The sequence below is a fragment of the Gobius niger genome (assembly GCF_951799975.1).
Source record: "Gobius niger genome assembly, chromosome: 15".
NCBI lineage: Eukaryota > Metazoa > Chordata > Actinopteri > Gobiiformes > Gobiidae > Gobius > Gobius niger.
Window position 1 is genome coordinate 30,673,303 of NC_136866.1, and position 70,766 is coordinate 30,744,068.

Below are 70,766 nucleotides of genomic sequence, written 5' to 3' on the forward strand. Positions count from 1 at the left end.
TCCAGAAGCTCTTCGAGGCTGCGTGTTTCAATGTGTGGGAGGTAAGTACTACGCCAGCTTTCATTTAGGATGGTTACCTGCGAACCCGTGTCCCATAATGCTTTTGTTGGTACTCCCTCAAAACAACAGTCCACTAGACACTTCTTTCCGATGAGAGCATTCAGCTTTGCTCGGCGACGTGATGCCACTGGATTGGTGTAGGTGGCACTTACACCCTGATGTGCACTGTTACTGTTTTGTAACTGAGCTTCAAGCATCCTTATTCTCTCCAACAGCAGCTCTTGCACCTTACTGTCTGACTCAGAGGATTTTCCAGATGTTGGCGCCACCTTGTGGGGTTTGACATGTACTGTCTCTGGCTGGTTACCTGCCCCTCGAGATCCTCTGCACCCCCTTGAAAAGTGTCCTGATGATCCACACTTGAAGCAGTGTTCACATTGATCCCTCTGTCCACTCTTTTCACATGTTGTGCATGCTCTGCGTTGGGTGCGTTTCGGGCCAGGAGTAGTGCGTTGCTGGTGGTCCTGCAGACTTTTCTTGATGTCCGCCATTTCCTCTCGGAGTAGAGTAACTGTCTCATACAACTCAGTGTCTCTTGAGCTGGGAGGTGCTGAGTGTTTACGCGTCTTTGGTCTAACAGTGTCGGTTTGGTCCTGCACCCCTACTCTCGTTTCAGAAGTTGAGTTATCCTGAGTCAAACCTGCTGTCTGTAGCTCGTTAATTTTTGGAGCTTTACTTGCAGCATTTTTGCGCTGTTTCGACTGGCGTTCTGACTCTACACTCGCAGCTTCATTCAGCTTATCAATGAGAGTCTCATCTTTTACTGTAGTATCATCCAAATAAGGTTTGAGCTGGAACTTGATGTGATCACTCAGAAGTCCTGTGCTGACAGACCTCAAAAACTTCTTTTGTATCATATCTGGACTGTACTGATCATCTGAGCCTGTTTCTTTAGCAGCGAGGAGAAGTCTCTCTTTTAGCTCTATGGCTCTGAATAGGAAGTTTTGTGGAGATTCATGGCTGTCTTGAGTGACATTCACTAACTTGTGATATAAGTCCATAGAACTGTCTTCTTTAAAGTGCCCCTTTAACATAGTCTTTAACTGGGATAAAGTGATGTCACTTTTGACTTCAAGCATGTCACGTAGACTTAAGCCTGGGCTGATGGCTTTTACTACAGCTTCTACCACCTCATCTTCACTATGGCCTTTCATCAATCCTCTCTCTACTTGGTGCATTAAATTTGTGAATGAGAGCTTATCTTTTTGTCCTCTTTCCCCAATCTGTCCACTTATCTTAAATTCTCTTCTTATTGTTACTTCTTGTAACCTGTTTGTGGGCAGACTGGTGCTTGTGTGAACTGAAGGCACATTTTGTTGTGAAGCTATATTTACTCTGTCGCTCCGCCTTGGTGTTTCATTTACAGGTGCTTTCTCATGCTCTGTTTCTGCAGTCTTTGTGTCCTCTGGATTTATAGTGAGAACTAGCAAAGAGATCAAATATTGTTTTGCCACGTCTTCTTCTTCATTTTCAATTGCGTTATCTGATGACTCCATAATCTTTTGAATAACTGCCCGCCTGGTCGCTGCCTTTCCATACTCAACTTTGGCCTGCACGCACACCTCCTTGAGCTCATCCAGCTTCAGAGCCCAAAGCTGCTCCGCTAGCTGCTCTGCGTACTCTTCGAGGCTCATTTTGCTCGTACTGTGTGCAGCGGTGCCGCGCCTCCGTCGTGAATGCGCGTGACCGTCAGCGGTGGAGTTTTTCGTTGACTTCCCCGCGATCGCCGGAGAAAAACACTCTCAGAGGGCTAAATCCATCCCGGACGAGCCCCCAAATGTAGCGTTAGTGGTCGGATAAAGACACTGAGAGGGATTTTTCTCGCCGTTCATTTATTTATCGCCGTCTGAAATCACAGAAGAGATGCTATGACCACGCCATTCTTCGTGAGGCAAAAACTAATAAGGACCCGCAAGGCCCCCCCGAGCTGCCCTCCCCCCGTGCGTGTGCGTTCCCAAAGTATCTCCTGATCAAAATTACATTCCACTTCTTGTAAATAAAATATGAATTTAGTGTTAATAATAAAAATAAATAAATGGGTGGTGTTATATAATCATGGGCATCTATTACCAATCTATTACCAATTGTCCCACACAAATCTAAAAGCTTCATTTAAAAATAGAAACAAAAACACAATCATTTAAGCCACGACACTGGTAAAAGTCCAATATAATACGGCCCTAACTTTAAACCTGAAACCTGAACAGTGTGGTTATATTTACAATCTCATAAATAATGTTACAAATCCACACGAGAGTGCATTAGCCGTGAGGGACGTTAGCAACATTAGCAACATTAGCAACATTAGCCACATTAGCAACATTAGCAACATTAGCCAGTAGCTACAGCAGTTTGATTCTTTTCTCTGCAGCTACATTTCGCTCCGTGTGGACCTGCTGTGTGTCCTTATTTTTAGACGCTGGGTTAGTTTTACACATTAATTAAGCTTTTGGGCATAAAACCGCGTCAGAATCGCCAGAGCCGTTAGCCGCTAGCTAGCCGCTCGTTAGCCGCTCGTTAGCAACATTAGCCTATGGCTTGTAAACACTGCAGACCCAGTGCTGAGGAAAGCTTCAGTTCAGCTTCAGCATCAGTCTGCAAAGTTACGCCAACACTGTGTGAATGTGCTCGAGTCTGAGTTTGACATGACTATAAAGCTAACGTATAGCTAGCCTATAAGGCTAACGTATAGCTAGCCTATAAAGCTAACGTATAGCTAGCCTATAAGGCTAACATATAGCTAGCCTATAAAGCTAACGTATAGCTAGCCTATAAAGCTAAAGTATAGCTTGCCTGTAAAGCTAACGTATAGCTACCCTATGAAGATAACGTATAGCTAGCCTATAAAGCTAACATATAGCTTGCCTGTAAAGCTAATGTATAGCTTGCCTGTAAAGCGAACGTATAGCTAGCGTGTAAAGCTAACGTATAGCTAGCCTATAAAGCTAACTATAGCTAGCCTATAAAGCTAACATATAGCTTGCCTATAAAGCTAACGTATAGCTTGCCTGTAAAGCTAACATATAGCTAGCCTATAAAGCTAACGTATAGCTAGCCTATAAAGCTAACGTATAGCTAACCTATAAAGCTAACGTATAGCTAGCCTGTAAAGCGAACGTATAGCTAGCCTATAAAGCTAACGTATAGCTTGCCTGTAAAGCTAACGTATAGCTAGCCTATAAAGCTAACGTATAGCTTGCCTGTAAAGCTAACGTATAGCTAGCCTGTAAAGCTAACGTATAGCTAGCCTATAAAGCTAACGTATAGCTAGCCTGTAAAGCTAACGTATAGCTAGCCTATAAAGCTAACGTATAGCTAGCCTATAAAGCTAACGTATAGCTAGCCTGTAAAGCTAACGTATAGCTAGCCTGTAAAGCTAACGTATAGCTAGCCTATAAAGCTAACGTATAGCTAGCCTGTAAAGCTAACGTATAGCTAGCCTATAAAGCTAACGTATAGCTAGCCTATAAAGCTAACGTATAGCTAGCCTATAAAGCTAATGTATAGCTAGCCTATAAAGCTAACGTATAGCTAGAATGTGCTGTGTGTCGGAGGCTAAACTGAGCGGCTCTGCTCCCGTTTGATGCTCGATGGCGGTCAGTGAGGAGAGGGCTGACCTCTCAGGTGGACCGTGTGGTCAGTGAGGAGAGGGCTGACCTCTCAGGTGGACCGTGTGGTCAGTGAGGAGAGGGCTGACCTCTCAGGTGGACCGTGTGGTCAGTGAGGAGAGGGCTGACCTCTCAGGTGGACCGTGTGGTCAGTGAGGAGAGGGCTGACCTCTCAGGTGGACCGTGTGGTCAGTGAGGAGAGGGCTGACCTCTCAGGTGGACCGTGTGGTCAGTGAGGAGAGGTTTACACTTGTTTAGACGCAGCTTTTCAAAATGTTGAACCATGTGGAGGTTTTTAGAGGCGACTGTAGCCAGAATGAACCTGATACGATATTTGGTTGATCTGCTATAAGGTGCTATATATGCAAATTATAGCTGTATATTGACTCTTCTTTAAACATGTATAACTGTACTCTGGAAATAACTTAGTTTCTTGTCTGTTTTAATGTTTTTGTTCTTTAGGGCTATCCAAAAAGATTCCGTGAAAAATAAAACTCAAGCAGGCACTTGGAAGAGGTTCTGGTGTTGGGAGACAACAACCCAACATTTTCACTTATCGTCTCGTACCTTCGGCGTCCTTCAGCTTGGACTACAAAATCGAAGCGAGGAGAAAAAAATGGCGGATTGCTCGAAGTGTTGGGCCGGGAGTCGATGTCCTAATTTGGCAGTTCCGCTGCAAATACTGTGACGTAATTGTTCAAAAAAAAAAAGGCCCTTTAAAGCCTTTGTCCGAGTCTCGTTCATATCACTCCTCCTGTAAGTAGCCCAACCTTCTGCTCCAGTTTCCCAGTTCTCTTTAACATTTCTTCTTAAGTAACGTGAGTGTTACACTTTAGTCGTGTTTTCCCTCCAGAGGCTGCAGTTGTGCAAAAACCTTCTGTCCGGCCCCCCCTAAACGGCTGCAGTGGCTCAGAAATACAGCATGAGGCGGGGCCGAGCCTCATCTACAAGACCTATGTCATTAGTCTGTATTATGTCTTTTACATTAAACAGCAAAAGGACTAAATGATATGGAAAGGTTTCCCAAAACAAATCAAACACACTCCAAGCCTGTCCCAGCTCTGGAAAGTCTTTATTTTATTTCTTTATTTCAGCCGTTTCCAAGCACTGGGTTACAAAGGATTGAGGAAAAAAAGGAAAAGAAAAAACACAATAATGTCCAAAAGGAGAAGGTTTATTATGTAAGACATTTAAGCTGTGAGTGAAGACAACTGTATACAGCGGGTCGTCTGCAGCGGGTCAGTCGTCAGTGGGTCAGTTGTCAGCGGGTCAGTTGTCTGCGGGTCAGTTGTCAGAGGGTCAGTTGTCAGAGGGTCAGTTGTCAGCGGGTCAGTTGTCAGCGGGTCAGTTGTCAGCGGGTCAGTTGTCAGCGGGTCGTCTGCAGCGGGTCAGTCGTCAGTGGGTCAGTTGTCAGCGGGTCAGTTGTCAGCGGGTCAGTTGTCAGCGGGTCAGTTGTCAGTGGGTCAGTTGTCAGAGGGTCAGTCGTCAGCGGGTCAGTTGTCAGCGGGTCAGTTGTCAGCGGGTCAGTCGTCAGTGGGTCAGTTGTCAGTGGGTCAGTTGTCAGCGGGTCAGTTGTCAGCGGGTCAGTTGTCAGTGGGCAGTGGGTCAGTTGTCAGTGGGTCAGTTGTCAGAGGGTCAGTTGTCAGAGGGTCAGTTGTCAGTGGGTCAGTTGTCAGTGGGTCAGTTGTCAGCGGGTCAGTTGTCAGCGGGTCAGTTGTCAGTGGGCAGTGGGTCAGTTGTCAGTGGGTCAGTTGTCAGTGGGTCAGTTGTCAGTGGGTCAGTTGTCAGAGGGTCAGTGGGTCAGTTGTCAGAGGGTCAGTTGTCAGTGGGCAGTGGGTCAGTTGTCAGCGGGTCAGTTGTCAGAGGGTCAGTTGTCAGTGGGCAGTGGGTCAGTTGTCAGTGGGTCAGTTGTCAGCGGGTCAGTTGTCAGAGGGTCAGTTGTCAGTGGGCAGTGGGTCAGTTGTCAGTGGGTCAGTTGTCAGTGGGTCAGTTGTCAGCGGGTCAGTTGTCAGTGGGTCAGTTGTCAGAGGGTCAGTTGTCAGTGGGCAGTGGGTCAGTTGTCAGCGGGTCAGTTGTCAGCGGGTCAGTTGTCAGTGGGTCAGTTGTCAGCGGGTCAGTTGTCAGAGGGTCAGTGGGTCAGTTGTCAGAGGGTCAGTTGTCAGTGGGCAGTGGGTCAGTTGTCAGTGGGTCAGTTGTCAGAGGGTCAGTTGTCAGTTGTCAGTGGGTCAGTTGTCAGCGGGTCAGTTGTCAGAGGGTCAGTTGTCAGCGGGTCAGTTGTCAGTGGGTCAGTTGTCAGCGGGTCAGTTGTCAGAGGGTCAGTTGTCAGCGGGTCAGTTGTCAGTGGGTCAGTTGTCAGCGGGTCAGTTGTCAGTGGGTCAGTTGTCAGCGGGTCAGTTGTCAGAGGGTCAGTTGTCAGCGGGTCAGTTGTCAGCGGGTCAGTTGTCAGTGGGTCAGTTGTCAGCGGGTCAGTTGTCAGTGGGCAGTGGGTCAGTTGTCAGTGGGCAGTGGGTCAGTTGTCAGCGGGTCAGTTGTCAGAGGGTCAGTTGTCAGTGGGCAGTGGGTCAGTTGTCAGCGGGTCAGTTGTCAGAGGGTCAGTTGTCAGTTGTCAGTGGGTCAGTTGTCAGAGGGTCAGTTGTCAGCGGGTCAGTTGTCAGAGGGTCAGTTGTCAGAGGGTCAGTTGTCAGCGGGTCAGTTGTCAGTGGGTCAGTTGTCAGTGGGTCAGTTGTCAGAGGGTCAGTTGTCAGAGGGTCAGTTGTCAGCGGGTCAGTTGTCAGTGGGTCAGTTGTCAGAGGGTCAGTTGTCAGAGGGTCAGTTGTCAGTTGTCAGTGGGTCAGTTGTCAGAGGGTCAGTTGTCAGCGGGTCAGTTGTCAGAGGGTCAGTTGTCAGAGGGTCAGTTGTCAGCGGGTCAGTTGTCAGTGGGTCAGTTGTCAGCGGGTCAGTTGTCAGAGGGTCAGTTGTCAGCGGGTCAGTTGTCAGAGGGTCAGTTGTCAGAGGGTCAGTTGTCAGCGGGTCAGTTGTCAGTGGGTCAGTTGTCAGTGGGTCAGTTGTCAGAGGGTCAGTTGTCAGCGGGTCAGTTGTCAGAGGGTCAGTTGTCAGCGGGTCAGTTGTCAGTGGGTCAGTTGTCAGCGGGTCAGTTGTCAGCGGGTCAGTTGTCAGAGGGTCAGTTGTCAGCGGGTCAGTTGTCAGCGGGTCAGTTGTCAGTGGGTCAGTTGTCAGAGGGTCAGTTGTCAGCGGGTCAGTTGTCAGAGGGTCAGTTGTCAGTGGGTCAGTTGTCAGTGGGTCAGTTGTCAGCGGGTCAGTTGTCAGCGGGTCAGTTGTCAGTGGGTCAGTTGTCAGTGGGTCAGTTGTCAGTGGGTCAGTTGTCAGTGGGCAGTGGGTCAGTTGTCAGCGGGTCAGTTGTCAGTGGGTCAGTTGTCAGCGGGTCAGTTGTCAGTGGGTCAGTTGTCAGAGGGTCAGTTGTCAGCGGGTCAGTTGTCAGAGGGTCAGTTGTCAGTGGGTCAGTTGTCAGTGGGTCAGTTGTCAGCGGGTCAGTTGTCAGAGGGTCAGTTGTCAGCGGGTCAGTTGTCAGTGGGTCAGTTGTCAGAGGGTCAGTTGTCAGCGGGTCAGTTGTCAGAGGGTCAGTTGTCAGTGGGTCAGTTGTCAGTGGGTCAGTTGTCAGCGGGTCAGTTGTCAGAGGGTCAGTTGTCAGCGGGTCAGTTGTCAGTGGGTCAGTTGTCAGCGGGTCAGTTGTCAGCGGGTCAGTTGTCAGTGGGTCAGTTGTCAGTGGGTCAGTTGTCAGCGGGTCAGTTGTCAGTGGGCAGTGGGTCAGTTGTCAGCGGGTCAGTTGTCAGCGGGTCAGTTGTCAGTGGGTCAGTTGTCAGCGGGTCAGTTGTCAGTGGGTCAGTTGTCAGCGGGTCAGTTGTCAGCGGGTCAGTTGTCAGTGGGTCAGTTGTCAGTGGGCAGTGGGTCAGTTGTCAGTGGGTCAGTTGTCAGTGGGCAGTGGGTCAGTTGTCAGTGGGTCAGTTGTCAGCGGGTCAGTTGTCAGCGGGTCAGTTGTCAGTGGGCAGTGGGTCAGTTGTCAGCGGGTCAGTTGTCAGTGGGTCAGTTGTCAGTGGGTCAGTTGTCAGCGGGTCAGTTGTCAGTGGGCAGCGGGTCAGTTGTCAGTGGGTCAGTTGTCAGCGGGTCAGTTGTCAGTGGGCAGTGGGTCAGTTGTCAGTGGGTCAGTTGTCAGCGGGTCAGTTGTCAGTGGGTCAGTTGTCAGCGGGTCAGTTGTCAGTGGGCAGCGGGTCAGTTGTCAGTGGGTCAGTTGTCAGCGGGTCAGTTGTCAGTGGGCAGTGGGTCAGTTGTCAGAGGGTCAGTTGTCAGAGGGTCAGTCGTCAGCGGGTCAGTTGTCAGTGGGTCAGTTGTCAGTGGGTCAGTTGTCAGTGGGTCAGTTGTCAGCGGGTCAGTTGTCAGCGGGTCAGTTGTCAGCGGGTCAGTTGTCGGTGGGTCAGTTGTCAGTGGGTCAGTTGTCAGTGGGTCAGTTGTCAGCGGGTCAGTTGTCAGTGGGTCAGTTGTCAGCGGGTCAGTTGTCAGCGGGTCAGTTGTCGGTGGGTCAGTTGTCAGTTGTCAGTGGGTCAGTTGTCAGTGGGTCAGTTGTCAGCGGGTCAGTTGTCAGCGGGTCAGTTGTCAGTGGGTCAGTTGTCAGTGGGTCAGTTGTCAGCGGGTCAGTTGTCAGCGGGTCAGTTGTCAGCGGGTCAGTTGTCAGCGGGTCAGTTGTCAGTGGGTCAGTTGTCAGTGGGTCAGTTGTCAGTGGGTCAGTTGTCAGCGGGTCAGTTGTCAGCGGGTCAGTTGTCAGCGGGTCAGTCGTCAGTGGGTCAGTTGTCAGTTGTCAGAGGGTCAGTTGTCAGCGGGTCAGTTGTCAGCGGGTCAGTTGTCAGCGGGTCAGTTGTCAGCGGGTCAGTTGTCAGCGGGTCAGTTGTCAGCGGGTCAGTTGTCAGTGGGTCAGTTGTCAGTGGGTCAGCGGGTCAGTTGTCAGTGGGTCAGTCGTCAGTGGGCAGTGGGTCGTCGGCGGGCAGCTGGGCCCCAGACTGCAGTGCGTGGCGGACCCTCTCCCAGAACAGCCCCCTGTGGCCCCGGGCCCCGCTCCAGCTCAGGTACGTGCGGCTCCTCATCAGCTTCCTCATCCTGAAGAACGGGCTCAGCTGATTGGACGAGAGCTCCTCCAGGAACACCAAGATCAACACGTCCTTCTGCTCGTCCAACAGACGGAAACTGCACCAGAGACGAGGACCAGGTCAGAGAAACCACATCTTCATCCTTTTATGTGACATGAACTTCACCCATAACCAGAGGAACCGTGTGTGAAGAGGAGCAGCACCTGGCCATCTGGATCTCACGGGAGCACCACTCACTGAGCAGGTACTGGTGGCTGATCACACACAGAGTCTTCCTGCTGCTGTAGATGGCCTCCACTATGTTCTCCATGATGGCTTTCCCTGAAGAACATCACACATGCAGACACAGGGGTTAGACACACAGCACACATGCAGACACAGGGGTTAGACACACAGCACACATGCAGACACAGGGGTTAGACACACAGCACACATGCAGACACAGGGGTTAGACACACAGCACACATGCAGACACAGGGGTTAGACACACAGCACACATGCAGACACAGGGGTTAGACACACAGCACACATGCAGACACAGGGGTTAGACACACAGCACACATGCAGACACAGGGGTTAGACACACAGCACACATGCAGACACAGGGGTTAGACACACAGCACACATGCAGACACAGGGGTTAGACACACAGCACACATGCAGACACAGGGGTTAGACACACAGCACACATGCAGACACAGGGGTTAGACACACAGCACACATGCAGACACAGGGGTTAGACCCAGACCAAGTCCAGACCAGGTTTCCATAGTTACCGGAACCAAATCGTTTCAGCGGTGAGGGGGATTTCAAGAGTTTCAAGGACACTTTTAATTAATTCAGTAGATTCAGGGTGTAACAGCAGTTGAAGTTACCTGTAGTTCATACATCGACCACTAGGCGGAGCTGTTGCTATGCTAATGACATTTAGAACGTTTACATTGCGCATTTATTTTATATATTATTATTTTCCCAACATTCAAGTACAATTTATCGGGCCATGTAATCAGTGATATTCGATTTATAATTATTTTATGTTTAGTAATGTTGGTAAGTCTAGTTTAAGGGCACGAAAAGGTCACTTCCTGTCTGTGGCAAAGCTAAAGAAAACAGCACAAGTGGCACGAAAAATACTCAAGCAATATATAATTCAACAAAATTTTTTGGAAAATTTTGCTCATCATTTTCAATTTTCACGGTCAGAAATTACCTTAAATATACTCAACAAATGAGAAAATCTTCTTGTAAACAAACTTTTTGGCAATTCCAGTTCTGTTCCCTTAATCCTAATGACTATTCTCTTCAAAATGAGCCATTTCCCAAAGAAATCCATTGATATTTGAGCTGGCAGTGCTAAGTGCAGGCCAGAAGCACACGTTAGCCACATGTTAGCCACATGCTAGCCACATGTTAGCCACATTAGCATTTAGCACAAACTTGTTGATTTCCCAGGTGACAGTGGTGCATCTGTGTAGAGGTTCATAGTCCAGATCCACAGTGAATGAAGACGTGTAAAAGCTCTTTTCTGAATAAACAAGGCGGCCATTTTGTTTTGGGGGAAGATGTGACTGACGCACCTTTGTGCACTGAGATAAATATGGAAAAGAAATGACCCACTTCATTTTGATTTAGTCCATTTTTGGGAGGTTAGTTGTTGCTGCTGCACTTTTGTTTGACACATTTGTGAAAATATTTTTGCTTTTATAACATTTGTCACTTTGGAGAGGTTTGTGCACGATGCTAATGAGATAAAGCACCAAAACATGTAAAAGTTTACAAATCCAACATACTTGGACCTAGACTTCTGAAATTGTGCACACATGCTGAGCACCAGTAAGGTCACAACTGCACTAAGTTTGGTGTGTGTGCTATGAAGTATATTTTCAGGAAAGATATTTCAGTTTATGTGTAATTTTCGATATATAAAAAAAGCTATATTTTTATTAATTTTATAACTAAAGAACCTTTTTACATTTTTTTGTCACAATGTCCTTCTAAATGTACAAAGACGCGACTTCTTGTCCTGATTCCTATGATGGTTCACATAAGCAATTTGTACAAAGTATGTTGTTTTAACAGTAAGGTTACTGTTTAATTTAGCCAGGCGAGAGTACATCAAAATAGGTGGTCCTTTAACAGGTTAATAAGTAAGCTAATTTTATTTTGAATCATTTTTCAGCAGTTCTACGGTGTGTACCTGTGGTGCAAGGTGTACACGAAATGTTCCCTGATTTCAGTCATTTATTCAAATTTCTGAATAAAGAAGCAAGAATTGCATGCAACCCAATCACCTCACTGCACGCAATAAAGCCACCGAATCAGATAACAAGCATCTATTCAAAGACAAGAAGAAACAACACTGTGAGCGCCAAAACACTCAGCACAAGTTCCAATGAAAGGGCAAATGTCACATGTTTCTTTGTAAGAAACCTGGTCATTCACTTCACAAATGCCGAAAGATGATGGAAAAGTCAGTGTAAGAAAGAATAAAGTTTGTACGGTCTGAAAAACTGTGCTTCGGCTGCCTCAAGTCCGGTCATAACTCCAAGAACTGTACTTCCAGAAGTGTGTGTGACAAATGTCAAAAGCCTCACCCAACTTCTCTACATCAAGACAGAGAGAAAAGAGACAAGGAACAAAGGCCAAAGAAAAACCAACAACCATCAAAGACAAATCCGGATACAGAAAAGGCATCAGAAACACAAGAACAAGAATCAAAGCAAGTAACATCCAACAGAGTCGTGCAACAAAAGTCGAAAGGTTGTACTTCCTCAGTTACACCAGTTTATGTGACAACTGTAAATGAAGAAAAGCTAGTGTTTGCTTTGCTCGACACTCAGAGCGATGCAACTTTCATCTTGAAAGACACAGCTGATTCACTAAGCACTAAGTCTGAGCCAGTCAAACTGAAGATTTCTACAATGACATCCAAAACAAAGATTGTGTCAAGCAACAAGTTAAAAGACCTACAAGTGAGAGGCATGAACTCTGAAACCAGAATCCAGCTGCCTACAACGTATACCAGAGACTACATTCCTGCCAACAGACTGCATATTCCCACAGGCAAAACGGCAGAGAATTGGTCACATCTGAAACATCTCTCAAAGGAAATGGCTCCTAAGCTCGACTGCGAGGTCGGTTTACTGATTGGATATAATTGTCCTCAAGTTCTGCTTCCTCTAGAGGTGGTCAGTGGTGAGAGAAACCAGCCATTCGCACAGAAATCTCTGCTTGGTTGGAGCATCACTGGCTACAGTGACTCTGAAGGTGATTATGAAGATGAAATAGGAATAAGTCACAGAGTTATCGTCAAACAGGTGTTGCCAGCTGTAGCACCCACTCACAAGCTCAAAAGTGAAGTCCACTTTGTGAGCAGGAACAAAGTCAAAGAAGTGATCAATCCAGCTGAGATAATCAAAGTGTTGGAGATGGACTTTGTTGAAAGAAGTGTAGAAGAAGAGTCAATGTCACAAGAAGATCTCAAGTTTTTGGCTAAAGTAAAAGAAGGCATAAAACAAAAGCAAGATTGCCACTTTGAAATGCCGCTGCCCTTCAAGCAAGAAAGACCTGTATTGCCAAGCAACAAACTTTGTGCAGAACACAGGCTCAAGTGTCTGGAAAGCGTCTCAGGAAAGATGAGCGCTACTTCAAGGATTACGCGACATTCATGCAAGACATCATAAAGAGAGGCGATGCTGAGAAAGTGCCAGAGGCTGAGCTAAGTAACCAACCAGCATGGTATGTTCCTCACCATGGCATTTACCATCCGCAGAAGCCAAATAAGATTCGCGTTGTCTTCGATTGCTCAGCAAAGTTCCAGAATACATCTCTGAACGAGCATCTCCTGTCAGGACTGGATCTCACGAACACCCTCGTTGGAGTTCTGTGTCGTTTCAGGAAAGGACCTGTGGCCATCATGTGCGACGTCGAGCGCATGTTCCACCAATTTCATGTTGCTCCACAAGACCAAGATTACTTGAGATTTCTATGGTGGGAGGACGGTAACATGGATCAGTCACCATCAGTGTTTCGCATGAGGGTCCACTTGTTTGATGCAGCGTCCTCGCCTGGATGCGCAAGCATCTAGCTGCTCAAGGCGAAGGCAAGTTCAGTCAAGCTGCTGTAAAGTTCATACAACGCAACTTCTACGTTGACGAATGTTTGGCAAGTATGAACTCAGAGGAAGAAGCCAGAGAACTCTGTGATACAGGAAAGCTGCGCTTGCACAAGTTCATTAGCAACAGTGAGGAAGTGATTGCTACTATCCCAAAAGAAGAATGTGCAGCAGGTGCAACAGACCTGGATCTTGCACTAGGAGAACCAAAGATCGAAAGAGCCTTAGGTGTCCAATGGTGTGTTACCTCCGACACATTTCGCTTCAGAGTTATTGTCAAAAACAACCCCTTCACCAGAAGAGGAGTCCTCTCCACAGTGGCCTCGATATTCAACCCACTCGGATTCATCGCTCCATTCATTCTCGTACCAAGTCAATGGCGATACGTTGCCTCTGAACAAAATCCCGCTAATCATGCATCTCGCGGACTCATGACGAAGGAACTAGTGGAGTCCAACTGGTTCACAGGACCAAGTCTCTCATGGCAAAAGGAATTACCTAAAGAAGAGGAAGACATCAAAGTGAAAGAGATGAGTACTCAAGATCCAGAACTCAAAGTCACACATGTTTTCACTGTCAAAGCAAAAGAAGAAAATCTATCTCAGAACGTCTACAAAAGGTTTTCAGATTGGACGAGAGCTGTGAAAGCAATAGCAAGATTGAAACAACGTTATATAAAGAACTTGAAAGAAATGTCTCATGAAAGTACTACATTGCAAGAAAGAAAAGAAGCAGAGGAATCCATTATACGCACAGTGCAAGGTGAAGCATTCCATAAAGAAATCAAGTCCCTTGAAAATAAGGAAGAAGTCAACGTTTCTCATTCCAAACTACATCAGTTAAGTCCATTTCTCGACAAGCACAATATCCTGAGGGTGGGAGGAAGACTAACAAAAGCGTCTCTCCATCCCAACATCAAGCATCCGGCCATCCTGCCAAAAGAGCATCATGTCTCACGGCTACTCATCCAGCATTTTCATGAGAAGATACATCAAGGTCGAGGGATGACAGTCAATGAAATACGCGCTAACGGCATATGGATAATTGGCTGCATTACTGAAGTGTCATCATTCGTATTCAAATGCGTCAAATGCAGAAAGTACAGGAAATACAATCAAGAACAAAGGATGGGCGATCTGCCATCGGAAAGACTCGAAGCTACCCCTGCATTTACATACAGCGGTATGGACTGCTTCGGACCATTCTGTGGAAAGGAAGGGAGGAAGGAAGTAAAGCGATACGGACTCTTGTTTATATGCATGTGTTCGAGAGTAGTGATGCACGATAATGCCAATTTGAACCGATAACCGATAACCGATAATTCCGCATGTCCCGATACCGATAACCGATAATGACACCGATAATTATGTATATATATTTGCACTTTATTTTGTGACAAGAACTCGCTGTAACAGTTCACAGTTCTCCCCAAAATGTATTAACTCTACCAAGCAATATACAAGTGTATAAATAAAAATCAAATAATGAGTTTTACTTTGGGTTTGGGTCTCCACCTTTTTCTAAATCTCTGTTTTTTTTACAGTTCCATCATGAGCAGGTCTGACTCTGCTCATCTGTGTCACATCGTATTTAAAAAAAATATATATAATAATAATAATATTACTACTACTGCTTAATTCCTAGTATTTTTCTTTTTGTTGACATCATACTAATGAATTCTTATTTACAATCCTGGAATATAATCCTGCATTGGGCTCATTTATGCATTTGTGCCTCGTGTGGTAAAAAAAAAACAACAACCCATAGCTGCGTGGCTCATTTCATCAATGTAAAACTCCTCTCGTTCATAGCGCTTTAATCGCGGGGCTATCGTGTTTATTTGATCAGAAATGCTAAGATAATACATGGGTGTTCAGGCCTCGCTGTGTTCCAGTAATGCTCACTTACGTGAGCGGGTCCGCGGTTCACATTTCCTCGTCTTTTTCTCATTTTGTTGCGGTGCTAATGTTGAAGTTACTTCGATGTAAAAAGTCGAAAAACTCTTCCTTCACGGAGAGCGCCTGACAGCGCTGTTTTGCTGGAATACTCGTCGTATTTTTCTGCTAAAACCGTGCACAAGTCGGCCGTGGAGAGCGTATATCTGCTGCTGTAAATGTGCTGTCCTGAGTCTGCAGCAGCTCCGGGCTGCAGGACGTGCGGGCGGCGCCGCCGAGAGAAAGGCAGCGAGCTGGAGCCGCAGATTCAATGTAATTTGAGCTTATAATTATCGGGCCTAATTATCGGCCGAATTTTTTTTTATCGGCTTTATCGGGGATGGCGCCAAAATGCCGATAAATGCCGATAATTATCGGCGGCCGATATTATCGTGCATCCCTATTCGAGAGCTATCCACATAGAAGTCTTGGATGACCTCAGAACAGACTGTTTTCTCAATGCACTCATCGCAATACGTGGCAACGTCAGTCAACTGCATTGTGATCAAGGCACTGATTTCATTGGTGCAAGGAACAAGCTTTTAACACCAGCAAAGCAAGTGAAGGTCAAAGAGCTGGGTATAAGTTTTGTTTTACACCCACCTGCTTCTAGTCACATGGGAGGTGTCTGGGAGAGACAGATTCAAACAATAAGAAATGTTCTAAGATCCATTCTCGACCAGTCAGCTGCAAGACTAGACACTTCGTCATTGAGAACGTCCAAGTATGAAGCCATGGCAATAGTGAACAGTCGACCACTAACTGTAGAGTGTATCAACGACCCTGTAGGACCAGAGCCGCTGACACCAAACCACATTCTGACAATGAAATCAGCAGTTGTCACACCACCACCTGGAGAATTCGTCAAAGAAGATCTCTACCTGCAGAAAAGATGGAAAAGAATGCAGTATTTGGCGAATGTATTTTGGACCAGATGGAGAAAGGAATATCTGTTAAACCTACAGCAGAGAACCAAACGGAACAAGAACAGAAGAAACACAAGGATAAATGACATTGTTTTACTACAAGAGGATTGTGTTCCAAGGAACCAATGGAAACTAGCCAAGATCATCGAAGTCACCCCAGGAGCTGACGGCAGAGTCAGAAAGGTCAAGCTTCTCATCAGTGACTCTACTCGAGACAATAAAGGAACGCGTACAGCTAAGACTGTTTTAGAAAGGCCTATACACAAGACTATACTTTTACTTGAAGCAGAGTGAGGACGAAGAAGTAATGTTTGTTTGCTAAAGTTGTTTATGATGATGATTTATGTTTAATAAGTGAGCTAGTTTTATTTGACATCATTTTTCAGCAGTTCTACGGTGTGTACCTGTGGTGTAAGGTGTACAAGACAAAGAAATGTCCAGAGTAAAACATCAGTGAAGAAAAGAACGCTCGTGTCTCTCTTAAGTGTGAGCAACCCGGCATACAGGGATTTCAACTGTTTCGAGAATTTAACCAGTTTCAAGGATATCAGGACTTTAAGGATTTCAGGAGTTTCAAGGTTTCAACAGTTTCAAGGATTTCAGGAGTTTAGAATATTTTTCAAGTGTTTTAACAGTTTCAAGGCATTTTCAAGTACTTTCCTGTAACTGGAGTCACCTGGTTGGAAGTCGCGGTGGTGCAGACACAGCTTCCAGCCCTGCCGTCCCTCCAGCTCGGGCAGCAGCTGTCTGTAAACCCACTCCTCGTCGTGGACGCTGTAGGACACAAAAGCGTCGTAGATCTCGGCACAGCCCCGCCCTCTCTGCTGCCGGTGGTACAGAAAGGCCCGCAGCAGGTAGTAGCCGTACAGCAGATGGAAGCGCAGGAAGTGATGGATGAAGGTGGGGAGGAGCGTGAGAAGCACCAGAGCAGAGCTGCAGATGAAGCAGAAGAACCCCACAGACTCCCAGCACCAGCGGTAATCAAACTCTAACAGGAGCCCCCCCTGTTCAGATGGGAGGGACGCACATCTGTACTGATACGCTCCGTTCACAAACACCTGTTCGTTCCTGATGACCCACTCAATGAAGTCAGCGTTAGAGCAGTTACAGACAAGCGGGTTCTCAGAGAGGTCCAGGTGTCTCAGTGAAGGGAGCGCCTCAAACACCCTAACATTTATAACAGACACATCATTGTTCTTTAAGATCAGCGTCTGCAGCTGAGTCAGATTAACCTCAGAGAGAAAGTCCACAGATCTGAGATGGTTTTCAGACAGAACCAGAGTCTGTAAGACTGTGAGCGGCTGAAACAACTCTGGAACTGGAAGCCATTGATGTGTGTTTCTTATTTCCAGATGTAATAACCGCGGCGTGTGGAGGAACATTTTGGAATCAGGAGACGTAAAATGTGGATCGTTCACAGACAGCACTTTTAAATCATCCAACCCTTGGAAAAGATCTTTTGTCCAATATGTAAAACAATGATCAGAAACAGTGATTCTTAGCGTCTGCAGTGACGGTAGATTAAAGACCTGCTGCAGCTGTGAGCGCCCCCTGGAGCTGGAATGAGGTTCTACACCTGCGTGAAAGATGCAAACCGGAGACACACTCAAGTTTCTCAGGTTTGTGAGTCCATCAAACATCCTCTCATGCAATGACATCTCTATGATTGAATAAGAATCTAATTCCAATTCTGTCAGACGCGACATGTTTCTAAAGACTCCTGTTTGAAGCTTCTCAATCTTGTTTTCAGATGCATCTAAAACCAGCAGGTTTGGCAAAGTGATCCCAAAACTATCATCAAAATGGATAATTGTGTTTCTTTCTATGTAAAGTTCCTGAAGGTTCTGGAGAGGCTGAAACGCACAGCTGTGCAGTTCAGTCAGTTCATTATCACTGAGGTGGAGAACCTTTAACAGGTGCAGACCAGAGAAGTCCAAACAGCCGAGTTTACTGAGGCTGTTTGAATAAAGTAACACAGACGTGAGAGACGACATGTTCCTGATGGTCAGAGGGACTTTGGTCAGTCTGTTAGAGCCAAGGTTCAGCCTCGACAGACGGGTCAACATCTGCAGAGAGGAGAGGCCTAAGTCTGTCAGGTCATTCCAAGAAAGATGCAGCTCAGTGAGGTTAGAACATGGGAGAAGAAAGGAATCATTTAAAACTGAAATTGAGTTGTCAGATAAATCTAATGTTTGTAAAGTCTGGATCCCACAGGCCCCGTCCAACACAGCTCTGTCCAAACGGTCAAGTTCCATAAGAGACAGTTCCTCCAGTGACTCCAGGCTCTGGAAGATTAACTGATATGTTTCATCACGAAATCCAGTTTTACTTAAATCCAGAGTCCTCAGACTTTTGAGAAAAGCTTTATCTGAAACGTTCCACTGAAGATCAGTGTTGGTGTTTGATAAATCAAGTGTCTGTAAATGTGGAAACACATCAGAGTGAAGTGAGAACCTTCTCAGAGTCGAGCTCAGGACCAGGTCAGTGATGTTCAAAGGAAATGGAAACAGCTCTGACTCAAATGAAGTGAGAAGGTTTCCTGACAGGTCTAAGGACTTTAACAATGGACACAATGAAACTATGTTCACAATGTCACTGATGGACAGATCATTACCAGACAGACTTAACTCCTTCAGCTTTTTCAGAGGAACAAAGGCCGACTCTGAAATATGATGGATTTCGTTAGATCCTAATCCGAGGACAGTGAGGTTGGACAGGCCTGAGAACGTGTGGTCTGTGAGGTTTGTGATTCTGTTAAAATCCAAACTGAGCTCAGTTAAAGACGATAAATGTGAAAACGCTGCGTCCTCGATGTGAGAGATCTGGTTCCCAGCCAGGTCTAACATCTGGAGTTCAGAGAGACCAGAGAAATCACTCTGTTTGATCAAATCTATGTTATTTTCAGAAACGTCGAGATACTTGACAGATTTGGGAATGTCTGAGGGAATTCTATCTAATTCGTGGCTATTGCAGTTAATTTTCCCTGGATCAGTGGAGTCTATGGAGCAGTTGTGCAGAGAGTAGAGCCATGAAGGACGAGGCAGAAGCAGCAGAAAGAGGAGAGAGAACAGAGGCTCCATCTGAGACAGATCCTGTCAACACACAAACACACAACAGCCGTTTACAGGAAGTGAGAGGACAGTCAGTGACCTTCAGGACACTCTCTCCAACCGACCAACCGATCAATCGATGGTTTAAAAACTAAGACCTGGACCAAGACCAGACCAGGTTAGGTCATAGTTACTGTAACCAAGTTATTTCAGTGGTGTGGGGAATTTCAAAAAATGTTTATTTTTACAAAAATTGCAGCATAATACAACTAAATGGAGATTTTCATAATAAAAGCAGTATATTACAATAAAATGGAGATTTTCACAATAAAAGCAGCATAATACAACTAAATGGGGATTTTCAAAGTAAAAGCACTATAATAAAACTCACTGGAGATTTTCACAATAAAAGCACTATAATAAAACTCACTGGAGATTTTCACAATAAAAGCAGTATAATACAACTAAATGGTGATTTTCACAGTAAAGGCTCTATATTACAATAAAATGGAGATTTTCACAATAAAAGCAGCATAATACAATTCAAGGGGGATTTTGAAGACGTTTTTCGATTTGGGTAAAGCCAAACTGGAGGACATGTTAATGTGGGGGTCAGGAGGTTGAACTTCCTGATCAGGGCTGTATTTGTGTCCAGTGCCGTCATGGTAACGATGAGTTGGAGGCGTCACTCACCGCTGCTGCTGCAGAACTGAAACTCTGGAAACAGGAACTAACAGCAACAGCCGAGTCCAAACCAGGCCGGGTTCTACGGGGTCAAAGGGCACATTGTCTATTTGCAGCACTTTGAAAGTCAAACGCAGCCTCCCAAACTCTGCTGTCGTTTATCATTTATTTCATGTTTTTATCCACACATAAATCCTGGATCTAAAAGTGTCCTGATGTGAAACGTGACACTTTAAAGTCCTTCACTCTGAGACACTCACAGTCACATTGTTCTGGAGTTTGCTCTTCTGGTGCTCAGGGGTCTCCAACCCTACGGCCGCGGCCCCGGGCCCTTCACACTTTTATCATTAACAGAACACATTAGTTTCAAAATACACTTATTTGTGTCTCAGGCTCAGGATTTGTTGAAAACATGAATTTGTCCTAAAATATGTTCAATATTCTACTGTTAAACACTTTGTCTTTAAGTCTCTGGTTTAGTCCTGGTTTAGTCCTGGTTTAGTCCTGGTTTAGTCCTGGTTTAGTCCTGGTTTAGTCCTGGTTTAGTCCTGGTTTAGTCCTGCTTTAGTCCTGCTTTAGTCCTGCTTTAGCCCTGGTTTAGTCCTGGTTTAGTCCTGGTTTAGTCCTGGTTTAGTCCTGCTTTAGTCCTGGTTTAGTCCTGGTTTAGTCCTGGTTTAGTCCTGGTTTAGTCCTGGTTTAGTCCTGGTTTAGTCCTGGTTTAGTCCTGCTTTAGTCCTGGTTTAGCCCTGGTTTAGTCCTGCTTTAGTCCTGCTTTAGTCCTGCTTTAGTCCTGCTTTAGTCCTGCTTTAGTCCTGCTTTAGTCCTGCTTTAGTCCTGCTTTAGTCCTGGTTTAGTCCTGGTTTAGTCCTGCTTTAGTCCTGCTTTAGTCCTGGTTTAGTCCTGGTTTAGTCCAGGTTTAGTCCTGGTTCAGTCCTGGTTTAGTCCAGGTTTAGTCCTGCTTTAGTCCTGGTTTAGTCCTGGTTTAGTCCTGGTTTAGCCCTGGTTTAGTCCTGGTTCAGTCCTGGTTCAGTCCTGGTTTAGCCCTGGTTTAGTCCTGGTTCAGTCCTGGTTCAGTCCTGGTTTAGTCCTGCTTTAGTCCTGCTTTAGTCCTGCTTTAGTCCTGCTTTAGTCCTGGTTTAGTCCTGGTTTAGTCCTGGTTTAGACCTGGTTTAGTCCTTGTTTAGTCCTGCTTTAGTCCTGCTTTAGTCCTGATTTAGTCCTGGTTCAGTCCTGGTTTAGTCCTGGTTTAGTCCTGGTTTAGTCCTGCTTTAGTCCTGATTTAGTCCTGGTTCAGTCCTGGTTTAGTCCTGGTTTAGTCCTGCTTTAGTCCTGGTTTAGACCTGGTTCAGTCCTGGTTCAGTCCTGGTTTAGTCCTGGTTTAGTCCTGCTTTAGTCCTGGTTTAGTCCTGATTTAGCCCTGGTTTAGTCCTGGTTTAGTCCTGGTTTAGTCCTGCTTTAGTCCTGGTTTAGTCCTGGTTTAGCCCTGGTTTAGTCCTGGTTTAGTCCTGGTTTAGTCCTGGTTTAGTCCTGGTTTAGTCCTGGTTTAGTCCTGGTTTAGTCCTGCTTTAGTCCTGGTTTAGACCTGGTTCAGTCCTGGTTTAGTCCTGGTTTAGTCCTGGTTTAGTCCTGGTTTAGTCCTGGTTTAGTCCTGGTTTAGTCCTGGTTTAGTCCTGGTTTAGTCCTGGTTTAGTCCTGGTTTAGTCCTGCTTTAGTCCTGCTTTACTCCTGGTTTAGTCCTGCTTTAGTCCTGGTTTAGTCCTGGTTTAGTCCTGGTTTAGTCCTGGTTTAGTCCTGGTTTAGTCCTGGTTTAGACCTGGTTTAGACCTGGTTCAGTCCTGGTTCAGTCCTGGTTTAGTCCTGGTTTAGTCCTGGTTTAGTCCTGGTTTAGTCCTGCTTTAGTCCTGCTTTAGTCCTGGTTTAGACCTGGTTTAGACCTGGTTTAGTCCTGGTTTAGTCCTGGTTTAGTCCTGGTTTAGTCCTGGTTTAGTCCTGGTTTAGACCTGGTTTAGTCCTGGTTTAGCCCTGGTTTAGACCTGGTTTAGTCCTGGTTTAGTCCTGCTTTAGTCCTGGTTTAGTCCTGGTTTAGTCCTGGTTCAGTCCTGCTTTAGTCCTGGTTTAGTCCTGGTTTAGACCTGGTTTAGTCCTGGTTTAGACCTGGTTTAGTCCTGGTTTAGTCCTGGTTTAGACCTGGTTTAGTCCTGGTTTAGTCCTGGTTTAGACCTGGTTTAGACCTGGTTTAGTCCTGGTTTAGTCCTGGTTCAGTCCTGCTTTAGACCTGGTTCAGTCCTGGTTTAGTCCTGGTTCAGTCCTGCTTTAGTCTTGGTTTAGTCCTGGTTTAGTCCTGGTTTAGCCCTGGTTTAGTCCTGGTTTAGTCCTGGTTTAGTCCTGCTTTAGTCCTGGTTTAGTCCTGGTTTAGTCCTGCTTTAGTCCTGCTTTAGTCCTGGTTTAGTCCTGGTTTAGTCCTGGTTTAGTCCTGGTTTAGTCCTGCTTTAGTCCTGCTTTAGTCCTGGTTCAGTCCTGGTTTAGTCCTGGTTTAGTCCTGGTTCAGTCCTGGTTTAGTCCTGGTTTAGTCCTGGTTTAGTCCTGCTTTAGTCCTGGTTTAGACCTGGTTTAGTCCTGGTTTAGTCCTGGTTTAGTCCTGCTTTAGACCTGGTTTAGACCTGGTTTAGTCCTGGTTTAGTCCTGGTTTAGTCCTGGTTTAGTCCTGGTTTAGTCCTGGTTTAGTCCTGCTTTAGACCTGGTTTAGACCTGGTTTAGTCCTGGTTCAGTCCTGGTTTAGTCCTGGTTTAGTCCTGGTTCAGTCCTGGTTCAGTCCTGGTTTAGTCCTGGTTTAGTCCTGGTTTAGTCCTGGTTTAGTCCAGGTTTAGTCCTGGTTTAGTCCTGGTTCAGTCCTGGTTCAGTCCTGGTTCAGTCCTGGTTTAGTCCTGGTTTAGTCCTGGTTCAGTCCTGGTTCAGTCCTGGTTCAGTCCTGGTTCAGTCCTGGTTCAGTCCTGGTTTAGTCCTGGTTTAGTCCTGGTTTAGTCCTGGTTTAGTCCTGGTTTAGTCCTGCTTTAGTCCTGGTTTAGTCCTGCTTTAGTCCTGGTTTAGTCCTGGTTTAGACCTGGTTTAGTCCTGCTTTAGTCCTGGTTTAGCCCTGGTTTAGTCCTGGTTTAGTCCTGCTTTAGTCCTGGTTTAGCCCTGGTTTAGTCCTGGTTTAGACCTGGTTTAGTCCTGGTTTAGTCCTGGTTTAGTCCTGGTTTAGTCCTGGTTTAGTCCTGGTTTAGTCCTGGTTTAGTCCTGGTTTAGTCCCGGTTTAGTCCTGCTTTAGTCCTGGTTTAGCCCTGGTTTAGTCCTGGTTTAGTCCTGCTTTAGTCCTGGTTTAGTCCTGCTTTAGTCCTGGTTTAGTCCTGCTTTAGTCCTGGTTTAGCCCTGGTTTAGTCCTGGTTTAGTCCTGCTTTAGTCCTGGTTTAGCCCTTGTTTAGTCCCGGTTTAGTCCCGGTTTAGTCCCGGTTCAGTCCTGGTTTAGTCCTGGTTTAGTCCTGGTTTAGACCTGGTTCAGTCCTGGTTTAGTCCTGGTTTAGTCCTGGTTTAGACCTGGTTTAGTCCTGGTTTAGACCTGGTTTAGTCCTGGTTTAGACCTGGTTTAGACCTGGTTTAGTCCTGGTTTAGTCCTGGTTTAGACCTGGTTTAGTCCTGGTTTAGTCCTGGTTTAGTCCTGGTTTAGTCCTGGTTTAGTCCTGGTTTAGTCCTGCTTTAGTCCTGCTTTAGTCCTGGTTTAGTCCTGGTTTAGTCCTGGTTTAGTCCTGCTTTAGTCCTGGTTTAGTCCTGGTTTAGTCCTGGTTTAGTCCTGCTTTAGTCCTGGTTTAGTCCTGCTTTAGTCCTGGTTTAGTCCTGCTTTAGTCCTGGTTTAGCCCTGGTTTAGTCCTGGTTTAGTCCTGGTTTAGTCCTGCTTTAGTCCTGGTTTAGTCCTGCTTTAGTCCTGGTTTAGTCCTGCTTTAGTCCTGGTTTAGTCCTGCTTTAGACCTGGTTTAGTCCTGGTTTAGTCCTGCTTTAGTCCTGGTTTAGTCCTGCTTTAGTCCTGGTTTAGTCCTGCTTTAGTCCTGGTTTAGCCCTGGTTTAGTCCTGGTTTAGTCCTGCTTTAGTCCTGGTTTAGCCCTTGTTTAGTCCCGGTTTAGTCCCGGTTTAGTCCCGGTTCAGTCCTGGTTTAGTCCTGGTTTAGTCCTGGTTTAGACCTGGTTCAGTCCTGGTTTAGTCCTGGTTTAGTCCTGGTTTAGACCTGGTTTAGTCCTGGTTTAGACCTGGTTTAGTCCTGGTTTAGACCTGGTTTAGACCTGGTTTAGTCCTGGTTTAGTCCTGGTTTAGACCTGGTTTAGTCCTGGTTTAGTCCTGGTTTAGTCCTGGTTTAGTCCTGGTTTAGTCCTGGTTTAGTCCTGCTTTAGTCCTGCTTTAGTCCTGGTTTAGTCCTGGTTTAGTCCTGGTTTAGTCCTGCTTTAGTCCTGGTTTAGTCCTGGTTTAGTCCTGGTTTAGTCCTGCTTTAGTCCTGGTTTAGTCCTGGTTTAGTCCTGGTTCAGTCCTGGTTTAGTCCTGGTTTAGTCCTGGTTTAGACCTGGCTTAGTCCTGGTTTAGACCTGGTTTAGTCCTGGTTTAGACCTGGTTTAGACCTGGTTTAGTCCTGGTTTAGTCCTGGTTTAGACCTGGTTTAGTCCTGGTTTAGTCCTGGTTTAGTCCTGGTTCAGTCCTGGTTTAGTCCTGGTTTAGTCCTGGTTTAGTCCTGGTTTAGTCCTGGTTCAGTCCTGGTTTAGTCCTGGTTTAGTCCTGGTTTAGTCCTGCTTTAGTCCTGGTTTAGACCTGGTTTAGTCCTGGTTTAGTCCTGGTTTAGTCCTGCTTTAGACCTGGTTTAGACCTGGTTTAGTCCTGGTTTAGTCCTGGTTTAGTCCTGGTTTAGTCCTGGTTTAGTCCTGGTTTAGTCCTGCTTTAGACCTGGTTTAGACCTGGTTTAGTCCTGGTTCAGTCCTGGTTTAGTCCTGGTTTAGTCCTGGTTTAGTCCTGGTTCAGTCCTGGTTTAGTCCTGGTTTAGTCCTGGTTTAGTCCTGGTTTAGTCCTGGTTTAGTCCTGGTTCAGTCCTGGTTTAGTCCTGGTTTAGTCCTGCTTTAGTCCTGGTTCAGTCCTGGTTTAGTCCTGGTTTAGTCCTGGTTTAGTCCTGGTTTAGTCCAGGTTTAGTCCTGGTTCAGTCCTGGTTTAGTCCTGGTTTAGTCCTGGTTCAGTCCTGGTTCAGTCCTGGTTCAGTCCTGGTTTAGTCCTGGTTTAGTCCTGGTTTAGTCCTGGTTTAGTCCTGGTTTAGTCCTGGTTTAGTCCTGCTTTAGTCCTGGTTTAGTCCTGCTTTAGTCCTGGTTTAGTCCTGGTTTAGACCTGGTTTAGTCCTGCTTTAGTCCTGGTTTAGCCCTGGTTTAGTCCTGGTTTAGTCCTGCTTTAGTCCTGGTTTAGCCCTGGTTTAGTCCTGGTTTAGTCCTGGTTTAGTCCTGGTTTAGTCCTGCTTTAGTCCTGGTTTAGTCCTGCTTTAGTCCTGGTTTAGTCCTGCTTTAGTCCTGGTTTAGTCCTGCTTTAGTCCTGGTTTAGCCCTGGTTTAGTCCTGGTTTAGTCCTGCTTTAGTCCTGGTTTAGCCCTGGTTTAGTCCCGGTTTAGTCCCGGTTTAGTCCCGGTTCAGTCCTGGTTTAGTCCTGGTTTAGTCCTGGTTTAGACCTGGTTCAGTCCTGGTTTAGTCCTGGTTTAGTCCTGGTTTAGACCTGGTTTAGTCCTGGTTTAGACCTGGTTTAGTCCTGGTTTAGACCTGGTTTAGACCTGGTTTAGTCCTGGTTTAGTCCTGGTTTAGACCTGGTTTAGTCCTGGTTTAGTCCTGGTTTAGTCCTGGTTTAGACCTGGTTTAGTCCTGGTTTAGACCTGGTTTAGTCCTGGTTTAGTCCTGGTTTAGACCTGGTTTAACCCTGGTTTAGACCTGGTTTAGACCTGGTTTAGACCTGGTTTAGTCCTGGTTTAGACCTGGTTTAGTCCTGGTTTAGACCTGCTTTAGTCCTGGTTTAGACCTGGTTTAGTCCTGGTTTAGTCCTGGTTTAGACCTGGTTTAACCCTGGTTTAGACCTGGTTTAGACCTGGTTTAGACCTGGTTTAGTCCTGCTTTAGTCCTGGTTTAGACCTGGTTTAGTCCTGGTTTAGTCCTGGTTTAGTCCTGGTTTAGTCCTGCTTTAGTCCTGGTTTAGTCCTGCTTTAGTCCTGGTTTAGACCTGGTTTAGTCCTGGTTTAGTCCTGGTTTAGACCTGGTTTAACCCTGGTTTAGACCTGGTTTAGACCTGGTTTAGACCTGGTTTAGTCCTGCTTTAGTCCTGGTTTAGACCTGGTTTAGTCCTGGTTTAGACCTGGTTTAGTCCTGGTTTAGACCTGGTTCAGTCCTGGTTTAGTCCTGGTTTAGTCCTGGTTTAGACCTGGTTTAGTCCTGGTTTAGACCTGGTTCAGTCCTGGTTTAGTCCTGGTTTAGACCTGGTTTAGTCCAGGTTTAGTCCTGGTTTAGTCCTGGTTTAGTCCTGGTTTAGTCCTGGTTTAGTCCTGGTTAAGTCCTGGTTCAGTCCTGGTTTAGTCCTGGTTTAGTCCTGGTTTAGACCTGGTTCAGTCCTGGTTCAGTCCTGGTTTAGTCCTGGTTTAGACCTGGTTCAGTCCTGGTTTAGTCCTGGTTTAGACCTGGTTTAGTCCAGGTTCAGTCCTGGTTTAGACCTGGTTTAGTCCTGGTTTAGTCCTGGTTCAGTCCTGGTTTAGTCCTGGTTTAGTCCTGGTTTAGTCCTGGTTTAGACCTGGTTTAGTCCAGGTTCAGTCCTGGTTTAGACCTGGTTTAGTCCTGGTTTAGACCTGGTTTAGTCCAGGTTCAGTCCTGGTTTAGTCCTGCTTTAGTCCTGCTTTAGTCCTGGTTTAGACCTGGTTTAGTCCTGGTTTAGTCCTGGTTTAGACCTGGTTCAGTCCTGGTTTAGTCCTGGTTTAGTCCTGGTTCAGTCCTGGTTTAGTCCTGGTTTAGTCCTGGTTTAGTCTTGGTTTAGTCCTGGTTTAGTCCTGGTTTAGACCTGGTTCAGTCCTGGTTCAGTCCTGGTTTAGTCCTGGTTTAGACCTGGTTCAGTCCTGGTTCAGTCCTGGTTTAGACCTGGTTCAGTCCTGGTTTAGTCCTGGTTTAGTCCTGCTTTAGTCCTGGTTTAGTCCTGGTTTAGACCTGGTTTAGTCCTGGTTTAGACCTGGTTTAGACCTGGTTCAGTCCTGGTTTAGTCCTGGTTTAGACCTGGTTTAGTCCAGGTTCAGTCCTGGTTTAGTCCTGGTTTAGACCTGGTTCAGTCCTGGTTTAGTCCTGGTTTAGACCTGGTTTAGTCCTGGTTTAGACCTGGTTTAGTCCAGGTTCAGTCCTGGTTTAGTCCTGCTTTAGTCCTGCTTTAGTCCTGGTTTAGACCTGGTTTAGTCCTGGTTTAGTCCTGGTTTAGACCTGGTTCAGTCCTGGTTTAGTCCTGGTTTAGTCCTGGTTCAGTCCTGGTTTAGTCCTGGTTTAGTCCTGGTTTAGTCCTGGTTTAGTCCTGGTTTAGTCCTGGTTTAGACCTGGTTCAGTCCTGGTTCAGTCCTGGTTTAGTCCTGGTTTAGACCTGGTTCAGTCCTGGTTCAGTCCTGGTTTAGACCTGGTTCAGTCCTGGTTTAGTCCTGGTTTAGTCCTGCTTTAGTCCTGCTTTAGTCCTGGTTCAGTCCTGGTTTAGTCCTGGTTTAGACCTGGTTCAGTCCTGGTTTAGTCCTGGTTCAGTCCTGGTTTAGTCCTGGTTTAGTCCTGGTTTAGTCCTGGTTTAGTCCTGGTTTAGTCCTGGTTTAGTCCTGCTTTAGTCCTGGTTTAGTCCTGGTTCAGTCCTGGTTTAGTCCTGGTTTAGTCCTGGTTTAGTCCTGGTTTAGTCCTGGTTTAGTCCTGGTTTAGTCCTGGTTTAGTCCTGCTTTAGTCCTGCTTTAGTCCTGGTTTAGTCCTGGTTTAGTCCTGCTTTAGTCCTGCTTTAGTCCTGCTTTAGTCCTGGTTTAGTCCTGGTTTAGTCCTGCTTTAGTCCTGCTTTAGTCCTGGTTCAGTCCTGGTTCAGTCCTGGTTTAGTCCTGGTTCAGTCCTGGTTCAGTCCTGGTTCAGTCCTGGTTTAGACCTGGTTCAGTCCTGGTTCAGTCCTGGTTAAGTCCTGGTTAAGTCCTGGTTTAGTCCTGGTTCAGTCCTGGTTCAGTCCTGGTTCAGTCCTGGTTTAGTCCTGGTTTAGTCCTGGTTCAGTCCTGGTTCAGTCCTGGTTCAGTCCTGGTTTAGTCCTGGTTTAGACCTGGTTCAGTCCTGGTTCAGTCCTGGTTTAGTCCTGGTTTAGACCTGGTTCAGTCCTGGTTCAGTCCTGGTTAAGTCCTGGTTAAGTCCTGGTTCAGTCCTGGTTCAGTCCTGGTTCAGTCCTGGTTTAGTCCTGGTTTAGTCCTGGTTTAGACCTGGTTCAGTCCTGGTTCAGTCCTGGTTTAGTCCTGGTTTAGACCTGGTTCAGTCCTGGTTTAGTCCTGGTTTAGACCTGGTTTAGTCCAGGTTCAGTCCTGGTTTAGACCTGGTTTAGTCCTGGTTTAGTCCTGGTTCAGTCCTGGTTTAGTCCTGGTTTAGTCCTGGTTTAGTCCTGGTTTAGACCTGGTTTAGTCCAGGTTCAGTCCTGGTTTAGACCTGGTTTAGTCCTGGTTTAGACCTGGTTTAGTCCAGGTTCAGTCCTGGTTTAGTCCTGCTTTAGTCCTGCTTTAGTCCTGGTTTAGACCTGGTTTAGTCCTGGTTTAGTCCTGGTTTAGACCTGGTTCAGTCCTGGTTTAGTCCTGGTTTAGTCCTGGTTCAGTCCTGGTTTAGTCCTGGTTTAGTCCTGGTTTAGTCTTGGTTTAGTCCTGGTTTAGTCCTGGTTTAGACCTGGTTCAGTCCTGGTTCAGTCCTGGTTTAGTCCTGGTTTAGACCTGGTTCAGTCCTGGTTCAGTCCTGGTTTAGACCTGGTTCAGTCCTGGTTTAGTCCTGGTTTAGTCCTGCTTTAGTCCTGGTTTAGTCCTGGTTTAGACCTGGTTTAGTCCTGGTTTAGACCTGGTTTAGACCTGGTTCAGTCCTGGTTTAGTCCTGGTTTAGTCCTGGTTTAGTCCTGGTTTAGTCCTGCTTTAGTCCTGCTTTAGTCCTGGTTTAGTCTTGGTTTAGTCCTGGTTTAGTCCTGGTTTAGACCTGGTTCAGTCCTGGTTCAGTCCTGGTTTAGTCCTGGTTTAGACCTGGTTCAGTCCTGGTTCAGTCCTGGTTTAGACCTGGTTCAGTCCTGGTTTAGTCCTGGTTTAGTCCTGCTTTAGTCCTGGTTTAGTCCTGGTTTAGACCTGGTTTAGTCCTGGTTTAGACCTGGTTTAGACCTGGTTCAGTCCTGGTTTAGTCCTGGTTTAGTCCTGGTTTAGTCCTGGTTTAGTCCTGCTTTAGTCCTGGTTTAGTCCTGGTTTAGACCTGGTTTAGTCCTGGTTTAGACCTGGTTTAGACCTGGTTCAGTCCTGGTTTAGTCCTGGTTTAGTCCTGGTTTAGACCTGGTTCAGTCCTGGTTTAGTCCTGGTTTAGTCCTGGTTTAGACCTGGTTTAGTCCTGGTTTAGACCTGGTTTAGTCCAGGTTCAGTCCTGGTTTAGTCCTGGTTTAGACCTGGTTCAGTCCTGGTTTAGTCCTGGTTTAGACCTGGTTTAGTCCTGGTTTAGACCTGGTTTAGTCCAGGTTCAGTCCTGGTTTAGTCCTGCTTTAGTCCTGCTTTAGTCCTGGTTTAGACCTGGTTTAGTCCTGGTTTAGTCCTGGTTTAGACCTGGTTCAGTCCTGGTTTAGTCCTGGTTTAGTCCTGGTTTAGTCCTGGTTTAGTCCTGCTTTAGTCCTGGTTTAGACCTGGTTTAGTCCTGGTTTAGTCCTGGTTTAGACCTGGTTCAGTCCTGGTTTAGTCCTGGTTTAGTCCTGGTTCAGTCCTGGTTTAGTCCTGGTTTAGTCCTGGTTTAGTCTTGGTTTAGTCCTGGTTTAGTCCTGGTTTAGACCTGGTTCAGTCCTGGTTCAGTCCTGGTTTAGTCCTGGTTTAGACCTGGTTCAGTCCTGGTTCAGTCCTGGTTTAGACCTGGTTCAGTCCTGGTTTAGTCCTGGTTTAGTCCTGCTTTAGTCCTGGTTTAGTCCTGGTTTAGACCTGGTTTAGTCCTGGTTTAGACCTGGTTTAGACCTGGTTCAGTCCTGGTTTAGTCCTGGTTTAGTCCTGGTTTAGTCCTGGTTTAGTCCTGCTTTAGTCCTGCTTTAGTCCTGGTTTAGTCTTGGTTTAGTCCTGGTTTAGTCCTGGTTTAGACCTGGTTCAGTCCTGGTTCAGTCCTGGTTTAGTCCTGGTTTAGACCTGGTTCAGTCCTGGTTCAGTCCTGGTTTAGACCTGGTTCAGTCCTGGTTTAGTCCTGGTTTAGTCCTGCTTTAGTCCTGGTTTAGTCCTGGTTTAGACCTGGTTTAGTCCTGGTTTAGACCTGGTTTAGACCTGGTTCAGTCCTGGTTTAGTCCTGGTTTAGTCCTGGTTTAGTCCTGGTTTAGTCCTGCTTTAGTCCTGGTTTAGTCCTGGTTTAGACCTGGTTTAGTCCTGGTTTAGACCTGGTTTAGACCTGGTTCAGTCCTGGTTTAGTCCTGGTTTAGTCCTGGTTTAGACCTGGTTTAGTCCTGGTTTAGACCTGGTTTAGTCCAGGTTCAGTCCTGGTTTAGTCCTGGTTTAGACCTGGTTCAGTCCTGGTTTAGTCCTGGTTTAGACCTGGTTTAGTCCTGGTTTAGACCTGGTTTAGTCCAGGTTCAGTCCTGGTTTAGTCCTGCTTTAGTCCTGCTTTAGTCCTGGTTTAGACCTGGTTTAGTCCTGGTTTAGTCCTGGTTTAGACCTGGTTCAGTCCTGGTTTAGTCCTGGTTTAGTCCTGGTTTAGTCCTGGTTTAGACCTGGTTTAGACCTGGTTTAGTCCTGGTTTAGTCCTGGTTTAGACCTGGTTCAGTCCTGGTTTAGTCCTGGTTTAGTCCTGGTTTAGTCCCGCTTTAGTCCTGGTTTAGTCCTGGTTTAGTCCTGGTTTAGACCTGGTTTAGTCCTGGTTTAGTCCTGGTTTAGTCCTGGTTTAGTCCTGGTTTAGTCCTGGTTTAGTCCTGGTTTAGACCTGGTTCAGTCCTGGTTCAGTCCTGGTTTAGTCCTGGTTTAGACCTGGTTCAGTCCTGGTTCAGTCCTGGTTTAGACCTGGTTCAGTCCTGGTTTAGTCCTGGTTTAGTCCTGGTTTAGTCCTGCTTTAGTCCTGGTTCAGTCCTGGTTTAGTCCTGGTTTAGACCTGGTTCAGTCCTGGTTTAGTCCTGGTTCAGTCCTGGTTTAGTCCTGGTTTAGTCCTGGTTTAGTCCTGGTTTAGTCCTGGTTTAGTCCTGGTTTAGTCCTGCTTTAGTCCTGGTTTAGTCCTGGTTCAGTCCTGGTTTAGTCCTGGTTTAGTCCTGGTTTAGTCCTGGTTTAGTCCTGGTTTAGTCCTGGTTTAGTCCTGGTTTAGTCCTGCTTTAGTCCTGCTTTAGTCCTGGTTTAGTCCTGGTTTAGTCCTGCTTTAGTCCTGCTTTAGTCCTGGTTCAGTCCTGGTTCAGTCCTGCTTTAGTCCTGGTTTAGTCCTGCTTTAGTCCTGCTTTAGTCCTGCTTTAGTCCTGCTTTAGTCCTGGTTTAGTCCTGGTTTAGTCCTGCTTTAGTCCTGCTTTAGTCCTGGTTCAGTCCTGGTTCAGTCCTGGTTTAGTCCTGGTTTAGTCCTGGTTTAGTCCTGGTTTAGTCCTGGTTTAGTCCTGGTTTAGTCCTGGTTTAGTCCTGGTTCAGTCCTGGTTTATTCCTGGTTTAGTCCTGGTTTAGTCCTGGTTTAGTCCTGGTTTAGTCCTGGTTCTGGACTCACCTCTGCTCGGTTCTTGTGTCTCTGATCCACTGAAGGGTGTGAGTGCAGATGCTCAGAAACGGGAAACAAGGCTCTTCAGAAACTTCCTTTTTCAAGTTAATTCACACTTTAAGTTTCTTCACACTTTAAGTTTATTCTGTAGCGTGTAAGGACGGGAGGAGGAGTGTCAAAAGCGGATGATTCTTTTAATGACATAAAGCCTTATTTTCTTCAACAACGATCGAGCAGAAACCTAAGTCCTACACACAACTCCAACCACAGGAAAATTCCCCACTCTCTAAATTGTCCCCCCGGAACTTGGGGACTTAACTTGTGTTCCCTGTGTGAATAAACCCACTACAATTCACACTTTAAGTTTATTCACATGTGACCCACATTTAAACATGGCTGTAAGAAAATACTCCTCATACTCATGAACATGGTTATAAGTTATGAGTTATTGATTTTCGCAGTTGCACCTTGTTTATTTCGTAAACAAACAAAACTCTCTGTAATGTCGCCCTGACATCTAAAGAACGTCACGAACACGTACTGAACAAGAGCTGCTGGTTTAATGCACATCCGTGAGTCAACTGTTGGAAAGATCCCTCAGTACATCTCGCGTAGGTATATGGTGCATTCACGGACCACTTAGTGTGGGAAATAACACCATTCATTACATCTCCCCCTCTTTTTGAGAAAGTAATGTTCATATTATATTAATGTTCTTTGCACCCAGTCTCTGTAAACACAGAACTCCAGAGCTGACAACAGTCACGGAATCATGTACAGCAGTGCTTTCACATGTTAATCATCAAAACATTTCATTTACTTTTTTTAAAATACATATATATATATGAACATAACATATTGTAACAGTCTCTGTCATTGGTGGCGATGGCTCGCCGCTCTTCCTGCTGACCTCACTGCTCTCGGGCAGAGGATCTCCCGGTGACCCGCTGGTGGTTATATTCTTGGAAGCAGCGGCACTCGCAGTAGGTGACGGCGGTTACGTCTGTAACAACCTCCCTCAGGCGTTACCACAACATACGACCTGGGGGTGGAACAGTTACCTTGTACTGTCCCTTGTGTAGTCCAGTGTTTCTCATTGTCCACCTTCATCAGGACCCGTCTCCAGAGTCCAGTGGTGGTAAGTGTCGAACACCATTCCTGCGGTTGTAGTAGAATGCTTGTTTCAGCTTAGCTGCAGCATCCGCAGAGCGCGTCTCCTTCCTGTCTGGCCAACTGGGATCCAGGTTTGTGGACAGGGTGGGCAGCGCGGTTCTGATCTTTCAGCCCATCAGCAGCTCTGCTGGGCTGAAACCTGTTGAAGTGAGTGCTCCTATAAACCATACGAGCTAGGAGGGGGTTTTCCTGCCTAAGGATCCCTTTTGCCCTTTCTGCATGTCCGTTACTTTGAGCGTAATGCGGACTGGAGGTGGAGTGGACGAAATCAAACTCTGCGCTAAACCGCCTGAACTCTTCTGAAGAAAATGTAATAAGCTCCTCTGGAACCCCAAATCTAGCAAAAGTGGCTGCTAGCTTGCCTATAACCTGCGTGGTTGTGGCTGTTGGTAAGTTCAGAATCTCCAGGTAACGTGAATAGTAATCCGAAGCTACCAAGTAGGTTTTCTTGTTGTACTGGCATAAGTCTACACCCACTGTTTGCCCTGGCCTTTCTGGCAGCACTGCTGACATGAGTGGCTCTTTAATCTGAGTGTGTCTGTGAGTATTACAAAAATCACACTGCGTAACTTTGGTGTTTCTGTCGTTTGACAGCCCTGGCCACCACACTGACTGTTTGGCTCGCTCTCTACACTTCACTAAGCCTTGGTGACCATCATGAATTCTCTCTATCATCTCAGATCTCAGGGTGGTGGGAATGACTATACGGCTGCCCCTTACGACCAACCCGTCTGACAGCTCACCCCGCACTTTGTAAAAATCTTTACCAGCCTCTGGGACCTGTCGTTCATACTCTGACCAACCCGTCTGAGTGAGCTGTTTCACTAACTGTAACTGGGGGTCTTGGATAGTGTGGTCTCTTATCTGCTGCAGTTTCTGAGGGGTGGCTGGTCGGTGGCTGATGACTGCTCCGATGTGCACGGTCACGTCCTCTTCAAGTTGCTCGTCTCCGGTCTGTTCCAGCGACCCCTGGACAGTCTGCCACTGCCAAGGTCTTGCCCGGTGCGTACACTGCTTCTGCATTAACGCACCAGTCTCATCAGTAGCCTCTGACACCTTAATGAGACATTGTCCAAGTCTTTGTTGTTCATTAAAGGCACTAAGGGCTTGTGGTCAGTGATTAGTGTGAAAGTCTCTAGTCCAATCGGGTATTTCTCAAAGCGCTCACAGGCCCAGACGCTCGCCAGGCATTCCTTCTCTATTTGCACGTCACGAAGCCTCCTGGAGCAATATGCGACCGGCTTCCAGTCTTCTCCATGTTGCTGTAGGAGGACTCCCCCAGGCCCATAGCTGCTGGCGTCGGCCGACACCTCTGTGGGCTTGTCGGCATCATAGAAGGTAAGTACGGGTGCAGATGCCAGGGCGGATTTCAGTCTTTGGAAAGAGGATTCCTGCGCTGGACCCCACTGCCACTCCGATTTGGTTTTGAGCAGTTCATATAGTGGTTGTCCAACTGTAGACATCTCTGGAACAAACTTGGCTCGGTAATTTACCACACCAATAAAGCGTCTCAGCTCAGCAACATGATGGGGTTTCGGGACATTTTCTATCCCCTCCACTTTTGCTGGGTCTGGTCTCACCCCATTCTCATCAATGACGTGCTCTAGAAACCGGATTTGTCTCTGTTTGAATTCACACTTGCCTTGGTTCAGTCTCAGACCGGCTGCCTCCATCACTTCCAGGACCTGCTCCAGGCGCTGGTCGTGTTCCTCCTCAGTGTCTCCATGGACCAGGATGTCCATATACACCTCCGTACCTTCCAGCCCCTGCAATGTCTCCGCCATCTTGCGCTGAAATATCTCCGGGGCGCTCGATGTCCCAAGTGGAAGTCTGCAAAGAAGGGAGTAATGAAGGTGGTGAGTTTACGACTGTCTTTCTGCAGTGGGATTTGGTAGAACCCACTAGCGGCATCCAGGGACGTGAACACTTTGGATCCTGAGAGCCTTGGCATTATCTCCTCCACTGTAGGTAACACATATTTCTCTCGTGCTGCTGCTTTGTTCAGTTTTCGTAAGTCAGCACAGCATCTCACCTCAACTTTACTGGGCTTCAGTACGGGCACCATTGCAGCGCACCATTCAGTGGGCTCGGTTACTTTTTCAACGACGCCCTCTGCCTCCAGCCTTTGCAGCTCCTTTTTAACCAGTGGCATTAGTGGCAGCGGGACTCTTCTCGCCTCGTGGACCGCATACGGCTGTGCATCGTCTTTGAGCAGAATGTTCACAGGTTCAGCCTTCAACAAGCCGCTGGTTCCAAACACAGCGCTGACCTCCTCCTCTCTTAACCAGACCCATCTTCACCGCTTCTCTGCGGCTGAGCAGGCAGCTGTTTCCTTTAATCACATATACTGGAAATGTGTGGCTTTCTCCTTTGTATTCTGTGTTAGCCTCAAACATCCCCAAACACTGGAGTGGACCTCCAGGCCCTGAGAAGGCTGTACAAGGGTCAGTTTGTATTTCTCTGTGAGTAAACTGAATGTTTTGACACTCGCATCTGCCCCGTGTCTGTTTTGAATGTCAGGGGAACTTGGCCGATGTCTCATGTGACCGTCATTTATCCACGTTTGCTGGGCCAGTGACTTCACCTAAGAACTGGTACTGGGTGGTTTCCTTGAGTTCATTGTCAGCTTTGGTACGGCATACACGAGCCCAATGCTCCTTTTTGTTCCACTTTTTGCAGAAGCTTTTAGCAGCTGGGCTTTTTCTTTCATCATAGTGCTGTGTCCGGGATCCTCTTTGAGTGTGTGGAGTGTGCTGTTTGTGTGGTACTTTGCGACGTCCTTCTGTGGAAACGCCACTTGCAGCTCCTGCTGGGGACCGCTAGCTTGGAGGCTAATCTGTTTAGCCACCTCCTCCGACTGTCGTACTTGCTGTAGAACATGAGCCAGCGTCAGGTCTGCTGTGAGCTGCTTAATGCCCACTACAGGTCCATCTGTCTGATATGTTCATCCCTCTTGTTCCCACAGTCACAGTTCTCGGCGAGCTCGTACAGCACTCTTATGTTCGCCTCTGCCTTTTCCCCTTGCAGTTGGTTACGTTGGTAGAAACACGCTCTTTCGTGTATTACGTTGCGTCTGGGTATAAAATACTCATCAAACTTTGCGAGAACCCCTTCCCAATTCTTCTCATCATCTTCCCCGGCAAACTCGAACGAGGCGAATATTTTCTCTGCTTCGCTGCCCATGGCGTAGATAAGTGAGCAGACTCTAACCTCGCCATTTTCTTGGTTCAGCTTCGTGGCCAGCCTGTAGCGTGCGAACCTCTGCTTCCACTCCGGCCATTCTCCTGGGCTCGTGAAGTTAAACTCCGACGGAGGATTAAACTTGGACATCTCGGCTCGTTAAAGCTTTGCTTCTGACACCGTGTAATGTCGCCCTGACATCTAAAGAGCGCCACGAACACGTACTGAACAAGAGCTGCTGGTTTATTGCACATCCATGAGTCAACTGTTGGAAAGATCCCTCAGTACATCTCGCGTAGGTATATGGTGCATTCACGGACCACTTAGTGTGGGAAATAACACCATTCATTACACTCAGCAATTTAAGGGTTAATATCCCTGAGAAATACAGCATTGCTCTTAGCCAATGAGCTGCTGCAAAACAGCGCATTGTCCCGCCCCCCACCTCCTCCACCTCCTCCTCCACCTCCTCCTCCATCTCCTCCATCTCCTCCATCTCCTCCACCTCCTCCATCTCCTCCTCCACCTCCTCCTCCACCTCCTCCATCACAGTAAGTATTTGATCTGAATAGAACTCATCCTGTTTTCTTATGTGAGACTTTAAGAAACACGGATCAGGTTTTTTCGAGTCATTGGATTTGGAGAATTGGCCGATAATATAATAATAATATAATAATATAATAATGTAATATTATAATAATGTAATAATAAATATGTTTAAAATGAAGGAAAGACGATTTTATTCATCTTGTTTTCAGTCATGATTTTTTATAGAGAAACTCAGTGTGAGACAGTTTCACTCAGAGGAAGATCTAAAAATGTCCGGCTCAGGGTCCGATCACACGCGGAGCAACAGTGATAGAAACAGATGTTACTGTTACTGCATGTGTTTATGGACCACGTCACATTCAGGATCAACTCTAAAGTTCTTTTAATGGTTTTGAAAAGTCTTCATGGTCTCGGTCCTTCTTGGCTCCTCAGGGTCTCCTCTGGGACCACCTGAGGGGTCTCCTCTGGGACCGCCTAACCACCTAGCCACGTGATCGGGCCCGATTTCTGATCACGTGATCGGGACAGCCTCATGTTCTGTTCTGTGAATGACCTGATAACCCTCTGCCTCCTCCACGTTCAGGACCGGAGGAAGAAGCACTGGTTCTCACTCCTCTGGTTCTGTAGCCTTTAGTCAAACACATGCACTCTGTGCACGCCCACATGACGCACGTGCACAGTGCACGGACCTCGACCCCGACCCGGTTTCCAGGCTGTTCTTTGACTCTGTGTTCTTCTTCCAGGTCTTCAGGTCTTCCAGGTCTTCAGGTTCTCCAGGTCCTCCATGTCGGGGCTGGTCACTCACAGGGGCTTCAGGATGGTCAGAGGAACTCACTTCCCTCACGAGGTGGACCAGATCCCAGACCTGGAGCTGCGAGACTCCGACGTCTTTGCCGTCACGTTCCCCAAATCAGGTGAAGCTTTGGACATGTTCTTTACAAAGTTCCTGAGCAGAACTGAAGGGAATAATGAGCTGAAGCTGATTACTGGTAATGACCTCCTCATGGTCAGAGGTGAACGGGCTCAGGTGGACCTGGCTTTGCTTCCTGGAGCAGGTCAGGTGACTCTCCAGGCTTCCTCCCTAACCCTAAAGAAAAGTGTTTTGAAGCTTCAGACAGTGTGGAAGCTGATTTACAAAGTAACTCCTGGTCTGTGATGCCTTCAGGGACCATCTGGATGCAGCAGATCCTGCTGTTGCTGAAGTCCAAGGGGGACCAGGACTCGGTCTGTCAGGAGGACACTCTGAACGGGGAGCTGGTGCCGTGGATGGAGATCCAGGGAATGGTCCAGGAGTTCGTCAAAGCCGAGTCCCCGCGCCTCCGCGTGAGCCACCTCCCCTTCCACCTCATGCCCCAAGCGCTCGGCCACGGGACGGGGAAGGTCATCTACGTGGCCAGAAAGACGTCCTGGTGTCCTTCTACCACTTCCACAGGCTGGCGGTGATGCTGGAGACGCCCTCCAGCTTTGAGGACTTCTTCGACAGGTTCTTGAGCGGAGACGTGATGGGCGGGAGCTGGTTCGAGCACGTCAAGTCCTGGTTCAGTCACAAAGACCACCTGAACATGCTGTTCCTCACGTATGAGGAGATGGTTCAGGACCTCCAGGCTGTGGTGACGAGGATCGCCCAGTTCCTGGAGGAGGATCTGACCCAGGTAAACCACCTGCCTGTAAATGTGTTGATGTGACTAAAGTGACGTGTCCTCCTCACATACAGAACCTCACGTGTCCCAGGTATTTGAGACACTCTTCAAAGTGATTCACTTACTTATTGTCCATGTTGTGGCAAATAAATATGATCACATGTAAATGTTTGGTGGTTTTCGTTGAATCATTCCTGTGATTTTGATGAAGATCAGACACATTGAGGCAGAAATGTGAGAAATTCCAGACGCTGAACTCACTTTTCCTCCCACTGTTTCAGACTCAGGCACAAAGTGCTTTACAGAGACGTATCCGTTCACTCCACAGTCTGTGATGTTCTGGTGTGGCTGCTCACATAAAGAACATTCACTCCACAGTCCGTGATGTTCTGGTGTGGCTGCTCACATCATAAAGAACATTCACTCCTCAGTCTGTGATGTTCTGGTGTGACTGCTCACATAAAGAACATTCACTCCACAGTCTGTGATGTTCTGGTGTGGCTGCTCACATAAAGAACATTCACTCCTCAGTCTGTGATGTTCTGGTGTGGCTGCTCACATAAAGAACATTCACTCCTCAGTCTGTGATGTTCTGGTGTGGCTGCTCACATCATAAAGAACATTCACTCCACAGTCTGTGATGTTCTGGTGTGGCTGCTCACATCATAAAGAACATTCACTCCTCAGTCTGTGATGTTCTGGTGTGGCTGCTCACATCATAAAGAACATTCACTCCTCAGTCTGTGATGTTCTGGTGTGGCTGCTCACATAAAGAACATTCACTCCTCAGTCTGTGATGTTCTGGTGTGGCTGCTCACATAAAGAACATTCACTCCACAGTCTGTGATGTTCTGGTGTGGCTGCTCACATAAAGAACATTCACTCCACAGTCTGTGATGTTCTGGTGTGGCTGCTCACATCATAAAGAACATTCACTCCACAGTCTGTGATGTTCTGGTGTGGCTGCTCACATAAAGAACATTCACTCCTCAGTCTGTGATGTTCTGGTGTGGCTGCTCACATCATAAAGAACATTCACTCCACAGTCTGTGATGTTCTGGTGTGGCTGCTCACATCATAAAGAACATTCACTCCACAGTCTGTGATGTTCTGGTGTGGCTGCTCACATAAAGAACATTCACTCCACAGTCTGTGATGTTCTGGTGTGGCTGCTCACATAAAGAACATTCACTCCTCAGTCTGTGATGTTCTGGTGTGGCTGCTCACATAAAGAACATTCACTCCACAGTCTGTGATGTTCTGGTGTGGCTGCTCACATAAAGAACATTCACTCCTCAGTCTGTGATGTTCTGGTGTGGCTGCTCACATCATAAAGAACATTCACTCCTCAGTCTGTGATGTTCTGGTGTGGCTGCTCACATAAAGAACATTCACTCCACAGTCTGTGATGTTCTGGTGTGACTGCTCACATCATAAAGAACATTCACTCCACAGTCTGTGATGTTCTGGTGTGGCTGCTCACATCATAAAGAACATTCACTCCTCAGTCTGTGATGTTCTGGTGTGGCTGCTCACATCATAAAGAACATTCACTCCTCAGTCTGTGATGTTCTGGTGTGGCTGCTCACATAAAGAACATTCACTCCTCAGTCTGTGATGTTCTGGTGTGGCTGCTCACATAAAGAACATTCACTCCACAGTCTGTGATGTTCTGGTGTGGCTGCTCACATCATAAAGAACATTCACTCCTCAGTCTGTGATGTTCTGGTGTGGCTGCTCACATAAAGAACATTCACTCCTCAGTCTGTGATGTTCTGGTGTGGCTGCTCACATCATAAAGAACATTCACTCCTCAGTCTGTGATGTTCTGGTGTGACTGCTCACATAAAGAACATTCACTCCACAGTCTGTGATGTTCTGGTGTGGCTGCTCACATAAAGAACATTCACTCCTCAGTCTGTGATGTTCTGGTGTGGCTGCTCACATAAAGAACATTCACTCCTCAGTCTGTGATGTTCTGGTGTGGCTGCTCACATAAAGAACATTCACTCCACAGTCTGTGATGTTCTGGTGTGGCTGCTCACATAAAGAACATTCACTCCACAGTCTGTGATGTTCTGGTGTGGCTGCTCACATAAAGAACATTCACTCCTCAGTCTGTGATGTTCTGGTGTGGCTGCTCACATAAAGAACATTCACTCCTCAGTCTGTGATGTTCTGGTGTGGCTGCTCACATAAAGAACATTCACTCCTCAGTCTGTGATGTTCTGGTGTGGCTGCTCACATAAAGAACATTCACTCCTCAGTCTGTGATGTTCTGGTGTGGCTGCTCACATAAAGAACATTCACTCCTCAGTCTGTGATGTTCTGGTGTGGCTGCTCACATCATAAAGAACATTCACTCCTCAGTCTGTGATGTTCTGGTGTGACTGCTCACATCATAAAGAACATTCACTCCACAGTCTGTGATGTTCTGGTGTGGCTGCTCACATAAAGAACATTCACTCCTCAGTCTGTGATGTTCTGGTGTGGCTGCTCACATCATAAAGAACATTCACTCCTCAGTCTGTGATGTTCTGGTGTGGCTGCTCACATCATAAAGAACATTCACTCCACAGTCTGTGATGTTCTGGTGTGGCTGCTCACATCATAAAGAACATTCACTCCACAGTCTGTGATGTTCTGGTGTGGCTGCTCACATAAAGAACATTCACTCCACAGTCTGTGATGTTCTGGTGTGGCTGCTCACATAAAGAACATTCACTCCTCAGTCTGTGATGTTCTGGTGTGACTGCTCACATCATAAAGAACATTCACTCCTCAGTCTGTGATGTTCTGGTGTGGCTGCTCACATAAAGAACATTCACTCCACAGTCTGTGATGTTCTGGTGTGGCTGCTCACATAAAGAACATTCACTCCTCAGTCTGTGATGTTCTGGTGTGGCTGCTCACATCATAAAGAACATTCACTCCACAGTCTGTGATGTTCTGGTGTGACTGCTCACATCATAAAGAACATTCACTCCACAGTCTGTGATGTTCTGGTGTGACTGCTCACATCATAAAGAACATTCACTCCTCAGTCTGTGATGTTCTGGTGTGGCTGCTCACATAAAGAACATTCACTCCACAGTCTGTGATGTTCTGGTGTGGCTGCTCACATCATAAAGAACATTCACTCCTCAGTCTGTGATGTTCTGGTGTGGCTGCTCACATAAAGAACATTCACTCCTCAGTCTGTGATGTTCTGGTGTGGCTGCTCACATAAAGAACATTCACTCCTCAGTCTGTGATGTTCTGGTGTGGCTGCTCACATCATAAAGAACATTCACTCCTCAGTCTGTGATGTTCTGGTGTGGCTGCTCACATAAAGAACATTCACTCCTCAGTCTGTGATGTTCTGGTGTGGCTGCTCACATAAAGAACATTCACTCCACAGTCTGTGATGTTCTGGTGTGACTGCTCACATCATAAAGAACATTCACTCCTCAGTCTGTGATGTTCTGGTGTGACTGCTCACATCATAAAGAACATTCACTCCACAGTCTGTGATGTTCTGGTGTGACTGCTCACATCATAAAGAACATTCACTCCACAGTCTGTGATGTTCTGGTGTGACTGCTCACATCATAAAGAACATTCACTCCTCAGTCTGTGATGTTCTGGTGTGGCTGCTCACATAAAGAACATTCACTCCACAGTCTGTGATGTTCTGGTGTGACTGCTCACATAAAGAACATTCACTCCACAGTCTGTGATGTTCTGGTGTGGCTGCTCACATAAAGAACATTCACTCCACAGTCTGTGATGTTCTGGTGTGGCTGCTCACATAAAGAACATTCCCTCCTGTACGAGTCGCCTGCTCTCACACTGTAAACCGTGTTCTGATATTTACTTTTCTCACTCCTTTAAAGGTTTTGTTTCCGCTGCACAGAAGAACCTCTGTTTACTTTTACTGTTTGCACATTTTCCTGACTCTTCCTGCTCCTGCTGAGAGTTCTTCACAGCTGATGACGTGAGATCTTTTCCATTCAAATGTAGTCAAAGTGATGTTAGTGTCCACAGGGCGTGTCCTCTTCACCTCAGGCTAAAGGCAGGTGCCCTGGACACTGACACACACCTGACCTGCTCTGACCTGCTCTGAGCGCCCATCACCTCCATCTCTGGTCCAAACTACAGCCACTGATCTTCATAACAGACCATCCTCATCTCTGGTAAAGTCTTTTCTCTGTTTGTCTGAATATGAGTGAAAGCTGCTCAAACTCATCCTGTTTTCTTATGTGAGACCTTTAGAAACACTGTGTTTATCGTTGTTTTGACCTTTGCTGTGGGCGTTTAATGCTCTGAGACTCAGAGGAGCATTTCCACAGGACCAGACCAGAGTCTTTAGCAGATGTTTCCACAGACTAAGGTGAACGGCTCTCAAAGGCCCTCCAGACCCTCCAGACCCTCCAGCCCTGGGTCTGGAGGGTCTGGAGGGTCTGGAGGGTCTGGAGGGTCTGGAGGGTCTGGAGGGTCTGGAGCCATTTGGGGCAAAGGGTTCAGGCATCTGAGAGTCAGTTTACATTTTCAAAGTGATCTTTCTCTTCACAGTTTTGTTGAGCTCTACTATAACCTTCATGCCAAATGTTGATGTGAAAACATTAGATTAAAGTATACATCATGAACCTGCTCCTTATGAGTGCTATTTTTGTCCTCAATAACTCTTCACCCACTGCTCAAAGAAAGGAATAAAATAAAGACTTACCACCAGTGTTATATAAGAGGAAGAGGCGAGTAAAGGCCGGATATTTTAGGACACATTACACACGAAAAACATTTGCATATAGTTATTTCCTGTTGCTGATCAGACGAATCACAAAAGTCTTCTCTGCAGATGTTTGTCCGTGTTTAAACAAAGGTGTTTTGATGGGACTGAAGCTCCGTGATCTGCGGTCGTCACATGTGTGATGCCTTTGGCCACGCCCACAACGACCCCGACCCTTGACCCCAAAGACACTTCATTTTCTTTTCCAATACAGCCAAACTGTCAAACTGTCAAACTGTCACGTGTTTGTGTTTGAGTGATCAGAGTGCACTTTAACATGAACAAATAATGCTTCATATTGGAATATATTTTGAAAACATCCATTTCAATCAATATAGTATATAGTGACTATATAGTGAGTATATAGTGACTATATAGTCACTATATAGTGACTATATAGTGAGTATATAGTGAGTATATAGTTAGTGACTATATAGTGACTATATAGGGAGTATATAGTGAGTATATAGTCACTATATAGTGAGTATATAGTGACTATATAGTGAGTATATAGGGAGTATATAGGGAGTATATAGTGAGTATATAGTGAGTATATACTCACTATATACTCACTATATAGGGAGTATATAGTGAGTATATAGTGAGTATATAGGGAGTATATAGTGAGTATATAGTGAGTATATAGTGAGTATATAGGGAGTATATAGTGAGTATATAGTGCGGGTCTATGTAGTGAATGAGGGGTTAGGGACTAGTGTGGACATTCGGACACAGCCCCCGTCCTCCATCCAAAGGCCAGAAAACGAGGCTCCTGCTCAGTCAGAGCCGGGACACGGCTGTTTTTGTTCTAGACGAGTCCGTGAACATTTGAAATCAGTAACATCTTGTTGAAACAAAGTCTTGTGTAGTTTGAGCTGTTTTTGACAAACTGTTGCAGAGAGAAGTCCATGTTCTTGCCTTCAGCAGGTGGAGAACGTTTGCAAATGAGCACATTAAGCACTTGGCTTCTCCCTCTCACCTCCACATGCGACTAAGTCTCAGCACCTTTCATTGTGTTACTATAACACATGTGTTTGTTTCCTGTAGCTGTGTCTGTCCTGAACCAAGATGGCTGATGAAGAAGCTCCTCCTCCAGAGGTGTGTCCTGATGAAGAAGCTCCTCCTCCAGAGGCGTGTCCTGAAGAATCAGCTGCTCAGATCCAAAGTCTTGAGATCATAACCTGCAATGTAAACGGACTTAAATCAAAGAAAGATTATATTAAACATCTGGAAAAAGACATTTATTTTATCCAAGAAACACATTTATCAAAAGAAGAAGAGAGTGAACACCTTTCAAATGAAAAATACAAAACATATCACGCTCCATACAACAGTAAACAGTGCGGAGTCGCAATTCTGATTAAAGAAGAGGTTAAATTTACTGCCATCTCTGAAGAACGTGATCCAGAAGGCAGATATCTGATAGTTAGAGGATGGTACAGGAGCGGAACTCTGACTCTGGTCAACATTTATGGACCAACAAGATATGATCGTCCAGAGTTTTTTGAAAACATTTTTGAAAAATTAAAAGAATCAACAAACATTATAATGGGTGGAGACTTTAACCTCGTCATGGACCCAGAGAAGGACTCAGCGAATAGAAGAACCAGACAGAGAAATCAAAATTCAAAAGATTTGATTGAGAATTATATGGAAACATGTGACCTCTGGGACAGTTGGAGACAGAGGAACCCTAAGGTTCAAAAATACACCTACACGGCTGCTACCAGAATCGATTACTTTCTTGTGAGTAAGTCACTCATGGAAAATATCACAGACAATGAAATCCTGGAGAAATCAATGAGTGACCATAACCCAGTCCTTTTAAAACTCTGTGGCTCTGAGGCGTTTCTGACAGATCCATCCTTTGCTGACCTCAGAGAGGAAGATACAGAATTCAAGGCGTACACCGCATCTCCAATGAATGATGGTGAATTACAGCTGGAGGGGGGAGGAACCTCCATTTCAGCATTTGTGAACCTCATTACAGGACACACACTAACCCTGGGAGGCGTAAGAACAGCGTTGGAAGGACACATCTCAACAGAAGAAATGAAGACCCTTGAGGAAAAGCTTGGGACCAAAGAGCAGCCCGACCACACCCCTTTTTATGGTTTGCTGGAGGACCTGTGGGACATTTTAAGACAGAAACATCCAACTAGAATAACACAGCAAAAGTGGAGAAATGGGGAGTCAGGAGAGGATTATCTACAGAGAGTTAGAACTTTCTATGACCGACAGTCAGGAGCAGAATTAAACCAAACAATGGAGCAGAGATACAGGAGTGCAGTGGAGGCCGGGAGCCCAAAGCCAGTGAAAAACAAACTGAGACAGATCAGATGGTTATCATCCATGTCCCTGGAGAAGTGGAGAGAGCGTGTGTGCCGTCACATTAACGCTCACAACCAGTCACAGCAGAGCCGGCAGAGAGAGATGCAGGCGCAAGTCACCAGACGTAACCTCCAAAGAAAACGGACAACACGAGGACAGACTTCCTCAGATGTTGCAATAACTGAGGAGTCTCCAACTGCTCAGAGCTTTGCTTCTGCACGAGGGCCAGAGAATGATATGCCACAGCAACAGGGAGAAGACACTCCTATGGTTCAGGCTCCTCCTCTTCAACCGCAGCACCACCAGCCTGCACAGGGGGGCGCTGTGGGTCAACAGGGAGAAGACACGCCTATGCTTCAGGCTCCTCCTCCACAACCGCAGCACCACCAGCCTGCACAGGGGGGCGCTGTGGGTCAACAGGGAGAAGACACGCCTATGGTTCAGGCTCCTCCTCCACAACCGCAGCACCACCAGCCTGCACAGGGGGGCGCTGTGGGTCAACAGGGAGAAGACACGCCTATGCTTCAGGCTCCTCCTCTTCAACCGCAGCACCACCAGCCTGCACAGGGGGGCGCTGTGGGTCAACAGGGAGAAGACACGCCTATGGTTCAGGCTCCTCTTCTACCGCAGCACCACCAGCCTGCACAGGGGGGCGCTGTGGGTCAACAGAGAGTGAGTGATCCACGTATCAAAATATTGCACGATGCTAGAGGCAACGAAATCAAATTTAGAAGATTCTAAATTCTATGTGTTTACATGGGGCTGGAGAAGTCCACACAAAATCAGCCACTACACGAAAACAGAGCCATTTTACGGCCGCGCTGAGAAACGCTGCAGTGTCGACATGTCGGTGCAAATGAACATCGGACATTTTACACAAATCAGTTTTCTATATAATATAATATGTTCTTAGCTTAAAGTGTGAGAGTAACTGTATGGTTTACAAAGTCATAAAATTAGGTATGTGACCTGCTTGCTGCCCTGGGTTGACCATGGGCTGACCTGAGGAACAAAGGAGCTCAGGAGAGTCCAAGTACACAATTGCAGTCGTAGATTTATACTAGGGATGCACTGATACCACTTTTTCTAAAACCGAGACGAGTGCTTGGATTTAAGTACTCGCCGATACCGAATACCGATACGAGTACAAGGCATTTACTTCAACGTTTGGTTTGTAATTAGGTAATTTACTCATGTACATTTCCTTAAGTAAAGTCGGCGACACATTTAAGAGCCGTTATATTAGAATTGTGCTGATGCCATTTATTATTTATTTTATTTTAATTTTCATTCAGTTTATTTTTTTATTTTTATGTCTCTGTCCATCATAGACAGAAAAGCCCATGTCCTAAAGCTCCCAATGCCTGAGCTTTATTCATTAATGTTTTTATGTAACAATAGTATTGAGATGTTTCTTAAATGGTCTCTTTTCGTCTTTACTTCAGCTCCTGTAGATTTTCTCGTGTGTTTGTTGTAACTTAGCGAGTAGCTACAGCGTTTTCATTGTTCTGCTGCAGCTCATTTTCCCTCAATATAAACATGCTGTATGTCTTTGATTTGGATTTTCTGAGGACTTTTTAGTTGCTGGGTTAGTTTTTCAGATGAATAAACCCCTGGGCATAAAACGGCGTCAGAATGGCCAAAAGTGCGCTAGCCGCGAGTTAGCAACGTTAGCCTGTATGTTGTAAACACTGCAGACGCTGCAGCGAGTTAGCATCGTTAGCCTGTATGTTGTAAACACTGCAGACGCTGCAGCGAGTTAGCATCGTTAGCCTGTATGTTGTAAACACTGCAGCGAGTTAGCATCGTTAGCCTGTATGTTGTAAACACTGCAGACGCTGCAGCGAGTTAGCATCGTTAGCCTGTATGTTGTAAACACTGCAGCGAGTTAGCATCGTTAGCCTGTATGTTGTAAACACTGCAGCGAGTTAGCATCGTTAGCCTGTATGTTGTAAACACTGCAGACGCTGCAGCGAGTTAGCATCGTTAGCCTGTATGTTGTAAACACTGCAGACGCTGTAGCGAGTTAGCATCGTTAGCCTGTATGTTGTAAACACTGCAGACGCTGTAGCGAGTTAGCATCGTTAGCCTGTATGTTGTAAACACTGCAGACGCTGTAGCGAGTTAGCATCGTTAGCCTGTATGTTGTAAACACTGCAGACGCTGCAGCGAGTTAGCATCGTTAGCCTGTATGTTGTAAACACTGCAGACGCTGTAGCGAGTTAGCATCGTTAGCCTGTATGTTGTAAACACTGCAGACGCTGCAGCGAGTTAGCATCGTTAGCCTGTATGTTGTAAACACTGCAGACGCTGTAGCGAGTTAGCATCGTTAGCCTGTATGTTGTAAACACTGCAGACGCTGCAGCTCTAACAACATTAGCTCTGGTTAAATCCAGCTCAGACTCTGGTTTAGAGAGCGCAGTCTGTAATAAAGTCAGCTCTATGTGGATTATTGTGTTTACACTAAACTATTCTCCAGTTTGTTGCTTCTTCTCTCCTCAGCTGAGAGCTGCGCCTCGTAGCTGCGCCGGCCTCACGTCAAATGGTATCGGTTTCTGGTATCGGGAGTATGAGTATGAGCATGTGGTATCGGCCCGATACCCGATCCTGGTATCGGTGCATCCCTACTTTATATCGTAGTCATCTGAAGCAGGATGTTCATTTGTTTTCTGTTTGGTAAAGAATGCTCTGACCTTATAGATCAGCTCCTTTGGTATAAAAGCTGGCTGTTCTTTTAAACTTACAGACTCTCTGCGACCGTCTTCACTCTGTCATCTTGTGCTAAAGGCTCCAAGAACTGCTTTGCTTTCAGCACTTTTGTTCGCCACAACATCCACCATTTGGTGCATTGGCCGGGAACCCCATGAACTGCTACCTTAACGTGGTGGGGTTGTTTGAGTGCCCGAATGATCCGAGGAGCTATGTTGTCTGGGGCTTTATGCCCCTGGTAGGGTCTCCCATGGCAAACAGGTCCGAGGTGACGGGTCAGACGAAGAGCAGCTCACAAGACTTCCATGGACGTACACCAATCAAGGACCGTGACGTCGCCCGGCATGGCGCAGCCGGGGCCCCACCCTGGAGCCAGACCTGGGGTTGGGGCCCGAACGCGAGCGTCTGGTGGCCGGGTCTCTGCCCACGGGGCCCGCCCTCCTGTGGACTCACCACCCGCAGAGGGATCCGTAGGGGTCGGGTGCAGAGAGGACTGGGTGGCAGTCAGAGGCAGGTGCCTCGACGACCTGGTCCGCATGCACAGCTTCTGGCGTTCGGGACATGGAACGTCACCTCGCTGGGGGGGAAGGAGCCTGAGCTTGTGCGGGAGGTGGAGAGATACCGACTAGATATAGTCGGGCTCACCTCCACGCACAGCTTGGGTTCCGGATCCCAACTCCTGGAGAGAGGCTGGACTCTCCATTTTTCTGGAGTTGCCCGCGGGGAGAGGCGGCGGGCTGGGGTGGGTTTGCTCATATCCCCCCAGCTCAGCCGCCACGTGTTGGAGTTCACCCCGGTGGACGAGAGGGTCGCGTCCCTACGCCTTCGGGTCGGGGACAGGTCTCTCACCGTTGTCTCGGCCTACGGGCCCAACATCGGTGCAGAGTACCCGGCCTTCTTGGAGTCCCTGGGAGGGGTACTAGATAGTGCTCCGACTGGGGACTCCATTGTTCTGCTGGGGGACTTCAACGCCCACGTGGGTAACGACAGTGAGACCTGGGAGGGAGTGATTGGGAGGAACGGCCTCCCCGATCTGAACCCGAGTGGTGTTCTGTTATTGGACTTCTGTGCTAGTCACAGTTTGTCCATAACGAACACCATGTTCGAGCACAAGGGTGTCCATAAGTGCACGTGGCACCAGGACACCCTAGGCAGGAGGTCGATGATCGACTTTGTAGTTGTGTCGTCTGACCTCCGGCCGCGTGTCTCGGACACTCGGGTGAAGAGAGGGGCGGAGCTGTCAACCGATCACCACCTGGTGGTGAGCTGGATCCGCTGGCAGGGGAGGAAGCCGGTCAGACCTGGCAGGCCCAAGCGTGTTGTGAGGGTCTGCTGGGAACGTCTGGTGGATCCCTCTGTCAGTGGGGTCTTCAACTCCCACCTCCGGAAGAGCTTCACCCAGATTCCGGGGGAGGCGGGGGACATGGAGTCAGAGTGGACTCTGTTCTCCTCCTCCATTGTCGATGCGGCTGCTCGTAGTTGTGGCCGTAAGGTCTCTGGTGCCTGTCGCGGCGGCAATCCCCGAACCCGGTGGTGGCGCCCGGAAGTAAGGGATGCCGTCAAGCTGAAGAAGGAGTCCTACCTGGCCTTGTTGGCTTGTGGGACTCCTGAGGCAGCTGAGAGGTACCGGCAGGCCAAGCGTGCTGCAGCTCGTGCGGTCGCGGAGGCTAAAACTCGGGTCTGGGAGGAGTTCGGGGAGGCCATGGAGGAAGACTATCGGTCGGCCTCGAAGAGATTCTGGCAAACCATCCGGCGCCTCAGGAGGGGGAAGCAGTGCTTCACCAACACTGTTTACAGTGCGGGTGGGGGGCTGCTGACCTCGACTGGGGATGTCGTCGGGCGGTGGAAGGAGTACTTCGAGGACCTCCTCAATCCCGTCGTCACGTCTTCCAATGAGGAAGCAGAGGCTGGGGACTCGGAGGTGGGCTCGCCCATCACCGGGGCTGAAGTCACCAAGGTGGTGAGAAAGCTCCTTGGTGGCAAGGCTCCGGGGGTGGATGAGATTCGCCCTGAGTACCTTAAGTCTCTGGATGTTGTAGGACTGTCTTGGCTGACACGTCTCTGCAACATCGCGTGGCGGTCGGGGACAGTGCCCCTGGATTGGCAGACCGGGGTGGTGGTCCCTCTCTTTAAAAAGGGGGATCGGAGGGTGTGTTCCAATTACAGAGGAATCACCCTCCTTAGCCTCCCCGGTAAGGTCTATTCCGGGGTGCTGGAGAGGAGGATCCGGCCGATAGTTGAACCTCGGATTCAGGAGGAACAATGCGGTTTTCGTCCTGGTCGTGGCCACTGGACCAGCTCTATACCCTTCATCGGGTACTCGAGGGTTCGTGGGAGTTCGCCCAACCAGTCCACATGTGTTTTGTGGATCTGGAGAAAGCGTTCGACCGCGTCCCTCGTGGTGCCCTGTGGGGGGTGCTCCGGGAGTATGGGGTCCGGGGCCCTCTGCTAAGGGCTGTCCGTTCCCTGTATGACCGCAGCAGGAGCTTGGTTCGCATTGCCGGCAGTAAGTCAAACCTGTTCCCGGTGCGTGTTGGTCTCCGCCAGGGCTGCCCTTTGTCACCGGTTCTGTTCATTACTTTTATGGACAGAATTTCTAGGCGCAGCCAGGGGCCGGAGGGTGTCCGGTTTGGGAGCCTCAGAGTCTCATCTCTGCTGTTTGCAGACAATGTTGTTCTGATGGCTTCAACGAACCAGGACCTTCAGCACGCACTGGGGCGGTTTGCAGCCGAGTGTGTAGCGGCCGGGATGGGGATCAGCACCTCCAAATCCGAGGCCATGGTTCTCCACCGGAAAAAGGTGGCTTCCCCTCTTCAGGTCGGTGGGGAGTCCTTACCTCAAGTGGAGGAGTTCAAGTATCTCGGGGTCTTGTTCACGAGTGAGGGACGGATGGAGCGTGAGATCGATAGACGGATCGGTGCAGCGTCAGTAGTGATGCGGTCGCTGTATCGGTCTGTCGTGGTGAAGAGGGAGCTGAGTCGGGGGGCAAAGCTCTCGATTTACCGATCGATCTACGTTCCCACCCTCACCTATGGTCATGAGATTTGGGTCATGACCGAAAGGACAAGATCGCGAATACAAGCGGCCGAAATGAGTTTCCTTCGCAGGGTGGCTGGGCGCACCCTCCGAGATCGGGTGAGGAGCTCAGTTACCCGGGAGGAGCTCGGAGTAGAGTCGCTGCTCCTCCACGTCGAAAGGAGCCAGCTGAGGTGGCTCGGGCATCTGTTTCGGATGCCTCCTGGTCGCCTCCCGCGGGAGGTGTTCCAGGCATGTCCTAGTGGGACAAGGCCTCGTGGAAGGCCCAGGACACGGTGGTGGGACTATGTCTCCGAGCTGGCCCGGTGTCGCCTCGGGGTCAGAACAGCTGGAGGAGGTGTGGCCTCAGGGTCAGAACAGCTGGAGGAGGTGTGGCCTCGGGGTCAGAACAGCTGGAGGAGGTGTGGCCTCAGGGTCAGAACAGCTGGAGGAAGTGTGTGTGGATCGGGAAGTTTGGGCATCTCTGCTGAGACTGCTGCCCCCGCGACCCGGCCCCGGATAAAGCGGAAGAAAATGGATGGATGGATGGATGGATGGGCCGGGAAAACAACAGCAAAATGAAATCTTTTTTGAGAAAACCCACGACAGTTGATTTCAGGCCTGACGAGTGACGCCATCGCAGGGAGTCTCCATAGAGCCTTTTCCACCTTCATTCAAAAGAGAACTCTCCTCTAACAGGTAATGCAGAAACCTTTTTACACAATATCTGCAAAATGGATGAATCTAAAGTTGTTTTGAATGATTGTCCGAGCTCTATGTTTGTTTGTGTTTTGTGTCTGTCTTGTTTTTGTTTGTTTATTTATGGAAATAGTATATTTTAAAGGAAATAAGTTATATGCGCAGTGAAATAAGTGATGTGTTGAAATAAGCAATAATGTTTAGCTGCAGACCCGGAGCCGAGACAAATCTACCGTGAAAAGCGAATCCACCGTGATAGTGCGCCCTCTGCTGGATATAGACAGATATACGACAGTGTTTAGCTCATGTTTTACAGTTGTATCGTTGGGATTATTTTGTGTAATTTAGAATATGTTGACATGTAACTTAGTTTAGGCGACATGTACTATTATCTGGGTTATTTTATGAAATTAAAAGTGTGTGTTTTACTCCTTTCATTGTATTTTGTAGGACAGAGCTTCATTTGTTCATTTGTTCATTAAGGGACAGAGACAATATTTTGTTCCTGTTTTCCTAAATTCAGCAGCATCTTTATGTCAACTTCACAAAACAAAAGACCAACACTGATGTCATTAATGTGTAAATATCAAATGTTGTAATTCTGGGCTAATAATAATAATAATAATAATAATAATAATAATAATAATAATAATAATAATACGGTCAAAACTAGTCTGGAATGACATATACAGGCAACAATGTGCCATAATAATGGTGCCATAACTTTTTATAAATTTTATTTGTCCTTTATTTATCCAGGATAAAACTCTCCAGAGTGTCCAGGCCAAGATTCTTTAAAATTAAAATATGCAATAATTTGCCATAGATAGTAAACGATACCCGTAATACATAATTATGAATAAATTATATATTAATTTTACAGTCTGCAATTGCATCTTTTGGGTAGCATGAAACTGGGATTATGTATTGTTTTTACCCATTTACAACTAGCATAAATGCTATCTTAAGCAGACAATTAATGTGTCATCTTCTCTTTATCAACAACATTAATGTGTCATCTTCTCTTTATCAACAACATTAATGTGTCATCTTCTCTTTATCAAACAACATTAATGTGTCATCTTCTCTTTATCAACAACATTAATGTGTCATGTTATCTTTATCAAACAACATTAATGTGTCATGTTATCTTTATCAAACAACATTAATGTGTCATGTTATCTTTATCAAACAACATTAATGTGTCATGTTATCTTTATCAAACAACATTAATGTGTCATGTTATCTTTATCAAACAACATTAATGTGTCATCTTCTCTTTATCAAACAACATTAATGTGTCAAAAACAGATGATAAAGAAACCAATTGACTGTACTGACTGTGGAAGATTTTCATAGTAATGGGGGTTAAGTTTTGAAGTTGATGATTGGACTCATTCAAATGTATTGAACCTTGTTGTAATCGTCCCAGAGTCCATATAAAAATACAAATAAAACGCCCCTAACATCTATGAAGTACTGACTGTTCTTTTGCTAGTTTTCCAAAGCATCTGTTTTTGTAAAAGACACCAATGGAGAATCAGCAATTTCCTGAGTATCTCCTGTTTTATTCGGGCTGTGTGTTGTGCTTGGTTTGTTTTTACCCTGGCCTGATTCTCTGTCTTCTCCCCTTGAGCTGAGAGATATGCTTAACTCCGCCCCTTTCCCTTTGTTCAGGGTCGTCAATCACAGCAGAGCTTGAGGCTGTAAAACACTGTTGAAAACTTCCCAGCTTACCATCAAGTTTGTAAGAGTATAAGGCATATTTAAAAACAGAAACAACAATTCTAAATAATTGAGTAATGTATCTAAAGAGTAGTTTTAAGATCAGCAACCTCTTGTAAGTCTATGGTCAATCAAATTAGCTGCACTGGTAATTGACAAATCATTTATCCAAACGAAATTGGGATTTTATTTTGGTCAAATCACCTAGTCCTGTTCATTATTCATGTTAATGTTGGATACTGAATCCTCTTTCTCTTAGTTGCTTTTGGGATCACACATTTCTTGTAAATTAGAAACAATTAAATTTGGTAACAATTGTAAATGTGCCACAATGTCTTGCATTTGGACTTGATGAAATGATAATGTTGATATTAAGTGTCAAATGTTAAGCAAACAAGCCTAAAACTAAACGAATGGGAAATTGTTATTGTCCACCCATGTCTAATTCTAAGTGTTTTGTATGACTGAAGGTTCATACTGTCTTCTTAGGTTAAGTCTATTATAGTTTTGTTTCTTATAGTAAGACAGAAAGGTTTAGTTTACCTGCTTGACTAGTTTCGATCACTTCCTGTGATCTTCCTCAGAAGCGCCCCCTGGTGGTGGAGTTGCCGTGTCGTAGGCAGTGCACATGGATTTTCCAGTCAGTAGGGAGAGCTTACGCCCCCGACTGACTGGCGCCCTCTCCAGGACAGGAAATGCGATGTCATTTACAAAATCCCATGCTTATCATGCAATAAAACATATGTGGGGGAGACGGGGCGATCATTCCGCACACGAAAGAAAGAACATCAGAAGGAATGTGAAAAGGAGACGGCCAACAGACAAACAAGAGCAATAAAAGAACAAGCAATGCAAGAAAATCTCAGATCAGCCACATCAGACCACTGTAAGAGAACCACAAATCAGCCACATCAGACCACTGTAAGAGAACCACAAATCAGCCATATCAGACCACTGTAAGAGAACCACAAATCAGCCATATCAGACCCCTGTGAGAGAACCACAAATCAGCCACATCAGACCACTGTAAGAGAACCACAAATCAGCCACATCAGACCACTGTAAGAGAACCACAAATCAGCCATATCAGACCACTGTAAGAGAACCACAAATCAGCCATATCAGACCACTGTAAGAGAACCACAAATCAGCCACATCAGACCACTGTAAGAGAACCACAAATCAGCCACATCAGACCACTGTAAGAGAACCACAAATCAGCCACATCAGACCACTGTAAGAGAACCACAAATCAGCCACATCAGACCACTGTAAGAGAACCACAAATCAGCCACATCAGACCCCTGTAAGAGAACCACAAATCAGCCATATCAGACCACTGTAAGAGAACCACAAATCAGCCATATCAGACCACTGTAAGAGAACCACAAATCAGCCACATCAGACCACTGTAAGAGAACCACAAATCAGCCACATCAGACCACTGTAAGAGAACCACAAATCAGCCATATCAGACCACTGTAAGAGAACCACAAATCAGCCATATCAGACCACTGTAAGAGAACCACAAATCAGCCACATCAGACCACTGTAAGAGAACCACAAATCAGCCACATCAGACCACTGTAAGAGAACCACAAATCAGCCACATCAGACCACTGTAAGAGAACCACAAATCAGCCACATCAGACCACTGTAAGAGAACCACAAATCAGCCATATCAGACCACTGTAAGAGAACCACAAATCAGCCATATCAGACCACTGTAAGAGAACCACAAATCAGCCATATCAGACCACTGTAAGAGAACCACAAATCAGCCACATCAGACCACTGTAAGAGAACCACAAATCAGCCATATCAGACCACTGTAAGAGAACCACAAATCAGCCATATCAGACCCCTGTAAGAGAACCACAAATCAGCCATATCAGACCACTGTAAGAGAACCACAAATCAGCCATATCAGACCCCTGTAAGAGAACCACAAATCAGCCATATCAGAACACTGTAAGAGAACCACAAATCAGCCATATCAGACCCCTGTAAGAGAACCACAAATCAGCCATATCAGACCACTGTAAGAGGAGAACCACAAATCAGCCACATCAGACCACTGTAAGAGGAGTACCACAAATCAGCCATATCAGACCACTGTAAGAGAACCACAAATCAGCCATATCAGACCACTGTAAGAGAACCACAAATCAGCCACATCAGACCACTGTAAGAGAACCACAAATCAGCCACATCAGACCACTGTAAGAGAACCACAAATCAGCCATATCAGACCACTGTAAGAGAACCACAAATCAGCCACATCAGACCCCTGTAAGAGAACCACAAATCAGCCATATCAGACCACTGTAAGAGGAGAACCACAAATCAGCCATATCAGAACACTGTAAGAGAACCACAAATCAGCCATATCAGACCCCTGTAAGAGAACCACAAATCAGCCATATCAGAACACTGTAAGAGGAGAACCACAAATCAGCCATATCAGAACACTGTAAGAGGAGAACCACAAATCAGCCATATCAGAACACTGTAAGAGGAGAACCACAAATCAGCCATATCAGACCACTGTAAGAGGGAGAACCACATCATGAACTGGGACAATGCCAGGGTCACCCGCGCCCAAAGTAACAAGTACCACCGCTGGATCAGAGAAGCATCGAGATCAGGAAACATCAACATCTGTGAACCGGGACGAGGGAGCTACACCTTATCCCACACCTGGGACCGTCCTGGAGAAGACGCCAGTCAGTAGGGGGCGTAAGCTCTCCCTACTGACTGGAACATCCATGTAAGCTGCTACGACACGGCACCTCCACCACCAGGGGGCGCTTCTGAGGAAGATCACAGGAAGTGATCGAAACTAGTCAAGCAGGTAAAACTAAACCTTCTGTCTTACTATAAGAAACAAAACTGTAATATTTTGTACAGTTTTGCTCTCAGTGAAGCTCTCAGTGAAGCTCTCAGTGAAGCTCTCAGTTTTGCTCTCAGTGAAGCTCTCAGTGAAGCTCTCAGTTTTGCTCTCAGTTTTGCTTTCAGTTTTGCTCTCAGTGAAGCTCTCAGTGAAGCTCTCAGTGAAGCTCTCAGTGAAGCTCTCAGTGAAGCTCTCAGTGAAGCTCTCAGTGAAGCTCTCAGTGAAGCTCTCAGTTTTGCTCTCAGTCCGGTCAGTCCAGTCCGATGATTCACGGCGCAGAGACGTCACTAAATAATCTGTAATTGTATCAAACCTGTTTTACAGGGAATGTTTGCGTAACAACTTACATTTATGTCGGTCTTTATTAAAGGGATAAAACTGCAGTAACACGTCAGTTATACTGAACTGTCAATGAACCTTTCATTGTCTTATTTTAATGCAGTTATGTTGTGTTTCCTGTAGCTGTGTCTGTCCTGAACCAAGATGGAGGATCCTCCGACCCAAAGTCTTCAGATCATGAGCTGGAACGTGAACGGGGTTAAATCAAAGACAGCTGAGATTATAAAACGTCTGGAAGAACTGGATAAAGACGTTTATTTTATCCAAGAAACACATTTATCAAAAACAGAAGCGCCCGAACTCCTTTCAGTGAAAAACTACAAAACATTTCACGCTCCCTTCACTGCTCGCACTTCAGAGCGCGGAGTCGCAATTCTGATTAAAAAAGAATTTACATTTAAATTTTTCCTTTCCAAAGATCTTGATAAAGAAGAAGGCAGATATGTGATTATTAGAGGACGATACAGAGGCCGAGAACTGACTCTGGTGAACATTTATGCTCCTTCAGGAGATGATCATGAATCCAAGATGTTTTTCAAAAACATTTTTGAAAAATTCAAAGGTTCAACAAACATTATAATGGGTGGAGACTTTAACCTCGTCATGGACCCAGAGAAAGACTCAGCGAATAAATCCAACAGACAAGTAAAGCCACGTTCACACACTGTGGTTCAGATGTATATGGACACATGTGACCTCTGTGACATCTGGAGACAGGAGAACCCTGAGGGTCAGGGATACACTTGGACATCTGCTTCTAGATCTCCTTCCAGAATCGATTACTTTCTTATTAGTAACTCACTCAGGGAACATGTCAGAGTCTGTGAGATCCTTCAGATTAGAATGAGTGACCACTCTCCTGTCCTTTTACAACTCTGGGGCTCTGATGTGGTCCTGACAGATCCGACCCCTGACCTGATGAAGAGCGAGACCCAAATCAAACCAAGTGCCTCAAAAGGACCAAACACGTGCCTACGTCCAACACAGGAAAAGTGGAGAACTGGGGAGTCAGGAGTGGATTATCTACAGAGAGTTAGAACTTTATGTGTCCGACAGTCAGGAGCAGACTACCACACAGTGGTGCAGAGATACAGGAGTGCAGTGGAGGCCGGGAGCCCAAAGCCAGTGAAAAACAAACTGAGACAGATCAGATGGTTATCATCCATGTCCCTGGAGGAGTGGAGAGAGCATGTGTGCCGTCACATGAACGCTCACAACCAGCAAAACACAACATCTAACCTACAAACTGTGAGGAAACAAAGGAATGTTGAAAGAAAAGTGACTTCCTCAGATGTTACGTTTCCTTCTGCTCCAGGACCGTCTCACATGAGGAACAGACGATGTCATAATTGCCAACGATTTGGCCATTTTGCCAGAAACTGTCCCGAGGAGCCAAACGGGGCAGCAAGGAATCAATCATATCACAGTTACCGTGGCAACAGGAGGAGGGGGGGGAGAGGACAGAACAGAAACCAAATGCACCAGAATGAGCACAATTCTGTGGTAAATTTTCAATTGTTCAATTGTTCAATTGTTCACACGTCTCTATCAAATAAATAAATAAATAAATACAATGGATTCTTTATTTAAATGACTTTTATTTTATTAGCTGATGTTTGTGTAGCACTTTGGAACTGGAATGTTTAAATGTGCAGGAAAAATGTGACTGGATTTACAAAGAGAGGAAATAAGTGAGAAAAATAAACTCTACTGTGAAGCTTTAATCTCGAGGTGTTCAGGAAACACAGGAGGAAACACTGGAGGAAACACAGGAGGAAACAGGAGGGAGACTGTGTGAGGAGGAGACAGAACAACTGGAGCCATCTTGATTAGTGACTGAACAGCGCCGCCTGGTGGTCAGTGCATGTAACAGCATCAACATCATGAATATTCTGATGCTGTTTTAAAGAAGTTTGAAACTGTAGAAACTGCTCGGTTCAGGCGGGGGTTAAGAGGTTAAAAAGGTCCTTGTTTTGAGCTTTATTTGGGATCAAATAAATAAATAAACACTAAGTCCCGGCGTCAACACGTGACGTCACACCTGAGCTGTCTGTGCTGTCAGGAATGTAATACTTTTAGAATCACACACTTTTTAGAGAGATTTATTTCAAGCATTTTGACAAAACCAAACAAAGAATCATTTACAACATGAGCATGAGTTCAGAATGACGTAGTATTGACGGTGTTAAGAACACGCTCAAACAGGCGTCTGATGAAGTGAGACCTGATTTATTTATTTATTTATACTTTGTTATTGCGATCTTGCAATGCAACCACATTTACAAACACAAAACCAAACAGCAACATACTAGAGCACACCCGTGTAGAATATATATACACACAACATGTATATACAGAATTGAATGCACTTGTAGGGTATGAGGGTTTATTAATCAATTAATGTGTTTATTAATTAATTAATAGGTTGTAGATTAGCCTTAAAATTTAACGGGGCACCAGTTCGAAAGGCGAACAAAATCAAAGTAAGAATAGGAGGCTAAACTACAGATTTATCTGAAGGAAGTGAGGTCTTTAACTTACACATGGACTCTTATTCTGGAATAATAAACACAGACATTACCAAAGCAAACTGTGGTTTATGGAGATTTAATGATCAAAATCAATTAACAGACGGCATTAAATATTAAAGTGCAAACAGGATAACCTAGAAGGCTAACAGGATGAATAACCAGATAAAATGTTCTAAAATTGTATCTGAAAGTCAGTAAGGTGGTTTGCATAGACGTTATATGAATCTTATTGCCAGGTCTGTGAGATGCGCTTACGACCGTGAGAGAGGTTTCCACGCCAACTGTGGTCCGGCGTTCCAAAGTCCTGGTGTCGGCCTTATGGTCGTGGTCTCTCGGGGGCGATTCTCAAGCTGATGAGGTTAGGCGGCGAGGGTCTCTCTCTCCTCGGGGCCTTGGGGTTTGGATTGACCAGCAAGACTCAAAATTGGTTTCGCTGAAAGCTCAGTGATCAAAAATGTTGTTGTCTTGTAGGAAAAATGCAAATGTTCTTAAAAGACGTAACTGGTAGCTACAAAATCACGTCAAGTGACGGGCTCAAACTTAAAGTTCTTGTGGTCCATCTGAGACAAAGAGAGGTCAGAGTTCAGCGGGGGATGTCAGTCATGTGCTCCCTTCTGTCTCTCCTTCTTCTCCTCCTTCCAACTCAACTCAGAAGCGCGTTTTTTAAAGAAGAGCAAGAGCGTCTCTCTCCAGCTTTTATACCAGGCCGGCCCTCCACGGGACTCTTGGACCAATGATTCAGTCCGTAACCCGATATGACCGGGACCCAAGTCACGGTGGGAGGAGAATACGGCTTGTCTTTGAGATAGGAATTCATGAAATACATTCCTATTGCGATAAACACATTAACAACTTCACAACTTTCCAAACAACATTTGGACAGTATGTTGGTACATTGCGTCTTTGTTGACCTGGGGAAGAATTCATCATTAGAACAGATTGGTTGAGTTCATTCTCACTGTCCATGAATTAAAGAATTGGTTTGTTACTCAAATCGGACATTTGAGATTCAGTCTTTAGTCCAATTCGAAGGTTAATAGAGAGTTCTCATCTCTGGTTGTGAAGGTTAAAGGATAGATCGTCACAGTCTTAATTTTGTCCTGAACAGCCATTCACAAGACAGGAAGTGAAAACCATAAAATGGTCTGGGGTCTTGAAGTGGGTTTTTTTGGCCATCTCTGGAATGTGGTAACCATGGCGAAGGGCAATTGCTGGGTTGCAGGTGACATCACAGCATTCTAAAGGCCTATAATATTATATAGAGGAAAATTTATTTTGTTTTTGAGGAAATTTTTGGTCTTGTACAGAGAGATCATGGACCCAGTGACTGATATAAATGATCATTTTTTAAATTCATATATTTTCGTTTTAGCTACGACTTGTGAAAGTGTAATGCTATTAATAGGAAAAACTGGCGCCTGCCCCCCGCTGGGTCCGATGACATCATCACATTCTAGAACCTGCAACCCAGCAATAGGTCACCCACATGCTACACACTTTTAATGAAGGATTTATTAATGTAATGATCTTTTTCCACATTGGCATCAGAGATCTCTGGGCCTTGCTTTTGTACGACTGCTTCATCCTCTGTAGAAGTCGTTTATTCTGTCAGTTCATTCCTTTAAACGTAAAAACATTTCCAACTCTTTGTGAACAACACGACCGAAAGGGTTTAGGCTGAAGTGAAAACTTATCACGCCCTAACTCAGTTTACAGACTTCACCAGAGAAAACAAAACACAAACATTAATAATGATCAATATCAAGTGTCAAACAGAAGAGAAGAAGCATAAGTATCTGAAGTTAGTCACAGACATTTCAATATTCCAACAAATATGTTACAAACATTTGTTTTAAGTTAATTTAGTTGAAACTAAATCATGTCATCATTATTATTATTTATTTATTTTTCTTACTTTATTCATCCTAAGCTTATATAATCTTGAATTTTAGAAGCTTTAAACAACTTTTTGAAAGCTCTGACTGTTTGGGACAGTTTGAACTGGTCTTCCACAGATTAACTCCTCTCACAGAAACACATCCACTCTTTTTATTCTTTTTATCTTTTGCTTTTTTGAAAACAGCAGTTCCTCTGAGGTTAGACTGACGTTTCCTGTGTTCAAAAAGAAGATCATGATTTGCTTTGTGCACTTTTACCAATGTATTTAGATCAACAAGATCCTGGATTGGGTCCAACACTGCACCACCTCTGACCAAAAAGGGGGCAGGAGAGGTGAGGCCAGCAGGGGGCAGGAGAGGTGAGGCCAGCAGGGGGCAGGATAGGTGAGGCCAGCAGGGGGCAGGAGAGGTGAGGCCAGCAGGAGAGGTGAGGCCAGCAGGGGGCAGGAGAGGTGAGGGGGCAGGAGAGGTGAGGCCAGCAGGGGGCAGGAGAGATGAGGCCAGCAGGAGAGGTGAGGCCAGCAGGGGGCAGGAGAGGTGAGGCCAGCAGGAGAGGTGAGGCCAGCAGGGGGCAGGAGAGGTGAGGCCAGCAGGGGGCAGGAGAGGTGAGGCCAGCAGGGGCAGGAGAGGTGAGGCCAGCAGGGGGCAGGAGAGGTGAGGCCAGCAGGAGAGGTGAGGCCAGCAGGAGAGGTGAGGCCAGCAGGGGGCAGGAGAGATGAGGGGGCAGGAGAGGTGAGGCCAGCAGGAGAGGTGAGGCCAGCAGGGGGCAGGAGAGGTGAGGCCAGCAGGGGCAGGAGAGGTGAGGCCAGCAGGAGAGGTGAGGCCAGCAGGAGAGGTGAGGCCAGCAGGAGAGGTGAGGCCAGCAGGAGAGGTGAGGCCAGCAGGGGGCAGGAGAGGTGAGGCCAGCAGGGGGCAGGAGAGATGAGGGGGCAGGAGAGGTGAGGCCAGCAGGAGAGGTGAGGCCAGCAGGGGGCAGGAGAGGTGAGGCCAGCAGGGGCAGGAGAGGTGAGGCCAGCAGGAGAGGTGAGGCCAGCAGGAGAGGTGAGGCCAGCAGGAGAGGTGAGGCCAGCAGGAGAGGAGAGGCCAGCAGGAGAGGTGAGGCCAGCAGGAGAGGTGAGGCCAGCAGGAGAGGTGAGGCCAGCAGGAGAGGAGAGGCCAGCAGGAGAGGTGAGGCCAGCAGGGGGCAGGAGAGGTGAGGCCAGCAGGAGAGGTGAGGCCAGCAGGGGGCAGGAGAGGTGAGGCCAGCAGGAGAGGTGAGGCCAGCAGGGGGCAGGAGAGGTGAGGCCAGCAGGAGAGGTGAGGCCAGCAGGGGCAGGAGAGGTGAGGCCAGCAGGGGCAGGAGAGGTGAGGCCAGCAGGGGGCAGGAGAGGTGAGGCCAGCAGGGGGCAGGAGAGGTGAGGCCAGCAGGAGAGGTGAGGCCAGCAGGGGGCAGGAGAGGTGAGGCCAGCAGGAGAGGTGAGGCCAGCAGGAGAGGTGAGGCCAGCAGGAGAGGTGAGGCCAGCAGGGGGCAGGAGAGGTGAGGCCAGCAGGGGGCAGGAGAGGTGAGGCCAGCAGGAGAGGTGAGGCCAGCAGGAGAGGTGAGGCCAGCAGGGGGCAGGAGAGGTGAGGCCAGCAGGAGAGGTGAGGCCAGCAGGGGGCAGGAGAGGTGAGGCCAGCAGGAGAGGTGAGGCCAGCAGGGGGCAGGAGAGGTGAGGCCAGCAGGAGAGGTGAGGCCAGCAGGGGGCAGGAGAGATGAGGGGGCAGGAGAGGTGAGGCCAGCAGGAGAGGTGAGGCCAGCAGGGGGCAGGAGAGGTGAGGCCAGCAGGGGGCAGGAGAGGTGAGGCCAGCAGGAGAGGTGAGGCCAGCAGGGGGCAGGAGAGGTGAGGCCAGCAGGGGCAGGAGAGGTGAGGCCAGCAGGGGGCAGGAGAGGTGAGGCCAGCAGGAGAGGTGAGGCCAGCAGGAGAGGTGAGGCCAGCAGGGGGCAGGAGAGGTGAGGCCAGCAGGAGAGGTGAGGCCAGCAGGAGAGGAGAGGCCAGCAGGAGAGATGAGGCCAGCAGGAGAGGTGAGGCCAGCAGGGGGCAGGAGAGGTGAGGCCAGCAGGAGAGGTGAGGCCAGCAGGGGCAGGAGAGGTGAGGCCAGCAGGGGGCAGGAGAGGTGAGGCCAGCAGGGGGCAGGAGAGGTGAGGCCAGCAGGAGAGGTGAGGCCAGCAGGAGAGGTGAGGCCAGCAGGGGGCAGGAGAGGTGAGGCCAGCAGGAGAGGTGAGGCCAGCAGGAGAGGTGAGGCCAGCAGGGGGCAGGAGAGGTGATCCTGTCAGTGCTGAGAATCAGAGCTGTGTTTTAAAGAGTTTTATGTATTGATATTCCTAATTGTTGTGGGGGGAGGTTCCATTCATGGGCAGCTCGGACAGAAAAGGTGGTTTGACCAAAGAGGCGTTTCCTCAGAGGGATGAGGCAGTCGCCCCTCGCTGCTGCTCGGGTTCTCCTGAGTTCTGCTGATCCGGTGTCAGTGACTGTGATGACAAACCATGTGTTATTTCACAGATGAGGCAGAGATGAGAGTATCTGACCATGTTTTCCCACCTGAGTAAACGATGCTTTTGTAACAGTGACCGTGATGACATGAGAGAGGTTTCATGGTGCGTTTGTGCAGGGACTGGATGGGTTTGAGGGTTGTGACATTGGCCTGATGTTCAGGTCGTCCGCTGATCTCATTCTTTGGGCTCATAGTGTTGCTGAACCAAGACCGGACCAACCGTAGCAGCCCCAGAACAGTTGGCTACGTTCAGGTAAAGCACGCGTTTGTGGTCAGGCGGTGTATTTGCTCAATCTCTTCCTTTTGTCGTGTTTCTTCTTTCTTTTCTTCATCCTTAGCTTGGCTCTGAAGATGACAGTGCTGTGGTCAGAAAATGTGTTCTTTTTAACCGAAACATGACTGACTCTCACATTGGACTTGGCAAAAACCAAATCCAAGGTGTGCCCTCCGCTGTGCGTGGGCAGCGGCACGCACTGAACCAGGTCATTCTCGCGCGTAATCTCCTCAAACCGTCGCGCCTTCCTGTCCGGACGGTCCACCCACAGGTTGAAATCCCCTCCGACGACCACGTGTTTGAATCTGGCATAGACGTCGCACAGAAGCAGATGAAACTCGATGAGAAAATCCCCTGCGAACCCTGTGGTGCTGCCCCCTGGTGGACGATAGATGTTCAGAACGAGAAGAGGCTCACGAGAACCAGGAGTGGATACAGCGGTAGCAACATATTCAAATGTGTCTGTAGATTCAAAGTGGACTTGCTCGCACTCGAGGTCTCCGCGGTGGACTATAGCCACACCGCCGCCTCGGCCGCAAGCTCGAGGAACGTTGAAGATGCTGTAATTCGGGGGAAGGATCCTCCTCTCCGTGTCATTGGTCAGACTCTCCGTCTTTAACCAGGTCTCTGTGATGAGGAGCACATCCAGACGGTTCTCCTGAATCAGCTCAATGAGCGATCTGTCTCTGCGAACAGCGAGCTTGTTGACAGAGCGGGCATTGACCAGCGCCATCTTCAGCTCCACCTCTACCTCGCTGCTGCTCTCCGAGTCACTGCTGCTTTCCGAATCACTACAACTTCCTGAGCTGCTCTCTTTGTCTTGATCTCGCGCGGTGAAACGACTAATCCTTCCCGAGCTAGACGAAAATATTGACCGGGGAATGCGGTGCGGGTTGTTGCCAGATTTTGAGCCGCTGGATTTGTTTGTGGGGGTTGTTTTTGGCCTGACAGATTGATTATTCATTTGGGGAGTTAAATCATACCGAGATGTAACGATGTTTGGTGGAGTTTTAGGTCCCCATGTGCATCGATCTCTTGTGTCCAATTTGGCGCTACTCTCTGGAGAACTAGGCAGCTGATACCAAGGGAGATCTTCACATGGGTTTTCTTTCAAAGATCTACTGGTGTTTAACATTCGCCGTGGTTCGTCGTTGAACCAAGCAAATCTACTTGAAATGGAAACTGGCAGTGAGGGTCCATCCTCTTCCTCAGAGCCATCTTCAAACTGAAGGAAAGATCTCATTGTGTTTCGCGTCTGAAACACAGCATGTTTTCTGTCAGTACATGTTTTGCTCCTCTGTGAATAATTATGGAGCTGATACAAGCAGCGATCTCTCACCTCAACTGTCTTGGGGGGGTCAGATTTGTGCAAATGCAAGTTACTGAAGGTTTCGGAAAGCGAGGTTTCAGGACAGTTGTTCCTGGAGAGGAGAACAAGCAATGAGTTACCAGACTGTAATGGTTACCTGTGTCCCACCTGGACCAGCACAAGCAGGTAAAGCTACTGCACCAGGTCTGTGCTCTCGGTTCAGGCGGGAGTTAAGAGGTTAATACATAGGATTTATGCACAGAAAAAGTATTTGGGGGGTAAATTTTGTCCCTCAGCGCCCCCTAACTAAAACATCTTCCCACGGCTCTGAGACTATATGCATTTTAGTCAAAGTTTACTCATGTATTTCCCTGAGTCTCCGTCCCCCACACCAGTACGAGTCTAAGCATTATTTGAAAGGCATCATTTTATGTCACTTTATTGTGCCAACATATTTTCAAGAATATGTATATATTTAAATACAGTTAAATAATGATTTGACAGGCCTCCATGAGCGGCACACTGGGTGCAGGTGCACACCCTGTCCAGCTGAAGTCAGAGATGCTGTTCCAGTGGACGCGCTCATGAAAGAACATCTGGTATGACTGGGCTGGAAAACATGCCTGAAGAGCAACCAGGCCGCTCTACTGCAAACACTGTATTCATGTTACTGTGACTCATGGTTGGAAGGAAGGGTGCCCCCTTGTGTCACCTTGCATCCAAATGCCCGGAACATAGATACAGACGGCATCTCGTCATAGAAGGGGGCGTGGCTTCGCTGAGGGGGGAAAATAGAATCTTTTGGGAAACACCATTTTTCCCTCTTTTTAGCCATTTTCTGGTGGAATATGAACTTATTTATCCCATGTAAATCGGGCCCATTTGGATATTTTCTCACAGCAGATTGTTCAGTAGAAGTGAAAAAACGGCAGTTGTAGCTAGCGCTAGCTAACCGTTAGCATTAGCCCGATGCTAACATGTAGCATTATGTTAGCATTCTCGGTTATTTATGTATTTATGGGCTGTTGAACCACTTTGCTCCTCCCCATGTCCTTGTATCTTTTTTTAGTAGAAACTATATTCATAATTCAGCGTTTGTTAAAGACGTTTTGAATAATTAGAGAAAGTTTAGATTTTTTCTAAATTGTTTTCCCCCTTAACTGTTTTCAAACATGACCATATATGGACGATTCCAGATTTAGCTCATGTTACTGTGATTCATGGTTGGAAGGAAGGGCGCCCTCTTGTGTCACCTTGCAGTAGAACACAAGAACTGCATGAAATACAAAAGAACTGACTGCACTTTCTTCTGAAGCCCGACCTCCGACACTTACTTCTTATAACGCTCATACCCTACATCTTCATCTTCTTCTTCATCTTCTTCTTCATCTTCTTCATCTTCTTCATCTTCTTCATCTTCTTCTTCTTCTTCTTCATCTTCTTCATCTTCTTCTTCTTCATCATCATCATCTTCTTCTTCATCTTCTTCTTCTTCTTCTTCTTCTTCATCTTCTTCATCTTCTTCATCTTCTTCATCTTCTTCTTCTTCTTCTTCTTCATCTTCTTCATCTTCTTCTTCTTCATCATCATCATCTTCTTCTTCATCTTCTTCTTCTTCTTCTTCTTCTTCATCTTCTTCGTCATCTTCATCATCTTCTTCATCATCTTCTTCATCTTCTGCTTCATCATCAGATAAGATAAGATGATACTTTATTGATCTCACAGATGGAGAAATTGCATCATCTTCTTCATCCTCTTCTTCTTCATCATCTTCCCATTCTTCTTCTTCTTCTTCTTCTTCTCTGAACCAGTCGGGCGGAGGGGGTTTGGGCCGATGACTTTTTACGGCTTCCCTCAACATTTTCCTAAAGAAGAGAAGAATATGTGTTAGCGTTGGTGTTAGCGTTTGCGGCGGTAGTGTTTACGTTAGCGTTTGTGTTTGCGTTAGCATTTGCGTTGGTGTTTGCGGTGGTAGCGTTAGCGTTTGCGTTAGCGTTTGCGATAGCGTTAGCAATAGCGTTTGCGTTAGCATTAGCGTTTGCGATAGCGTTTGCGATAGCGTTTGCGTTAGCGTTTGCGTTAGCGATAGCGTTTGCGATAGCGTTTGCGTTAGCGTTTGCGTTAGCGATAGCGTTAGCATTAGCGTTTGCGTTAGTGTTAGCGTTTGCGATAACGTTTGCGTTAGTGTTAGCGTTTGCGATAGCGTTAGCGTTTGCGTTAGCATATGTATTGCGTTAGCGCTTGCGTTAGCGTTTGTGTTAGCGTTAGCATTTGCGTTAGCATTTGCGTTCCGTTAGCGCTTGCGCTTGTGCTTGCGTTAGCGTTTGCGTTAGGGTTTGCGTTAGCGTTAGCGTTTGTGTTTGCGTTGGCGTTGGCGTTAGCGTTAGCGTTAGCAATAGCGTTTGCGTTAGCATTAGCGTTTGCGATAGCGTTTGCGTTAGCGTTTGCGTTAGCGATAGCGTTAGCGATAGCGTTAGCATTAGCGTTTGCGTTAGTGTTAGCGTTTGCGATAGCGTTAGCGTTTGCGTTAGCGTTAGCGTTTGCGTTAGCATATGCATTGCGTTAGCGCTTGCGTTAGCGTTTGCGTTAGCGTTAGCATTTGCGTTAGCATTTGCGTTCCGTTAGCGCTTGTGCTTGCGTTAGCGTTTGCGTTAGGGTTTGCGTTAGCGTTAGCGTTTGTGTTTGCGTTGGCGTTAGCGTTTGCGTTAGCGTTTGCGATAGCGTTTGTGTTTGCGTTTGTGTTTGCGATAGCGTTTGCGTTAGCGTTAGCGTTTGCGTTTGCGTTTGTGTTTGCGTTGGCGTTTGCGATAGCGTTTGCGTTAGCGTTTCCGTTGGCGTTAGCGTTGGCGTTAGCGTTTGTGTTTGCGATAGCGTTTGCGTTGGCGTTTGCGTTGGCGTTTGCGTTAGCGTTAGCGTTTGCATTAGCGTTTGTGTTAGCGTTTGTGTTAGCGTTTGCGATAGCGTTTGCGATAGCGTTTGTGTTAGCGTTTGCGATAGTGTTTGCGTTGGCGTTGGCGTTAGCATTAGCGTTTAGCCCGTCTAACAACTGTCTTTTGGAGTCGCCCCTGGCCACCAGGGGGTGGTATTACAGCAATGCCAGCTCCCTGCCATGAAGACCACAGAGAAGGGCTTTCCTCGCCTATTGGTTAAATGTTATGTTCTGAGTGTCTTGAAAGCACATGACAGCACGACACTTAAACCAATCAAAAATAGATCTGATTTGCAGTGCTAATAATACACTCTGTTTACAATGAGAAATCAGGTGCAACACATCCACACGTTCTATTTGCATTTTGGGCTTACTGTATTTCTTTGAGTTTGTTGGACAGGTTCCTTGAGGCCTCGTCGATCGTCCGAGCTGTGTCTCTCAGGGATTTACTGGCAGCTGTCTCGTGTTTGTTTTTAATGGCCTCTGTCCAGCTGCTTATGGCGTCATTAAGAGAAATGGCCAGTCCAAACACTCCTAAAAACTACATGAGACAAGACGAGCAAATCAGAAAAGGCAAACAAACGACATAAATAAAATAAAATCTACACCTGAAACAAACCCGTGGAATCAATACTGACCCTGCACCCTCCTTTCACAGTGTTTCCGGCCTGCTTGGCTCCTGTGGTGATGACTTCAGAGAGCAGTTTCCCCTACAGGTACAGGAGACGACAGACAGAAGTTTGAGGACGAGTGGAGGAGACGACAGACAGAAGTTTGAGGACGAGTGGAGGAGACGACAGACAGAAGTTTGAGGACGAGTGGAGGAGACGACAGACAGAACTTTGAGGACGAGTGGAGGAGACGACAGACAGACGTTTGTGGACGAGTGGAGGAGACGACAGACAGAAGTTTGAGGACGAGTGGAGGAGACGACAGACAGAAGTTTGAGGACGAGGGGAGGAGACGACAGACAGAAGTTTGAGGACGAGTGGAGGAGACGACAGACAGAAGTTTGAGGACGAGTGGAGGAGACGACAGACAGAAGTTTGAGGACGAGTGGAGGAGACGACAGACAGAAGTTTGAGGACGAGTGGAGACGACAGACAGAAGTTTGAGGACGAGTGGAGGAGACGACAGACAGAAGTTTGAGGACGAGTGGAGGAGACGACAGACAGAAGTTTGAGGACGAGTGGAGGAGACGACAGACAGAAGTTTGAGGACGAGTGGAGGAGACGACAGACAGAAGTTTGAGGACGAGTGGAGGAGACGACAGACAGAAGTTTGAGGACGAGTGGAGGAGACGACAGACAGAAGTTTGAGGACGAGTGGAGGAGACACCAGACAGAAGTTTGAGGACGAGTGGAGGAGACGACAGACAGAAGTTTGAGGACGAGTGGAGGAGACGACAGACAGAAGTTTGAGGACGAGTGGAGGAGACGACAGACAGAAGTTTGAGGACGAGTGGAGGAGACGACAGACAGAAGTTTGAGGACGAGTGGAGGAGACACCAGACAGAAGTTTGAGGACGAGTGGAGGAGACGACAGACAGAAGTTTGAGGACGAGTGGAGGAGACACCAGACAGAAGTTTGAGGACGAGTGGAGGAGACGACAGACAGAAGTTTGAGGACGAGTGGAGGAGACAACAGACAGAAGTTTGAGGACGAGTGGAGGAGACGACAGACAGAAGTTTGAGGACGAGTGGAGGAGACGACAGACAGACGTTTGAGGACGAGTGGAGGAGACGACAGACAGAAGTTTGAGGACGAGTGGAGGAGACACCAGACAGAAGTTTGAGGACGAGTGGAGGAGACGACAGACAGACGTTTGAGGACGAGTGGAGGAGACGACAGACAGAAGTTTGAGGACGAGTGGAGGAGACGACAGACAGACGTTTGAGGACGAGTGGAGGAGACGACAGACAGAAGTTTGAGGACGAGTGGAGGAGACGACAGACAGAAGTTTGAGGACGAGTGGAGGAGACGCCAGACAGAAGTTTGAGGACGAGTGGAGGAGACGACAGACAGAAGTTTGAGGACGAGTGGAGGAGACGACAGACAGAAGTTTGAGGACGAGTGGAGGAGACGACAGACAGAAGTTTGAGGACGAGGGGAGGAGACGACAGACAGAAGTTTGAGGACGAGTGGAGGAGACGACAGACAGAAGTTTGAGGACGAGTGGAGGAGACGACAGACAGAAGTTTGAGGACGAGTGGAGGAGACGACAGACAGAAGTTTGAGGACGAGTGGAGGAGACGACAGACAGAAGTTTGAGGACGAGTGGAGGAGACGACAGACAGAAGTTTGAGGACGAGTGGAGGAGACGACAGACAGAAGTTTGAGGACGAGTGGAGGAGACGACAGACAGAAGTTTGAGGACGAGTGGAGGAGACGACAGACAGACGTTTGAGGACGAGTGGAGGAGACGACAGACAGAAGTTTGAGGACGAGTGGAGGAGACGACAGACAGAAGTTTGAGGACGAGTGGAGGAGACGACAGACAGACGTTTGAGGACGAGTGGAGGAGACGACAGACAGACGTTTGAGGACGAGTGGAGGAGACGACAGACAGAAGTTTGAGGACGAGTGGAGGAGACGACAGACAGAAGTTTGAGGACGAGTGGAGGAGACACCAGACAGAAGTTTGAGGACGAGTGGAGGAGACACCAGACAGAAGTTTGAGGACGAGTGGAGGAGACGACAGACAGAAGTTTGAGGACGAGTGGAGGAGACACCAGACAGAAGTTTGAGGACGAGTGGAGGAGACGACAGACAGAAGTTTGAGGACGAGTGGAGGAGACGACAGACAGAAGTTTGAGGACGAGTGGAGGAGACGACAGACAGAAGTTTGAGGAC

At 47.1% G+C, this 70,766-nt stretch overlaps 1 protein-coding gene and 1 pseudogene across 2 annotated transcripts; one reads left to right on the top strand and one right to left on the bottom strand.

Moving 5' to 3' along the window:
* Positions 1-8,497: 8,497 nt before the first annotated feature.
* On the bottom strand, positions 8,498-33,636 carry LOC306974702 (toll-like receptor 13; the record flags this gene model as incomplete). The annotated part of the gene is made up of 5 exons (XM_079572075.1): positions 8,498-8,900; positions 9,007-9,124; positions 16,454-16,710; positions 19,521-19,593; positions 33,381-33,636. The coding sequence occupies 5 exons, from the start codon at positions 33,634-33,636 to the stop codon at positions 8,669-8,671; spliced, it is 936 nt and encodes a 311-aa protein (XP_079428201.1). The 3' UTR covers positions 8,498-8,668.
* Positions 33,637-37,116: 3,480 nt separating this feature from the next.
* LOC306974703 (amine sulfotransferase-like) lies at positions 37,117-43,812 on the top strand (annotated as a pseudogene). The gene is made up of 3 exons (XR_013794297.1): positions 37,117-37,256; positions 37,508-37,994; positions 43,798-43,812. The product of XR_013794297.1 is annotated as an amine sulfotransferase-like (transcript).
* Positions 43,813-70,766: the final 26,954 nt, after the last annotated feature.